The sequence below is a fragment of the Cibotium barometz genome, chromosome 45 (assembly GCF_041138505.1).
Source record: "Cibotium barometz isolate CiBa-2024 chromosome 45, ASM4113850v1, whole genome shotgun sequence".
NCBI classification, from domain to species: domain Eukaryota; kingdom Viridiplantae; phylum Streptophyta; class Polypodiopsida; order Cyatheales; family Cibotiaceae; genus Cibotium; species Cibotium barometz.
In genome coordinates, this window is record NC_141090.1 from 4,649,066 (window position 1) to 4,721,154 (window position 72,089).

The following is a 72,089-nucleotide window of genomic DNA, read 5'->3' on the forward strand; positions in this document are numbered from 1 at the left end:
TCTCCCAAATCAGGGTATTTTCTGGTTTTATAGTTTTTGAATTTAAGAACTGTTAATTACATCAAATGCATATATCCACTTTTATAAGAGACTAGACACTGGCTTTGGGTAACCCCATTATAAAGACCTTCCTATCCCTATAAGAAAACCATGTGAAATCCATTCATAATAGATAAATTTAATGGTGAAGGTTTCCATACATGGTAAATAAAAGTTAAGTTTGTTCTCATGAAAGATGGGCTTTGGGGTATAGTAAGTGGAAGAGAGAAATGTTGCGGTTTAAAAGGGGAGGATAAAAGATTTTGGTTAGGTGATAGTTTCATCTACTATCACATTTACATCAAAAGAAAACTCTAAAGGAGCATGGGATGAACAAGAGAAACTATTTGGTGCCAAATAAAAGGACTCCAAAAATTCATTTTGGATTACACATCAAAGAGATTGAGTCACTCTAAGCACATTTAAATAAAATGAAAAGTGTTATGCAACAAGTTGCATGTCTTGGGTCTCCAGTGGAAGAGGAGGATGCCATAACAATCAATCTCAAGAGCTTGACCTTGGAAGCATTCAATTTGTTTGGTGGTGGCTACCTTAAAGAACCTACTCGACCCAACCTTTATTGATAATGAAGGAACCTTGATTAAGGAAGAAAAGAGACTTAAAGTCAAAGTAGGTGGACTAATATTGAAGGAACCTTAATTAAGGAAGAAAAGAGACTCAAAGTCAAAGTAGGTGAATCTTCATCCTCACCCAATTTATTTTTTTAAAGTGGTAGATCATCACACGATTGCTCACGTGTGCCACATCATCACATAGGCTCATGTCGCCTCGTCATCACAAAAAAACCTTTAGAAAACTCCTTTAAAAAAATAAAAATATACATTTTTAATCTTTCATTATTTATTTCCAAAAAATTATTAATAATAATATGGAAAAAAGAGCAAGAGAAAAGACGAGAAGAAGAAAGAAAGAAAAAAAGAGAGACAGAGAAAGACAAAGAGAGAGAAAGAGAGCAAGAGAAAAGAGGAGAAGAGAGAGAGAGAGAGAGAGAGAGAGAGAGGGCACATGAAAACCTCCCTTGAGAAGAGAACCTAACCAGGGAAATTAGTCGACAATGCAACCAAAGCTAGAAAAAGACTAAGAATCAATCGAACTCCACATCTCCGTCCACCAAGGTGCAAAACATTCCACAGCCATGCTAATCAAACGAAGTAGAGATGCCCAAGTCAATGTAAAGCCACGCACCAAGGTGCTGAAAAGATTATGTAGTTAGGCCTATGGTGGCCCTTTCTCGTTTCAACATGTGAAGGAATGTGATGTGTGTCCGAGGGTTGCCAATGCCAAATTGACCATTTAGAATTACCTCCCCCTACAGACTTCACCTTCTTGTTGGGAGCTCTTTGAGCATTAGGGCATAGATTTTGCAGGTCCCTTTACATCTTGATAGTTTTGCAAGTATATCTTGGTAGCAATGGATTATGTAACAAAGTGGGAAGAAGCAAGGGCTACAAGGCATAATAACATCACTTGCATAGTAGACAAAGTCTTATATGAGCACATATTCTCTTGATTTGGATGCCCCATTGAGTTGGTCAATGATAGGGTTAAGCACTTTGTATTTGACACCTTGTTAGCTCGTTACCATATCTTCCACCATCGTTTATCTTGTACATTCTTAAGCGCGCATTGGTGCGGACATAACTAGGATTATGTAACAAAGTGGGAAGAAGCAAGGGCTACAAGGCATAATAACATCACTTGCATAGTAGACAAAGTCTTATATGAGCACATATTCTCTCGATTTGGATGCCCCATTGAGTTGGTCAATGATAGGGTTAAGCACTTTGTATTTGACACCTTGTTAGCTCGTTACCATATCTTCCATCGTTTATCTTGTACATTCTTAAGCGCACATTGGTGTGGACATAACTAGGTTGGGTTACATCCCCAAGACTTGGATTTCTAATATCTTATTAGAGCAATGGATTATGTAACAAAGTGGGAAGAAGTAAGGGCTACAAGGCATAATAACATCACTTGCATAGTAGACAAAGTCTTATATGAGCACATATTCTCTCGATTTGGATGCCCCATTGAGTTGGTCAATGATAGGGTTAAGCACTTTGTATTTGACACCTTGTTAGCTCATTACCATATCTTCCATCGTTTATCTTGTACATTCTTAAGTGCGCATTGGTGTGGACATAACTAGGTTGGGTTACATCCCCAAGACTTGGCCCCTCACCCGATTTCTAATATCTTATTAGAGCCATGAGAGAAGCCATGTTGAGCCTCTGAGCCAAGAAAACATGGACAAAGTTAGCCCAAGGGGGGGGGTGTTTGAGAAAAGTGGTGCCAAGCATAGCACAAGGAGATTTCCACAAAATGCATAGATCGGAGGCTCTTTATCATCTTAAGGATTTGGGGTTTGGATGGTTAGACCAAATTTGTGGAAACCTCCAGTTAAGCGTGTATTGGCATGAATATACCTGGGATGGTGACCTCTTGAGACTATAATTGGGATGGGTGACCTACCAAGACTTGGGCGCCCACCCAATTTCCAACACATATATGCTACCAAAGTGGAGCAATGGCATCGAAGGCACAACTGCGACATTAGCCATAGTTCAAAGGCTTTGCCTTGGTTTACAATTCTAAGTATCTTAAAAAGGCTCAAAAAGTGGTGTATGCTTGGCAGGGACCCTTCAAGTTGCAATCCTTCCCACGAGCATGGTGCAGTAATTAGAAACTCTCCAAGAGGCATTGTTATCATTAGTCAATGGGTTGTGTGTGGAGGGCTAGGAGGCCATGTTACTCTAGTGCCAGTCCAATGCCATGGTGACTTAGGCTCTAGTCCCCATTTTGTTTCATTTTGTGACTTGGGTTGCTCACCTTGCCCCCAAGTAACCGTGGCATTGGAGCGGCACCGAAGTCACACAGCCTCCCTTCCTCATCTTTCCCGTTGACTTCTCCCCTCCTTCTCTTTCCTGTTGACTTCTCCCCTCCTTCTCTTTCCCGATCTCTTGTCGCCAAGGCTCCCCTACTTTTTCTAGCCCTCTGCCTTTTCCTTGAAGCCTAAAACCCAATGCATCCTCTCCCCTTGCTCTCGCCTCCATTCTTCCCTTGCAAAAATGAGCCTCCTCTTTTTCTTTTCTTTCTTTTAAATTTTCCTCTTCTTATCAACCAATAAAAATTTTCCCCCTCCCCTTGTTTCTTTTTATCTTATTTTTTATCTAATTTGTTTAATTTTATTTTAAAATTTTTTATTTTCAATTCCTATTACTCTATTTTATGTTTTCTTTACAAAAAAACTATCCCCCCCTCATTTCTTATTTCTATCTTTCCTTTTTATTTTATTTCTTTTCTAATTTGTTTAATTTTGTTTTAAAAAATTTGACTCTATGTAATGTTTCTTTACAAAAAATATCCATCCCTTGTTTCTTCTTTCCATCTTTCTTTTTTATTTTTTTACAAAAAATAAAAAAATATCCCCCCCTTGTTTTCTTCTTTCCATCTTTCCTTTTTTAATTTTTACTCTATTTTATGTTTTCTCTACAAAAAAATCCTCCCCCCCCCCTCTTCCCCCCTTGTTTCTTCTCTCCATCTTTCCTTTTATATATATTTTTAAAATAACTCCCTTTACTCCTTCTCTTTTTTCCCTTTTTCACATCCCTTCATGCCTCTCTCTCTCTCTCTCTCTCTCTCTCTCTCTCTCTCTCTCTCTCTCTACGACGTTAAAGCTTCTCTCATCGGGTGTGTGGGTAAATAAACAAAATGGGCTAACCTTTCTACCGCCCAAATGTGGTAGAAGTGGTTAGCTCATGGAGTTGATATTCAAATCGTCCTGTGTTCGAATCTCACTTCCCGTCGGACAGATCGTTTTGGTCTCTTGGGATTGTTCCCACAATGTTAAAAGCTTCTCTCATTGGGTGTGTGGGTAAATAAACAAAACGGGCAAAACCTTTCTACTGCCCAAATGTGGGATTGTTCCTACGATGTTAAAAGCTTCTCTCATCGGCGGGGGTGTGGGGAAATAAACAAAATGGGATAACCTTTCTACCACCCAAATGTGGTAGAAGTGGTTAGCTCATGGAGTTGATATTTAACACATCTTGTGTATCTCACTTCCTGTCGGATAGATCATTTCGGTCTCTTGGGATTGTTTCTATGATGTTAAAAGCTTCTCTCATCGGGTGTGTGGGTAAATAAACAAAATGGGCTAACCTTTCTACCGCCCAAATGTGGTAGAAGTGGTTAGCTCATGAAGTTGATATTCAACACGTCCTGTGTTCGAATCTCACTTCCTGTCGGATAGATCATTTCGGCCTCTTGGGATTATTCCTACGACATTAAAAGCTCTCTCATCGAGTGTGTGGGTAAATAAACAAAATGGGTTAACCTTTCTACCGCCCAAATGTGGTAGAAGTGGTTAGCTCATGGAGTTGATATTCAACATGTCCTATATTCGAATCTCACTTCCTGTCGGATAGATTGTTTCCGTCTCTTGGGATTGTTCCTATGACGTTAAAAGCTTGTCTCATCGGGTGTGTGGGTAAATAAACAAGGGCTAATCTTTCTACCTCCCAAATGTGGTAGAAGTGGTTAGCTCATGGAGTTGATATTCAACACGTCTTGTGCTCGAATCTCACTTTCTGTCAACATGTCTTGTGTTCGAATCTCACTTCCTGTCAGATAGATTGCTTCGGTCTCTTGGGATTGTTCCTTTGACGTTAAAAGCTTCTCTCATCGGGTGTGTGGGTAAATAAACAAGGGCTAACCTTTCTACCTCCCAAATGTGGTAGAAGTTGTTAGATCATGGAGTTGATATTCAACACGTCTTGTGTTCAAATCTCACTTCCCGTCTGATAGATCGTTTCGGTCTCTTGGGATTGTTCCTACGATGTTAAAAGCTTCTCTCATCATCGGGTGTGTGGGTAAATAAATAAAATGGGCTAATCTTTCTACCACCCAAATGTGGTAGAAGTGGTTAGCTCATGGAGTTGATATTCAACACGTCCTGTGTTCGAATCTCACTTCCCGTCGGATAGATCGTTTCGGTCTCTTGGGATTGTTTCTATGATGTTAAAAGCTTCTCTCATCGGGTGTGTGGGTAAATAAACAAAATGGGCTAACCTACCGTTCAAATGTGGTAGAAGTGGTTAACTCATGGAGTTGATATTCAACACGTCCTGTGTTCGAATCTCACTTGTCGTCAAATAGATCGTTTCGGACTCTTGGGATTGTTCTTATGACGTTAAAAGCTTCTCTCATCGGGTGTGTGGGTAAATAAACAAAATGGGCTAACCTTTCTACTATCCAAATGTGGTAGAAGTGGTTAGTTCATGGAGTCAATATTCAACACGTCCTGTGTGTCGGATAGATTGTTTCGGTCTCTTGGGATTGTTCCTTCAACGTTAAAAGCTTCTCTCTCCTTGCCCCACCCTCATTTTTAAGGACTTTTCTTTAAGAGCTAAGAAGAACTTTTTTTTTGGGCGGCGTGGTGCGCGGAGTATTTATTCCTTCCAAATCAAACACGTCTTTCTCCTTTGGCCATGTCGAACAATGCCCTTCCTCTAACGCCCTTGGCTCGTATCTCTGGCATCATGCAGGTCGCGATCTCCCCAGTTGGAGTGTAGTTCCTCGTCGGAGGCCCACCGCCGACCTCAGTCTCTCCAACTCGCACCTCTCATGGGCGCAGTGGATTATCATCATTGACCACCATGATGACACCACTGCTACCCTGTTTTTTTGGGCGATTGTATCGCTTGATTTACTGGGGAGATGTCACAACAGATTTAAGATAAAGTGGAGATGGACATGGAAAATGGTGCCCAGAGATGGTTCTTCGATTCTAGCTCATGGAAGCCCTCAGCAACTGAGTTTTCTTTCTGCCTTTCTCTGCTTCCTCATCCCCATCAGCAGCATGAGGTTACAAGTACAGTTCTCCATGGCTCTTGCTTTTCCTTTCAAAAGAAATCTTTTAAAAACTGTCAGTGGCATTGAAATCAAAGAGCTTTGAATAAACCAAACATGTAGATATAGTAGAGGCAGGTCCACCCTCCTCAAATTATAATTAATTTGCAGCCAGTATATCAAATTATAGGGGAGATAAAGCCTTACATAAGCATGGTCTGTGGTGTTTCCTGATGATGATCGTGGCTACCTGTCTGTGTGTGTGTGTGAGAGAGAGAGAGAGAGAGAGAAAGAAAGAAAAAAAGAAAGATACATTAAGCGTCTACTAAAGAACCTAATGTGCCTATGAGACAAAAGTGATACAATAATTTCCATGTCATATCTCATCATGGAATGGAAAATAAAACAGAAACAAAACATAAACATAGAGAGAGTACTTTTTCATTTCCTGAAGTTGAATAGACCTTATGAGGCCCAAGCATCTGGCTCTGATATTTCTGTTCCATTGAGTGCTTCTTGGGGATGCAACATCTCAGCGATGCCTATAGTCTTCCCCTTTTGCAAGTTCATGTCCACACATCCCTGAAGGACATCAGGGAAGAAGTGTATATGGATAGAAACAAAAGATGGGCATTCCATGCTCACTGTCTTGTACCCCCTCGGACATGCCCTATATGTCTTTTCGAGCTTAGATTTTCCATGTCATCACCTTGTCTCACATGCGAGAGTTGAGTTGGATGGAAACCACTTTGCAAATTGCAGATTGTGCACTCTCTATGTCAAGTATTGGAATATCCAACAATCTCTTCTTAATGTGGGCTTATGTGCAAAGTGTAGTAGGCCGTTCCCGTTCCCGTTCCGTTCCGGGGGTTTTAAATGTTCCCCCGTTCCTGTTTCTTGGTAACTATGCTGGCCACCCCAAGGGAGCATCCCCCAAAGAGGAAGCAGAGGGATTATGTAAAAAATGGGCATTACAATAACCCCGCTCATTGATGCACGGAGAGTGAAGGAAGACATGAAGGGAACAACCCCTTCTTCTCAAGTGCAAGGATCAAGATTCCTGGGTGGCTTTTTGAAGAAAAGGTTGGCTCTATGAATTACCAAAATTTACATTGGCAAGGATCTCGCCCTTACAAGTGGAGTATAGGAGACTTGGGATGGTCCAAGTAATGGAAGCAAGGAAGGCCCACAAATGGACTGTTAACAGGGATGGCGTCATTATTGCAAAGCATTGCTCCAAATAGAGGCGCCGGGTCTAACGTGACGAGAACGGAATGTGATCCTTCGCACTTGACGCAAAGTGGTCTTGCAGTTGTGTTGGATGGACGTTGATTTGAAGGAGATGTCTCATAATTTTCAAATTTAGAAAACTCCTACTCCTTGTGCCAAAAAGCCTACTCATAGAGGTCTTCATAGTGAAAAGGCTGGTTGAATTTATAGTCGAATTCCAAGTTGCTTCTTTTGGCAAGGTTGCCAAAGATTGCATGGGAAGCATCTAATGGAAACGGCTAATCTATTCACAATGGAAATGGAAACAGTTTTCTATGTAATGGAAATGGATTGAAACTAGGAAATGGAATAGCTATGAAACGGCTTGGCTTTAACATTAATTAGTACGGATGAAAAGTAGAATTGGGAAAAAATAATGAGTAAGGGAAAAATAGCAGAGAAACTTGGAGTAGATGAAGGAGATAATGAGAAAACCTCAGGAATATAAGTGAGGGGTATCTTGAGAGGAGAAACTGTGACAGGAAACACGACTCTAGAGAAATGGTGTTTCTGCGTTTGTGGCTAGGAAATCTTCATTCCTTTATACCATCAGTTGCAAGGTGCCTACTCGGGGTGGATGATGGATCACAAACAATAGTTTGCTAGAAGGGGTGGAACGCCACGTCAACAAACAAAACTAATGAAATTCTGAAAAAGCTCATTTTAAATGATGAATTTTAAGTAGGATAGGCTAAAACTTTGAGAATTTATGTTATGTATGCATAGTTGAGTGGAAAAAATAGAGGAAAAATGCATTTTTAAAAACATTTTGCCCTTTTTTTTAAAGGGTTTTTGGGCAGAACATTTCAGAACGTTTCCCCTTGGCCGTTCCTTGTGGGGGAACGTTCTTGAACATTCCCCCATGTTTCAAAACGTCTAGGATTGGGGAACGGCGTCCCCACAGTAACTATGGTGGCCAGTGACCTGTGCATACAATGCTCGTGCTTGGCTCCTTTTTTCTTCTTTGAGAGTGGCCATCATGATGGTGTTTTGGGCTGGTTTCTGCTTCTTCCTCACCTCCTTGAAGGTCGCATCAAGATCTTTCTTGGTCACTTAAACTCATTTTGAAGTGGTCTCAATCTCCTTCTTAGCCCGACATTTGCTTCCTAAATCTCTGGTTTGCTTGCCTGCACCCCTTGGAGGAGTTGCCTTCTTTGCTTCATGAATCTCCCTAAGAAGCTTTTCATTCTCCTTTTTGAGCTGGTCCAATTCAATGGACCATGCGTCCTGATGGGATTCCTCTTCAGCCTTGTTGGTTGGGTGTTTCACTTCATGGAGGGTGATGTTAAGATCTGTTATTGCTTTGTCGTGATTCTCTTGTTGGAGAAGCAAGATCTCCTTGATTCTTGTTAAAGCATCTCAGACAAACATACCTATGCGCCCTGGTTTGTCATTGTTGGCGAATTGTCCATATATGCTGCTGATTGATCATTGCTTTCAAGGTGTCCATTCCATTTTGATGTGCGAGTAATTCTGCTGTTCTGTGGGGGTTGGGGGGGGAAGGGGGGGGGAAAGGGGGGAGAGGAGGAGGAGGGGGGGGGCGGGGGCCTGGCACAACAAGAACACAAGAGAGGGGGGACCAGGCTGTAGGGGAGTGCAGAGGTGGTGCAGTACACAGGCTGGAAAAGGAGGTGTGCAGATAACAGGGTGCAGGCTGGAGAAGGTGCACAGATGCAGGGGTGCAAGAGGCAGGAGCAGGGGGCTGCAGCAGCAGCAACAGCAGCGTGTGGGCTGGTGCATGCACAGTGGAAAAGAGGGGGGGCGGGGGGGGGTGTTGCTGCAGACCTACCATGGTGGCTTCGCGAGAGAGAGGAGTTGTTTTAATAACATAGTCAAGCTGGGAGACCATATATAATCCATATGATGGCATTGAAGTGTGGGGAATGGGACTTGAACCTGGGCTCTCTCAATTGGGAGCCCGATGCGTAAACCGCTAAGCCAACACTCCCCACACACACACACACACACGCACGCGCGCGCGCGCAGAAAGAAAGAACGATATATTAAGTGTCTACTAAAGACCCAACGGGCCTATGAGACCAAAGTGATACAATAATGTCCATGGCATATCTCATCATGGAATGGAAAATAAAACAGAAAGAAAACATAAATATAGCTTTCTCACTGGGGTGATACAAAATTGTCCATGGAAACTCATCATGGAATACTAAGAACATAAAAACATGGGAGCAACATTAGCTCCGAGTAGATGGTATACCACTCTCCAAAATGTCAAGCATGGGGCTGACGAGTATGGCCGAGAGGTCTCCCTCAGCTATGTCATGTGGAAAGGTAGCTCACTGGCGGTGGAGCATGTCCTGGATCTGGAGCTGATGAGGTGATCATGGCCGGCGGGGGGGTCGAGGGCGTTGGGCACGCTGGAATGCAGAGGCTCGGTCCGGGGCAACCCCTCTCGGGCGAGGTAGGTCCAGAGCAGCTCGTGTAGGGTCCACAAGATCCACTATGTCGGTGTCCACCTCTTGGGTCCGGAAGAAACTGGTGATGGTGGGCTGCCGATGGAGGGGGTGGGGCGGCTGGGGCGTGTGTCTCAAGAAGGTCTCCCTGTGTCTGCGGAGCTCAAGCAGGAAGAGGCCCAGGCAACGTTGGTCCTGGAAGTCAATGATCCTGGAGAGTGGACCGAATCCCTCACGAAATAGACAGTGAAACCTCCCGCGGATCTCATAGTATACTAGGCAGCGGCATATGTAATGCTCCTCCGTCTCAACCTGTGTGGGGCATAGTCGGCAGATCCTCTCCTCTCTGGGTGTCCGTATGAGCTTCCGGGCTTTGAAGATGCACTCAGCTCTACTTGTCTTCACTCTGAGGCGGTGGGAAGAAATCCGTATTTGGCCAATCGCAATCCGCATGGCATGCACATGTGAACACTCAAGTAGCCCGGCTGCTGGATGAATCCATCCTCAGTGAGTGTGAGGAAGTGGTCTCTGTAAAAGTGCATCTTGGGGAGCTCCGGGGGTGTGGTCCATGTGCAATGTGGGTAGAGGCTAAGAAGATATGACCGGATAACCCGGTTGGTATCCTTGTGAGACAGCCAGAGAAAAGGGGAGAGAGAGAGAGAGAGAGAGAGAGAGAGAGAGAGAGAGAGAGAGAGAGGGTCTTTTTCATTGATTGTAAATTTGTACTTGCCATAGGTTTATTAGGTTTGAGGACCAAAAACGGGCACTTATTAGTCGTTTGATGCAACACATGCTTATTCATATTCTGCTAAATATTCCATACTCAGATGTTGTCATCTTCCGGACAAAAGAAGGAAAACCATACGTGGTTTGTATTGTGCCTCAAAATTTATTCATGTTTTGTGTTTACTAGCCATAAAAGTCTCTTTTCAACTGTTCAATTACAACTTATTTAGTGTTATGTTAGGTCTCTTAAACAAAGACGCTAATGTCAACTCTCTAGCCTTTTTTTCCCACTATGCATTAAAATGCATGTGATCTGCCACATCCTTGTCCGGTGTAGGCTTTGCTTCAGGTGTGGGGCAGGCTCTTACTTATTGTTATGTTAGGTCTCTTAAACAAAGACGCTAATGTCAACTCTCTAGCCTTTTTTTCCCATTATGCATTAAAATGCATGTGATCTGCCACATCCTTCTCCGGTGTAGGCTTTGCTTCAGGTGTGGGGCAGGCTCTTACTTATTGCCTAGCCTTGCATCTACTACATGCCCATCTTCTTCTTGTGGTCGGGTTCACATGGCATGGTTCAAACGTCTATCCATAATCCCTGGATGATACATAATGTTGCAAAATATGTCACGTGCACACCCTTAGGGGTTGCACGGTGACAAGCTGGCATCTTCATCATCATTATAAGCAGCATTAACATCATCATCACCAAGAGGGCTTGGGACCCCTGTCGGCATCACTGAACAGGTTATGTGTGGTATGGATGTTAACCCAAGCTCCCTTAAGAATTATAACTTGAAGATGTTGTTCCTTATAAAGAATTGACCTAATGTACAACCAATTTCACAATTATGCATTTGGCAGAGGATATGGTACAGTAGGAGAGTTACATCGTGGGTGTTTTGGGTTGGATACGGTATTGATAGGAACACTATAAGAGGTCATTTATGACGAGTGCTTAGATATCTGATAGTTTTGTGGTTCTCAGAGAGGGAAGGTATTTTTATCCCTTGGGTACGAGGAATTACCCAATCTTGATAGGATAGGTAATTTGACTGGCTACTACAATTGTCTCTGTGATGTCAGATTATCCGTTTCCTCGGGTGTTGGATTGAGGGATTGTTGTGTTCCTCATGACTCTGGTTCAAGTCAGTTGTTAGATGTAGTTTAAGTTTCCCTATTTATTTCCAAGATTGGGAATGTCTTCGACTTGGGACCCAATTGCTTTTACAGGATAGGTTTCTCAATTTTCTTTCTTAGACAAATTTTGTTTCGAAGAGTGGAAACGTATGAGGAGGGGAATTATGTTACGTACCTAGTACTAATCTTTAGGATTAGTGGTCTAATTCAGCAGGGTTAGAGGAGCCTTGGTATTAGAGGAAGCAGCCTGATACAGGTGGCTACGGCTCATGGTTAATAATACCAAGTATACTGGCTATTTATGACCAGACAATTATTTATAGCAGCAGTAGCCACCTGTCACGTGCATCCCGCACTTGGATGCCACGTAGACATTCTGTACAGAAGGTGCAGGACCTGGGATGGTGAACTGGTCCCATGTGAGCCCAGTCCGGGACGAGTCAGCCAGGGATCCATCTCAGTCGTCCGAGGTCAGGTGTGCATTGTCCTGCACATGAGTCCAAGGTCAGGTGTGCATTGTCCTGCACAAGAAGCAGTGCCAGTCCGCGCTGTGAGTCTCCCTCTGGAATGATGTCAGATGTGCTGAGTATCTGGTTTGCAACTGGATGCCAGGCTTCTGTAGGCATGTAGGTTTGCATGTAGAGAAGGGGCCAGCCTATAGGGCTACCCCAAGTTGGAGGATCTAGCTTGCATTTGTAGTATGGGCATGGGGGAGGTGTCCAACCACCCCCAAGGGGCCAGGAGAGCCCAAGGCTATGCCCACCAGCCAAGGCTTGGGCTGGAGGGGCTGTCAGCCAGCCCTAGGGCTGCAAGAGAGGCAGCCGACAGGGTTAGAGGCCTACCCAGCCAGTCGGCCAGGTGTGGGGGGCAGTCCCACACCTCTACGCAAGGTGCCCAGCAGTCAGATAGCTGTCCAGAAGGTAGGCGCAGGCTGGACAGTAGTAAAATAGGTGTGAAAGCATTTATTTAATTTAACTCAGTCGTGGGTCTTCAGTAAACCAGCCGACTGGATGTTTTGGGAAGTATAAAAGCCCAGCCCATAGTTTCATTAGAAGCATCTCATAATTCACCAAGAGCCTCAAGCATTCAAGGGCCAGGACAGCCAAGGGTTTGCTAAAGCTAAGGGGTGAAGGACTGAAGGTCAAGGGCAGGTTTTCCAGCCAAGAAAAGGTCAAGTACTTTGTATTTGTTCAGATTTACATCATTCTAATAAAGCAAATACACCATCCGTGGTGGGGGCCCTACAGAGGGTAATTGGGACCCAATACTGTGTCCTCTCCATCTCCCCCTTCTCTCTCTATTTTCTGCACATCGTCTTTCAGTTTTGTGCGTTAATTCCGTCGCGAAAAGAGTGCTGTTTTCTGAGTTTTGAAGTACCGATCCTTCTCCGAAGCTTCCGCATATTACAGTGGTATCAGAGCCTACTTCAAGGACGAAGATTCAGCAAGGAAAACCAGAAAATTTTTTCGCTCGTGTGGTTGGTTTTTAGACACCGGTGGACTACCCCTTTCGGAGTGACTCCTGTCCCTCGAAGGACGGTTGGTTTTTAGCCTCCGGAAGCCTCCGGAAGTCTCCCACACAGATAGTGGATGGTCAGATTGCGTTCCGGAAAGGAACTGCATATTCCCGCTATGGCGAGCTTTGGCGACGAGAGAGAACCAGAACCATGGGACCAGAGTGCACCAGGCAGCCCAGCTAGGGCACCCGGCTTGAGTGTACAAGACATGTTCCAGCAGATGATGCGAGCAATCGCAGACCAGACAACCAAGTTGGACGAGCAGAAGGCGCGGATTTTGGCTCTGGAGGAGCGTTCTCGCTCTCCAGCGTCGCGTTTTCCATCTCCTCCTCCCTCTCCTTCCGTACCCCAGATACCAGATCCTCGTCACAGGGACCCTCTCGAGGGGTCACAGCCGCAGTCAAGCTCCTTGCTTGAGAGGCAGATACAGGCATTGGAGATTCGACAACGAGAAGACGAAGCCATGCGACGAGTGGAACACGAGCGTTACCTCCGAGCCTTGGACGCCAGATTGACACCGGCGGCGCCCTCGAATCATTTTCCCGAGAAAATGAACTTCAGTAAGTATAATGGTAAACTCGATCCCACTACTCTGTATTCATGGTTACATCAATTTGAAGCTTACTTTGCCGCAGTTAGGAAATCAGATATTGACAAAGTGATCTTAGCCAGTTGGTATTTGGAAGGTGAGGCCATTCCTTGGTGGACTCAGTGGGCTCATGCCCACACCAGATCAGGTATGGCAGCTTATGGGTGGGACGAGTTCGTCCGTGACCTTAAGCAGCGGTTTTTACCGCCCCACTACCTTGAGCGACTCGAAGACGAGTTCAGGGGAGCGCGTCAGAACGCGCAACCAGTCCTTCAGTTTGCCAATAGAATTTCGACCTTGTGTCTACAATTAGGCTTATCTGATGCGGACAAGAAAGGGCAGTTTTTGTATGGCCTGGACACGCAAATCCAATGGGAGGTGCGTATGTTTAGGCCAGCCACCTTTGAGGACGCACTCTCGCTTGCGCAGAGTGCAGAAATGAAACACAATGGTGGCAAGCCCAAGACTTCCCAGCCGGCTTCTCCCAAGGCTAACGCCTCGGGGGGCAAAAGCCAGAACCAGACGGGGTCTTCCCCAGGACAGAGCCCGGGAGCCTCTGGCTCCAAGAACTCGAACAATGCGTCTAAGCTTACTCCAGACCAGAAAGCGGAGGCAGGCAAGACAGGTGGCAAGTTGAGTGCTGAGGAGCTTGCTCAGTACAGGAAGGAGGGTAGATGTTACTTTTGTCACACAAAAGGACATACTTCTCGGGATTGTCCGAAGAAGCCTCCAAAGCCCGCCGCCGCCTCCACAGCTTCCGTGGTGAGCACGGCTCCCACACAGACCCCAGCGGCGACCCCTAGTTCTTCAAACCCCGGTGCTTCAGTTGGAGCAATTATTAGCCGGGAGCTCGAAGATAAGCAGAAGGGCGCCCATGACCAGGAGTATGAGCGCAACGAATTGCTCAAGTCCTTTGGCTACATAGGTGGCCAGAGAGTCGTTGTCTTGTTTGACAGCGGCAGCACGGAGGATGTGATCACGGAAGAGGCCGCTAGGCGTGCCCGTTTCGAGCTCACTCCGGTGGACAAACAAGTTGAGGGTTTTAGCACAGGTATGACTACGAGCGTCAAGTATGAAGCTCTCGGTGCTAAATTAGTCATTCAAGGCATAGAGTTTGTGCGTGATTTTATGGTTGCCCCTCTTGTAGGAGCAGACATAATTTTGGGGATCCAGTGGTTTCACAAGTTTCTCCCTGATGTCAAGTGGGACAAGCACACGTTCCAGATTGATCGGAATGTGTCAAACACCCCTGTGACCATTAAGTGTGAGCCAGGTATTCCAAACTTTCCGCTCATAAGCCACTTGCAGGCTAAGCGAGCAGTCAGGAAAGGCGCACATTGTGCGATGATTTACATCCAGACAGCCCAGACGGTGGCCAGTGCTTCCGAGAAGTACTCGGTTCTCCATGAAAAGTTCCAGAAGATTTTTCTTCGGGACAGTCTCCCTCCCCAGCTTCCCCCGTCCAGAGCGGAGGATCACAAGATTGACCTCCTCCCAGGCTCGGAACCCCCGAGCAAGTTTCCGTATCGCCTTTCTAAGGCAATGGAATCGGAGTTGGACCGCCAACTCCAAGAATTGTTGCAAGCTGGCTTCATCCGCCCCAGCGTGTCGCCGTTTGCAGCACCGATCTTATTTGTCAAGAAGAAAGATGGGTCTTCTCGGTTGTGTGTCGATTATCGTGCACTCAACAAGCTGACTATCAAGAGCAGATTCCCGATGCCTCGAATTGACTATATTCTCGAGAGGCTGAATGGAGCTAAGGTGTTCTCTAAATTGGATTTAAAGAGTGGGTACCACCAGGTTCGGATTGTTGAGGGGGACATCCCCAAGACAGCTTTCCGTACAGAACGGGCCCACTATGAATTTGTGGTCATGCCATTTGGTTTGACGAACGCCCCAGCTACATTTAACCGCATGATGATGCGTATTTTCCGGGAGTTGATTGGAGTGTGTGTGTTCATATTTTTGGACGACATACTCATATTTTCAGCTACAGTTGAGCAGCATGACATTGATGTGGAGAAAGTCCTTAAGTTGCTGGAAAGCAACGAGCTCTATATCAATGAAAAGAAGTCAGAATTTTATCTGTTCCAGGTACATTACTTGGGATATATAATCAGTGCCGAAGGCATTCGACTTGATCCGGCTAAAGTGGCCGAGATTGTGAACTGGGAAGTACCTCAGACTGCTTATGACATTAGATCATTTGTGGGTATATGCCAGGCATATTCCACCCACATTGACAAGTTTTCTGATCTCTCGGCAGATCTCACCGATCTGCTAAAGGGAGTGAAAACAAGGAGGCAAAAGATTCGAATGACTCCACGAGCGTTGGAGGCATTCCAGAACCTCAAGGTGGCTTTGTCTGAAGCGCCTTGTCTAGCCCTTGCCTCGTGGGACGAACCATTTCAGGTGATCACCGATGCGAGTAACATCGCAATTGGAGGTGTATTGCAACAGAATGGTCATCCAGTAGCTTACATGTCTCGTAAGTTACTGCCCGCCGAAAAGAATTACTCAGTCTACGATCGTGAACTCCTAGCAGTCATTCAGGCCTTGAAACATTGGAAACATTTCCTGTATGGCCGTGACTTTGAGGTTCGCACTGACCATCAGGCATTGCGCTGGATTCAGACGATGCCCAGTGCACAGTGGAGTGATCGACAGCACCGCTGGAGTCAGATATTCCAGCAGTTTGGTGGCATGATTGAGTACCTTCCAGGAAAGGCCAATCCAGTGGCCGATGCTTTGAGCAGGAAGGGACAAGTATCTGCGATTCAGACCACTAGACTAGACCTTGTTGGTACAGGACTAGAAGACATGAAGCACACGTACGCGGATTCCGAGGAATTCGGTACGCAGTGGGAACAGGCATTGGATGCCACAGGACCATGCCATTTTCTGATACGCGATGGTTGGCTTTACTACAAAGGCCGACTGTGTGTCATGAAATCATTCCGGGCAGCTCTTCTCCATGATGCCCATGACGCCATTACAGGTGGTCATAGGGGCATGAATTCGACTCTGGAGAAATTAGAACGGCAATACTATTGGCCAAAGATGAGGCGTGATGTGTTTACTTATGTACAACGCTGTGACATTTGTCAAAAGGTGAAAGCTCCTCGTGGAAAGAAGATAGGGTTGTTACAGCCTTTGCCAATTCCTGAGGGTCCTTTCCAAGACATTTCGATGGACTTTGTCACAAATCTGCCTCCCAGTCCGAGTAAGCGTAATACACAGTGTTTGACTATTGTTGACAGGTTCAGCAAATTTGTGATGCTTATTCCTTGCAGGGCCAATGTGACCGCCGAGGATGTTGCCCAGCTATTCATTCGGCATTGGTACCCGATTGGTGGGATTCCTAGGACCATAGTGTCAGACCGAGATGCCAAGTTTACCAGTCATTTTTGGAGGGCATTGTTTGATAATTTTGGTACTAAGTTGAATTTTTCCAGTGCATTCCACCCACAGACAGATGGCCAGACAGAGATATACAACCAGTTGGCCTTTGACGTGCTGAAGTGTTATGTCCACGATCAGCAAGGTAAGTGGGAATCGTTTTTGCCTTTAGTTCAAGCTGTTTTAAATGACTCTTTTTCTTCAGCTATTGGCAGGACTCCATATGAGGCAGCGTTTGGAAGGCCTTTCCAGTCGTTGTTAACCAGGACCTCGTCTTCAGTACCGGAGGCGAACAGAGTGACGGAGTCTTACCAGGAGATCCTAGAGTCCGTCAAAGACAGGTTGGCTAAAGCGCAAGAGGCCTACACTCGACAGGCCAATAAAGACCGAAGGGACATGAAGTTTTCGGAAGGAGATTGGGTATATCTTCGGATTATGAAGCAAAGATTAAAGCAGGTGGGCAAGCGATGCCCAAAGTTGTCTTTCAGGAGCTTCGGACCATTCCCCATCCGGAAAAAGATTAATGAGGTGTCTATGCAGTTAAAGCTACCTCCGAGTTGGACTATGCACGATGTATTTCATGTCAGTTGGTTAAAGCCATATGCAGGTCCACCCCCTTCAGAGGTCAAAGACGAAGCGGAACCAGACATCATTGATGAAGCCGAAGTAATGGTTCCAGAACAGATCCTTCTGCACCGTTTCAAGCATGGCTCAGGCCGAAGACTACGACAGTTCCTCACGAAGTTTCAGGACCGAGGAACTCATGAAGCGGTATGGCTCGACAAAGAATTTTTCGAAGATTATCCGGCTTTATTGACGGATTATTTGGAGGCTATGCAGCTTCCGTCAAGTTAAGCAGAAGGGGATGTCACGTGCATCCCGCACTTGGATGCCACGTAGACATTCTGTACAGAAGGTGCAGGACCTGGGATGGTGAACTGGTCCCATGTGAGCCCAGTCCGGGACGAGTCAGCCAGGGATCCATCTCAGTCGTCCGAGGTCAGGTGTGCATTGTCCTGCACATGAGTCCAAGGTCAGGTGTGCATTGTCCTGCACAAGAAGCAGTGCCAGTCCGCGCTGTGAGTCTCCCTCTGGAATGATGTCAGATGTGCTGAGTATCTGGTTTGCAACTGGATGCCAGGCTTCTGTAGGCATGTAGGTTTGCATGTAGAGAAGGGGCCAGCCTATAGGGCTACCCCAAGTTGGAGGATCTAGCTTGCATTTGTAGTATGGGCATGGGGGAGGTGTCCAACCACCCCCAAGGGGCCAGGAGAGCCCAAGGCTATGCCCACCAGCCAAGGCTTGGGCTGGAGGGGCTGTCAGCCAGCCCTAGGGCTGCAAGAGAGGCAGCCGACAGGGTTAGAGGCCTACCCAGCCAGTCGGCCAGGTGTGGGGGGCAGTCCCACACCTCTACGCAAGGTGCCCAGCAGTCAGATAGCTGTCCAGAAGGTAGGCGCAGGCTGGACAGTAGTAAAATAGGTGTGAAAGCATTTATTTAATTTAACTCAGTCGTGGGTCTTCAGTAAACCAGCCGACTGGATGTTTTGGGAAGTATAAAAGCCCAGCCCATAGTTTCATTAGAAGCATCTCATAATTCACCAAGAGCCTCAAGCATTCAAGGGCCAGGACAGCCAAGGGTTTGCTAAAGCTAAGGGGTGAAGGACTGAAGGTCAAGGGCAGGTTTTCCAGCCAAGAAAAGGTCAAGTACTTTGTATTTGTTCAGATTTACATCATTCTAATAAAGCAAATACACCATCCGTGGTGGGGGCCCTACAGAGGGTAATTGGGACCCAATACTGTGTCCTCTCCATCTCCCCCTTCTCTCTCTATTTTCTGCACATCGTCTTTCAGTTTTGTGCGTTAATTCCGTCGCGAAAAGAGTGCTGTTTTCTGAGTTTTGAAGTACCGATCCTTCTCCGAAGCTTCCGCATATTACACCACCATATAACTTGGATGGCACACCTTTGGGGCTCGGTTTTGACACAAAATATGACTTTTAGGACCTTCTTTTGTGGGTGCAAGTGGACTTAAATACGGCTTTCCCACTTTGGGCCTATAAAAGGAGGCATTAGGCTTCAATAATCATCATCAAGCTAAGATCAAGGAATCCATATGCGAGAGACTGCAAGAGCAACGTTGGTGGGTCGCAAGAACTTCTCTATAGCATGCAATAGATTGATGGTCGTAACACGCAACAAAGCCTTTTGTAAACTTGTGAGTTTATGCAATCAACTTTATTTTAAGAGAGAAGAGTAGAGAGAGAGAAGATGATAGTCGATACTAGATTGGGTCCACTGAAGGGTCCCCCCTGCAAGCTTGAGTATTTTCTTGTTTTACTTTGGAGAACTTCGTACAATGATGAGAATGATGACTGTGGACTACCAAATGCAAGGATGAGGAAGAGCAAAGTTGCGAACACAGGCTAAACCATTTGAAGCCACTTATGTGAATCCACAACTGCTGAGGTATGCACATGTGCTAGTTGAAGATGAGAGGATCTTCTATGTTGCCTGGGATTGAAGCACGGAGTGCTTGAGGTTGATTGTATGCTCCAAGAACCCTGAGGGAACTCAAGCACAAATGTTCTTTATCTACTTGCTGAAAACTTGATGAATGAATGATTTATGCAAGGGACTAAGGGCTGCTTATATATATGTTTTTGCTGCTGGTCGGTGGTATCATGCTGCTGTTGGCCTGCTTTATATGTCCATGACTAGTGAAAGTACAACATTAAATGCCATTGCCTAGCATTAATGTTGGCATTAAATGCTGTAGAGCCCAAATTCTTGATCCAGATAGTGTGAATTTGGGCTCTACAGCATTCAATTTGGATAAGGGTGATCTTGATCCAGATAGTCTGGAGAGTCTGGAGAGTCTGGATATTTCAGCCATATATTCGAATTGTATGGATTTGATCCGGGAGATGTGATTCATATGGATGATCTTCTCTCATCTTGACATCGACTTGCATAGGTTCAAAGCAATACACCAAGGGTTGAAGCTTAAAACCTATTGGGATTGCACAACATGCAAAGCATAAAAAAAGCCCTAACAAGCTGTAGAGGAAAATGCAATGTCATGTTTCTCCTTGTACCTTGCTAGGGATTTATTTAATGCTTTGATTGTGTTGCTAAGGGTGTAAGCCTTTGCTATGAAAACCCTACACACACATGATACTCCCTATTAATAAGTGTGTACTTCTACTTCGCACCCACCTTCCTCACACTACTTAATAGATCTAAGGTATAGACCAATGCACCCAGCTCCCCTCACTCATGATGTCACTCTCCACTCTCCACTCTTCCCCTTTACTCCCCTTACCCATGGTGCCGCTCTCCACTCTTCCCCTCAGCTCCCCTCACCCATGGTTCCACTCTCCACTCTTCCCCTCAACTTCTCCATCTCAACATCGATTCCCCTCAGCTTCACCCATTCGACATCAACTTGCGAAGCTTTAAACATTAAGTTCAAAGAACTTGTAAGCTTTCACAACTGCAAATATCGAGCGGTTCCCATTGCCAATTCTAAATCAATATCTTTCTTAAAATCATGCATTGCTAGGCTATGTTCAACCATTGGAAGATTATTCAAATATGAACATGGAAAATGGTGAAGAACCTGGCGAGGTGCTTGAGGTATGTGTACATATGGAGGGCTTCTACACTGTCTCGTCACTCGTCCTGTCTTGTGCTTTTGTTTACTGCAACTTAACAAGGCCCTCTTGTTGTGTTAAGATGGCCCCAGCAAATGCTCGCCAGATGTGGAGGCCTCGCGGGTTCTCAAGCTTCTGGAGAGCTACGGGAGCTTTGCAGAGGGCGCCACACGGAAGAGGCCCTTCAGATAGTGAGGGATTTGGCTGAACATGATGTCACTGTGACAAGGGACATCATCTACTCCCTCTTGCAGGTATGCACCAAACAGAAAGACCTCAAAGCTGCTAGAAGACTGTATTTTCTCATCATCAGCAATGGCTTCGAATCGGATGCCTTTCTGGCAGACCATCTCATCCGTCTCTTCGCCCTGTGTGGCAAGCTGCATCAATCCAGGCAAGTCTTTTACAAGATCTCAAAAGCAAATGTCTACTCTTGGAATGCAGTTATTCAAGCACATGTAAGGCTGGGTGAAGAAGACAGGGCCATTGAACTCTATGAGTTAATGCGGCAAGAGGGCTTCGAGCCGGACAAATGCACCTTTTGTTGTGTGTTAAAGGCCTGCAGTGGTGCGAGGGCTCTCAGCCAAGGCATGTTGTTACATGACCAGATCATCAATATTGGGATTGAATCAGACGTACTTGTTGGTAGCGCCCTCTTGGATATGTATGCCAAATGTGGTAGCTTAGATTCAGCATGCAAGGTCTTTGACGTGTTGCCTAATCATGATGTGGTTTCTTGGGGTGCGATAATTGGTGGGCATGCCCAGCATGGGGACTGCCTTGCTGCTTTTGAACTTTATGAGAGAATGCAATGTCAGGGTATGGAGCCAAACGAGGTCATTTTTTTATGTCTAATAAAAGCTTGTAGCAATGTAGGAGCTGTAATGCATGGAAGGCTGATTCATGAGCACATCATCAAAAGTGGATGTGAATCAGACACGGTAATTGGTAATACTCTTGTGGACATGTATGCCAAGTGTGGGAGTGTAGATGAAGCGTATAAAGTATTTTGTGGAGTAACATGTCGAGATGTCGTGTCGTGGGGTGCAATGATTTCTGGCTATGTTCAGCATGGGTGTGCTTCCTGTGCAGTCAATTTGTTGGAGCAAATGCAACAGGTGGGCATATCACCCTCCCATACAACAATTATGTGTGCCTTGAAAGCATGTGGCAGCTTAGGAGCTGTAAAAAAAGGCAGGCTAATGAACTGCCAGATCATCAGAGATGGATTTGAAGTTGATGTGCTTGTTGCAAGTAGTCTCATCGATATGTATGCTAAATGTGGGAGCATGGTGGAGGCACGCCGAGTGTTTGAGCAGATGCAAGATCATGATGTTGCTGCATGGGGGACATTGATAGCTGGGTATGCCCACTGTGGGCATGGTCATGAGGTATTTCATCTATTTGAGAAAATGAAACAGAGAGGTTTTACACCAGATGCGGGCATTTTCTTGTCGATTATAAAAGCATGTGCTAGCAAAGGGGACATAGAGCAAGGCAGGTCGATACATGGGCAGGCCATCAGATATGGATTCATGTCAAATGATTTGTTTGGAAGCTCCCTTGTCGATATGTATGCAAAATGTGGTACCTTTAAAGAGGCACAGAAAGTTTTTAGCGATTTGGAAAACCCGGATGTGGCATCATGGGGTGCAATGACCGAAGGATATACACACCATGGGCATGGTGTTCTTGCCCTTGAACTATTTAATAAAATGCAGGTCACAGGTATGAAACCAGATAAGGTGATATATTTGTGCATACTAAAGGCATGTGGCAGCATAGGAGCTTTAGAAGAAGGCAGGCTGATACATGGTCAAGTACTTAGTAATGGACTTGAATTGGATATGGTTGTAGGTGGCTCCCTTATTGACATGTATGCGAAATGTGGGGACCTAGACGAGGCTTTGAAAGTGTTTGATGAGTTGCCAAGTAAAAGTGTGGTTTCATGGGCCGCAATGATTGTGGGATGTGTGCAGCATGGGAATGGGATTTTGGCTCTTAACCTTTTCGAGAAAATGCAGGAAAAAGGCATAAAAGCAGACAGAGTTATATATTTATGTGTAGCGAGAGCATGTGCAAGCACAGGAACCTCTGCAGTGGGAAGATTGATTCATGACCAGATCATCAGGACTGGACTTGACGAGCTTGATGTGGTGATCACAAATACACTGGTTGACATGTATGCAAAAAGCGGAGATCTAGGGGAAGCTTGCAAAGTGTTCGGTAGGATACATGATCCTGATGCTGTTTCATGGAGCACAATAATTGCAGGATATGCCCTTTGTGGTGATGACATTGGAGCCAAGCACTGCCTTGAAAACATGCAGAATCAAGGCTTGAAGCTGGATAGTGTGATATGCACCAGTATAGTTTCTGCTTGCAGTCATTCTGGCCTACTAGAGGAAGGCTCTCTGTACTTCAATGCTATGAAATTAGACCATAGCATCACACCATGCATAGAACATTACAACTGCATGATTGACCTCCTCAGCCGGACGGGACGCCTCAAGGAAGCAGAAGACATACTTCAAACCATGTCAATACCACCAGTTGTGACAGGATGGATGTCTGTAGTTGCCAGCTGCCGAACATATGGCAACATGAACTTAGGAAAAAGGTGCTTTGATAATTGTATCCAGCTAGATTCAGCTATATGCTAATTACAGGTGCAGTATTTTCTGATAACTAGAATATGTGCACAAGTTAATGTGGTTTAACATGAGCCTATTTACTCAAAACACACCTTTGTGCTGCATGCCCATCTAGAGGCCCTGCTACTGAAGCTAGCTGCTGTGTGACATTATCACAAGCAACTTGTGAGCAAGACAGAGCAGCCGTATAACGACAGGGCTAGATGGACATAGCACCACAATGCACTATATCCGGCAAGTGCCTACATAACAGACAAGGTTTGGAAAAATATAGGCTAGAAATATGCCATGTTGAGGAACTTTTGAGCAAGGTATAGAGTCACACAGACTACTTGTGAGAAAGGCAGAGCAGCTATACGATAATGGAAGAGGTCAATGTGCTAAACCTACTCTTAACACCAAAAGTGACTTTAGATAAAAATTCTAAGGGAAAGGGTGAATATTTGAATCCCAAACAAGAGATGAGTCCACGGGAATAAGTTCAAAACTTGGTGAGTGTGTGTGAGGGAAAAATTGGAGCTAGGTTGAAGCTCAGACAATACATGTAAATGTATTACCAATCCTACAACCTAAAGCCTCTAGACACACCAAGTCTAAACTTAAAATTTTTTGAAGAGAAATCGGAAGGACATTAAACTAGACTTAATGCTAAGGATGTTTTACAAAGGATGGCATGCACCTCTTGAGGAAATAAGTGTATCTCAATCACTAGTAAGTCAAACTTCTCAGAATGTTAACCATTCCGTAGGTTAACATGGTTTCCCTCGCTTGACCCAGCTATAAGGCACTTTGCCATCTTATGTCACATGCACACCTTCTTGAGTGTGACATGGGCATGCTTCTACCCATTGGTCAGCCTAAAGGTTGAGGACTACGTGATCGGATTTATGTGTTTGTAAGGGGTATTATGCTAGATCTTTGTAATATTATCTAGGTGCCCAATGAGCAGCCCAGTGTGGACATAGTTATTGGGTTATTATGTGAACACACCTAGTTGAACATTATTATTAGGGTTGGTAGAGTTGGTAGCCAACTCACCAACATTAGACACTGTAAATAGGAGTCTAGGATTTAGGCATATGCATTTAGTGATCATCATTGAGTCATTGAGAACTCAAGAGCAGTGCTACCATTGAGTATCTCTATTTAGCATTGTATACTTTTCATGTTAGTAGTACATGGTAGATTAGGATTGTTATTTAAAGGAGAGTAATTAATGAAAAATAGAGTTATGCGAGCTAGTTATTAGGCTTGACTTGAGAAAATTAAGTAAGAGGTTAGCAATCAAATATGCTAGAATAGAGGAGAGATTTGTGGATCCTTGATTCTACAAAAGGGTTTGTATATTCAGTTCACAATTAGGAAATTTGTATGTAGATTTATGATTTGATACATAATGAGTCTTTTGCTAACCAACTGTATTATGTTTACTCTCCCTAACTCATCTCAATTTCCTTGTTCTTGCATAATGCTTGTTAATTTTCTCATTTGTGAGTGGGCTCGATCTTGGGTAAAATAATTCTTCATTTCTATTTTTCTCTAGGTTGTGAGTGCCATTCCTCCTCCCCACTTTTCTCTACATTGTGAGTGACATTACTCCTGCCCACTCCTCCCCATTTCTTCCATAATCCATATGATTATTGGCAAAGCTTGTGCTAGGAAGCAAGGGTTTCAGCGTTATTTAGGATTTTCCATGAAAGTTTTGATTCTAGATTCACTTTATAACTTTGGTGCATCCTATGGTACCATAATGGTGGATAATTCTTCCTTTGGTAGAGTTCTGTGGTGCTTGTTTGAAAAGGATAAGACTTTATTTGCTTGGTCAATGTTTATAAGTCCCTACATGCTAGGGATATAAAATCCCTATGGTTACCTTTATCTCACACAAATATTATTTCCTAGTGGATCATGGATGGAGATTTTAAGATGGCAGAACTCCCTATAGATAGGAGGAAGTCTAGTAATTATCTTCTTGGATCTTGAAATAGGCTTGAGAGAACTTAGAAGGCTTTTCTGATTTTTTGGAATCTTGAAGACCTTTCTTTGGTTTTTTTTTTTTTTTTTTTTTTTTGGGGGGGGGGGGGGGGGGGAGGGGGGGTCACACTTTAGCCTTACAATACTCCTCTCCCTCATGTAGGGGCTAGATGTGATTTCTTATTTTGAAAAAGGATCATGGCTTCCTTATAATCTTGATGTCAAGGGTTAATACATTGGCAATTCGTTTTTTGGTCCCTTGGTCTTAGCAACTTCCTTTCTAGGGGGATCACACTTTTTTCCCTTTTCCTTAAACCTTAGTGTTAAAAGTTCTTTGTTGAAGGATGGCCTTTTTAAGGATCTTATTTGTGCCTAATATAAGATGTCTTTAATTTTCACTTGAACTTGTGTGGCGAATTCTTACGTTACCTATCGCCTACCACGTAGTGATCTTATTCTGGCCCAATATAAGATGTCTTTTAATTTTCACTTGAACTAGCATGCTTAGGGAAAATTTACGCTTTACCTATCTACTACCACGTGGTGCTTTTATTATTAGAAATTTGAGAAAACTTAGAGCCAAGAAGAAAATAGGTAAACCTTATAATCTTGAATAAACACAAACCTCTTTAGTGCCACTAGACCCCTATCTTCCTTGAAGAAAATTTTGTAGGCTCATTGTAAACATAGATGAGGAAAAGCAGAGAAAGAAAAGGCTTAGCATGGGAGGTGCATCCTAAGGTGCCTCCTAAGCTTCCTCCAAATAATTTCTCAGTACTTTGAAAGACCAAAAGAACTCTAAGAAACCATCATGTCTATCTCTTTTCATTAAGGAAATGTGATTTGTAATCCTCTTTATATGTCTCAAAAACGGTATGTCTTTGTTGACGAGATCCTTTCTTCTCCAGGAAAAGGTGCATCTTAAGGTGTCTCCTCCTAACCTTCCAGGAAGGTGCATCTTAAGGCACCTCCTAATCTTCCTCTAAATAATTTCTTAATACTTTGAAAGACCAAAAGAACTCTAAGAAACCATCATGTCTATCTCTTTTCATCAAGAAAATGTGATTTGTAATCCTCTTTGTATGGATCAAACATGGACTATCTTTGTTGACAATACCCTTTCTTCTCCTAAAGATAGAAATTGTTAAAAATGAAAAATTGTTGCCAAATATGTTAATTCTAGCCATGTTTGTTTGATTGGATGAAATTTTGAGCCTAAGTAATGCCTCCTTACCCTCTCTTCCTTTAGCAAGTACAAGCTTCTTAAATACGATAACCTCTTCTTGCTTCTAGGACAAGTTGTATAAGGTTATTAATGAGTTTCTTAATCATGCATCTAAGACTAGAAAAATGGAAATATTAATCACATAAGACCTTATTAAGCTTGTTTGCAAATAGGCTACTTGAACTTCCTTTGCTCATTGCACCATTACTATGCTCAATGTCATTAATAAGGTTCTTTCTTGCCTCTAGGACAAGTTGTCTAAGGTTATTAATGAGTTTCTTAATCACGAATCTTAATGTCACAATAATGCGGTTCTTTCTTGCTTCTAGGACAAGTTATCTAAGGCTATTAATGAGTTTCTTAATCATGCATCTAAGACTAGAAAAATGGAAATATTTATTAAGTAAGAACTTATTAATCTTGTTTGCAAATAGGCTACTTGAAATTCCTTGAAATTGCCCATTACTATGCTCAATGTCATTAATAATCTCTTAGCCAAAGTTATAGAATTAGCCCTTAGTCTCTCAAAAAATAATTTCCTCTAGGCAGTTTGATTTTTTAAAGGGGAGGGTGCTTGTGGACATTTCTATATTGTCCCATTAGGGTGGAGTGTGTCAAAGTCAAGCACCTGATATATCGAGCTCAACTAGTGTTGCGGACATGACTTGCCTAGGTAATTAATGAGAAAAACTAATTGAGATATCGAGCTCAACTAGTGTTGTGGACATGTCCCACCTGGGTAATTAACGAGAAAAACTAAAAAGCAAGCGATTGAGTGCTTGGATGCATTGCATATGTACACATTCTTGATGAGCTATGTAATATGTTAAATCCAAAGGTTGAAAATGTGTGCTCATTGGTTACTCGCTTGAGAAAAAGGGGTACATATGTGATAACCTTGTCACAGGTGAGATGAGGATGAGCAAGGATGTTGTCTTTAATGAGATGAGCAGTTGGTATGCTGTTGTAAAAGACTAGATTAGGATTGATGCACAAGAGCAGGTGGTTGTGCAGAATACAGGTGGACCAAGAGAGTCCTATAGCAGTGGTTCTATTGATGACATAGAGTGGCAGCAATAGGCTATGTCAAAAAATCAATCTTGCAGGTTCAATAAGTGCATCACATAAAGGTAAAGATAAAGTTAATGAGTCTCTTAGTGTGTATGACATTTCAATTGGGCATTCATATATTGATGGAGAGTCTAGTGGCTCAGTGTGCAGAGCCTTAATGAGGAGTTTGGGATTCCAACTATCAAGACACCTGGTGCAAGGAAGGCTAAGATAGCCACAAGGACACCAAGGACAAATCTAGGACCACTTAGGTCAGGTAGGGTTAAAAACCCTGTTCAGAGATTGACCTATGATGGTTATGTAGCTCACCATTATTGGCATACATGGCAAAGGTTGTGCGCACGAGGTTAAACCCACATGTTTTGAGGATGCTGTTGGGGCATGTACATTGCGTCCATGGATGAATAAATGGATACATTGGATGCAAATAAGACATGGGAATTGGTGCCTTTGCTTGAGGAGGTTTTACTATTGGCAGCAGTTGAAGGTTTGATAATACTGCCTATATGTGTTATTGCCATGGGTGGTTAACTATTTCATTAGAGGAGGAAACAGGAAGACTTAATTTAAACATTGTTCCTTGCTATTCAGTGTTAACGATAAAGTAATGTATGACATAATTGGCTCATTCATGTCAATAATCGTCTCGCTAGATTATAACTAGTGAGATGATGAAGCACTTCAAGAGATAATTGGCTTGTAGATTTCATAGAATGGTTGGCTATTGTAATGAGTTTCTGCGAGATAAATATAGTTTATGGGGATGTTGTTTACATTAAAAATTAAATGATGATATATAATTATATGTCCTACATTTAAAGGTTTGATTGTTATTGATATTGATCAAGACTACTATAGGCTATACAATTTTGTGTTGTATGGGAGTGCATTATAGATTCGAGCGATTTAATATTTAGAATTGGCAATGGGAACCGCTCGATATTTGCATGTTTTGAAAGCTTACAAGTTCTTTGAACTTAATGTTTAAAGCTTCGCAAGTTGATGTTGAATGGGTGAAGCTGAGGGGAATCGATGTTGAGATGGAGAAGTTGAGGGGAAGAGTGGAGAGTGGAACCATGGGTGAGGGGAGCTGAGGGGAAGAGTGGAGAGCGGCACCATGGGTAAGGGGAGTAAAGGGGAAGAGTGGAGAGTGGAGAGTGACATCATGGGTGAGGGGAGCTGGGTGCATTGCTCTATACCTTGAAGGGACATCGACAAACGAACTCCGATTGAGGAGCTTTCTAAGTGGGAGAAAAGCTATAGGGCAACTATATTGTCTGCTGAACCCCATTTTTTGGGCCGAAAATGCATTTTGGGTGCATCTAGACCTTTGTTTTTCAGTTCACAGGCGTTCACAAGCACTGCGGGTAAGTTTCGATTCTCTGCAAAACTTTGTTTTTGGAAGTGCAGGAAGGGCGATTGGTTGTGCACACACTGTGTGTGCTACAAAGAGGTCTTATATTTGCCATTAGGTGTATGTATGCAAATTGAGGTCACTGGTTATGATAGTTTGGGTGCAATATAGTACCGCTGCAGAGAATACAACAGTTTGTGTTATTTGTGGTAAATCTATATTACAGAAAAGATGTCAAATGATGTAATAAACTAGATTGTTGCAGAGAAGCTTGACAAGAACAACTTCCATGCTTGGAGGTTCAGATTAACAAATTTCCTTATGGGAAAAGGTTACTAGGACTACATTGAAGGTGAACATTAGGAGGCACCAGAGATACCGAAGATTAATCCAACTGCTATAATGCAGATGTAAAAGAGTTTAAGGATTGGAATCAAGGAGCAAGGAAAGTTATGTATTAGCTTTCTATTAGTATACAGGACACCATGATTGGGCATATACAAGATGCCAAGTCATCTAAGGAGGCATGGGACACCTTGGTGAAGCTGTATGAAACTAACACCTAGGCATGAAAGATTCAGTTGAAGAATGAGCTTCATACTATGGAGAAGAAGAATATGTCTATGTGAATGATTATGCCTTGAAGAATTGTGGAATCCCTTGCATCAATTGGTGTTTCTATTGATGATGATAGTAAGGTGGAAGTGTGTCTACGTGGTCTCGAGCCACCACAATACAAGGCATTCAAGATGTCTATTTCAGACTCGGGAGAACATTCCCAACTTTATAGATTTGGTGTCAATGCTGAAGAGAAGAACTTGGGTGAAGATCAACAGTCTTCACAAAACAAACACAGCTGCCTTCTATACAAGTGCAGGTAGAGGACGAGGTAGAGGTCGTGGACATGGGCCAAGGTGGTGGCCGAATACGTAATCAAAATTATGGTCAGCAGCAGCAACAACAGACCCATGATTTACAACAGCAACACACAGGTGAAAGAGGCCAGTTTAGAGGCAGGGAGAGTCAAAGAGATCATGGTAATTAGCAAAGGCATCCTAATGATACACGAGGTTGTTTTTTTTGTGGGGGTAAGCCTAGACATGTGCAGACAGATTGCTATAAGAAGCAGAGTGACATACGAAATGGAAAAGTGCAGCAAAACAACTATGCATCCTCTAGCATAAATAATGAGGATAATGAGAGGTTGTTTATTATACAACGTGGTTAATACTGTGTCTGGACATGATGTAGCAGCATGTAAAGATGATGTATGGTATGTTGATTCAAGTGCTTCAAACCACATGGTGAGTGGTTCAAGGAAATGAACAGTCTTGAAAGACTAGGTTTTGTTAAAACAGGGGATGACATTGCTCATCCGATTGCCCATGTTGGAGATATGCCATTGTCTATGCAGGATGTTAAGGTGAAGTATCTTGTAGATATACTTCATGTTTCGAACATTAAAAGGAATCTAGTTTTTGTTGGCCAGATGATTGAGCAGGGTTTGTAGGTCCAGTTTAACCCTGATGTGGATGTTAATGTAGAAGATTTTAAAGATAAGGTGCAAGTTGGTTGTAAAAGGCAACAAAGTGGGTAGAATGTTTACATTTAATGTAAATATGCTTGAAATGAGCGCTACAATAATTCCGAATGGTTCAGGAGTTGTTGCATACACAGACATTATTTGGCATAAGAGAATTGGGCATGTAAATGTGCAAAGAATGAAGTCCATGCAGACTAAAGAAATTGTGACAGGGCTGCCTAAGTTTAAAGTTGAAGGCATGCAAAAAGTTTGTGAAGCATGTCAATTTGGAAAGCAAACAAAACATGTATTTCCACATGATAGAAATGTGAACAGAAATGTACTAGATGTTGTGCATTCATATGTATGGGGTCCTGCGAAGACTATGTCTATGGGTGGCTGCAGGTACTACATAACATTCATTGATGACCACATGAGGAAAGTGTGGGTGTATTTATGAAGGAGAAGAGTGAAGTGTTCACTCATTTTTAGAATTTCAGCTGAAAAATAGATAGGAAAGCATGTGAAGTGCCTAAGGTCAGATGGAGGGGGAGAATACTTCTCTAAATGAGTTCTCTGAATTCTTGCGAAAGAATGGCATTCAGAGATAATTTACATATAGATACACTCTGTAGCAAAATGGAGTTGCTGAGAGAAAAAAATAGACACATTGCACAGATAGCACAAGCATTGATGGCAAAGAAGAATATGCCGCATAGATATTGGACTGAAGCTATGTCTACAGAAGCTCATATCATGAACAGGACTCCTACTATAGCCATACATGATGTAATGCCAGAGGAGAAGTTTACTAGTAAGAAACGTGATGTATCTCACTTGGAAGTTTTTGGATGTATTGCATATGTGCATGTGCTAGATGAGTTGCGTACTAAGCTAGATCCAAAAGCAGAAAAATGTGTGTTTATTGGGTATTCCCTTGAGCAAAAGGGATATAGATGCTATAATTGTGCTACACGTGAACTGAGGGTAAGCAGTGGTGTTGTATTTGATGAGATGAGTAGTTGGTATGCTACTGAAAAAGATGTTATTAGGGTTAATATAAGTGGAAATGTGGTTGCACAGAATGCAAGTCAGCAACAATCACAATCATTGAGTGGACCACGAGAGTCCTCATCGAGCGGTTCTGTTGTTGATAGACCATGGAGTGGCAGGCTGCATCATAATACCAGTCTTGAAAATGTAGTTGGTAGATCACATAAAGGCAAAGAGAAAGTGGTTGAGCCCCTTGGTATGCCTGATATTTCTGTGCATGGCATTCTCTTATTAATGGAGATTCTAGTGGCTCAGAGATGAGCCTTGATGAGGAGCTTGGGATTCCAACAATGAGGACACCTGGTGTGAAGAAGAAGGCTATGGAAGCCATGAATGCAAAGTTATGAAGATCTAGAAAAGTCAAACATTAGGAATTTTTTGGACCCAAAGAGGGCCTCTTGGATTAACTTTTGATTAGGAATGGACCAATAGGAAGAGGGTGCACATTTTTGACTTCTTTGACCCTAGGGGGCCTAAGCTTTGGTTTGCTAATGGGGCCTAATTACTACTCTTGTCCCCCTACCTCTTGGGCCCAAACTTAGAGGTCCCCTCACCTAGAATCGCGTAGATGAAAAACCCTAAAAATTGAAAATTTTTAAAATTTTTCCAAAAGTGTGTTTTCCCTCTCAAACTGTCCCCCAACATACTCTAGGTTTGGAAAGCTCATTTTGAACCTCTTTCTTCCTCTTCTAAGTTCTCCATTGTTGCTGTAGAAACTCCATACCTCTCAAGCTCTCCCTCCTTGTCAAGCTCCCTCTCCCTCTTTCTTCCTTTTCTAAGCTCTCCATTGCTGCAGAAACTCCATCCCTCTCAAGCTCTCCCTCCTTCTCAAGATCCCTCCCTCTCAATCTCCCTCTCTCTCTCTCTCTCAAGCTCCCTCCCTCTCCATTGCTGCAGAAACTCTATCCCTCTTTAGTCTACCCTAGGTTTAGGAATCCTATTCTCAAACTCTAACCCTCTTTTAAGCTTTCCATTGATGCACTGAAAACCCTGAACTTTCTCTCCTCTCCACTCTTCTGTTGTAAAACAAGCTTTTCTTTTCCCTTGTTCTCTTTTCTTACCACCATGGCCTCTTCCAGTAATGTGAGAAGACCTAGGGAGAAGGTGGAAGAGCTTGTGCTGCATAACACAAGAGATGAGAATGGAGTTTGGGCTCCAACAAGATTCAGGGTTGGGGCTTGGGTCTACATGCAACCAAGCTCTAAGGGACCACATCGAGTGCATCAACTGGGGAATATGCTACATCATTAGAAGGGGCAGCTGCAAGGCTTCAAGCATACTAAGAAGGAAGGACTAGTTGCCATAGTGCAACATGTGTATACCCTTGGAGACCTGTACATTCAAGGCCAACGACCACGGTTTCCTTCAAATTGTCAGTGTAACATAAACACAGCTTTAACATGCTAATATTGGATTTTTTGTTTCAAATTTTCTTATGATTCTCCATTTTTTTATGTCTCTCTATAGATATTTTCCCCTCTAATTATGTTGAGGAACTTTCACTACAAAGCCTCACTGGAGTTTTCTATGCTATGCATGCATCCATTGGAGAGGCAATGTTTGTATGTCAAAGCCCAAGTGATCTTGTACTACAGAACAATATCTTTTTCTTTTCTAACTCATATTTTGTAGATAAAAAACCAGGTTTATTTGGCAAGCTAGAAGAGACCCCAACCCCCCTCTTAACAATCCCGAATGGCCCAAACCTGATGCTTGGACCATCTTATGCTTAAAGTTTAAGATGGTAATAAGTGATATCAAGACATCGCTCAAGTTTTCACAGGCATCTAGGTCAGTGATGAAAAACATTGAGGTACATTACCACTTCATGAGAGAGAGAGATCTTGGGCAGGCGACATTGACTTGGCCTACATCAGCACACAGGATCAGGTTGTTACTGACATCTTCACGAAGCTCCACAGATTTCGAGATATGCTTGGAGTTTATGAGCTAGAGTTGAGCTTGAGGGGGAGTGTTGAGATGTCAAGCTCAACATGAGCTGACATTCATGAGGCGCTTGCATGACCATTCGACATTTACATCACTTGAAAGTTTGGTAGCATTCTATAGCTAGACTGCACCGACTAGTTCATTAGGCAAAATACAGACTCTCATTTTTCACAAGGCTTCAAACCAAGTTGAAGGTAGTAGGAAGTGAAGAAATTGAAACCGCCAACTTGAAACCAAGTTGAAGGTAGTAGGAAACATCCAAGGAAGTGAAGAAGCTAAAACCTCCAACCTTTAAGCCAACAGCCAAATAGCCTAAGGTGCAAGCCCCAAAGGTTGTAGTAGCCCCTAAAAAGGCTAAAGGATTGGAACTAGAGGTCCAAAAGAAGAAAACCTCAAAGAGCATATGAAAACGCAATGTACAGTCGATTGTCAAGGGTAATGATAGCACATTGACCTTTGCAAGCGGTTTAGATGATAACTACAAAGTTGCCTCCGTCTCGGGATATGTTGAGAATCATGGATCAAGCTCTCCTAATGACAAGGCATCTACCTAATGATAAACTAATCTTACACTAATCACAATGCTAAACTAAGGTTGATAGAAATGCAGAAAACTCATAATGAGAGTGTGCTAGTTAAAATGCACTCAAGTACAATTAGACACCAAGATAAATTAGCTTGGATACATAAAGAGACTTGAGATAAGTGCAAGTGATATGATTCATTTCTTGAAATGGCCCCCTTTTATATGAGAAGGTACACCCTTGGGGTTGGCTTGCACATCAATGTGGGATAAATCCCTTTGCTCATGTGGCTTAATGCTAGGCTTTGCACTTTCTTGGCTTACCCAACTCACTCCCTAGCTCGTGCTTGTGCTCTTTGGCGCACCACATTTCTCAACACCCCCCTTGGTGCCAAATATTTGGGCCACTCAATGTGGTCGGCAGATGCGAGGTTTTACAACATATTTTCACCCCCCTTGATGGTGACTTGACCTATCTTTGAGGCCTAGAGGTCATCCCTAAGAGTGAGGTCCCCCCCTTGATAGAGACTTGACCTATCTTTGAGGTCTAGAGGTCTCTTTTAAGAGTAAGGTTATAATTTTTGGCTATTTCTTCTACCTTGGCTACATCATCGGTGCCAGAGCGTAGGACATATAATGTTTTTTAGAGGACAGTTTTGGAGCTAGAGGCATTTTTTCATTTATGGTTTTTGCACACATATGCCCACATACTCATGTGGTTGCGGCATTTTTACACAAGTTACATTCTTTTCTTTCACACAACCACATACTCATGTGGTTGCGGCATTTTTACACAAGTTACATTATTTTCTTTCACACAAACACATGTTACTGCGCTCATTTGGCCGCTCTTTACAATGAATCTTGACTCATGGTTGAACATGAAAGATTTAGTATATTTTTTGTTTGATGAAAGAGTTTTGTCTCGATGATGATTCAACCATTAAATATGACGTTGATGCCCATTGGTGTGCATTTGAAAGCACATGCTAATGTAGAACTCATTTGCCCACCATGGAAAAGTATAATGGTTATAAAGATCTGATGCTGCCACCGATAGTGTGAAGGCCCATGATCAAACTCAAAACACACATTTCAAAAGCGTGCAACATAGTGCTGAGAACATGCCCCATGCCTCTCTTTTTTGGGTTTGTTTTTTTAAATAATAATAATAATGAGGCATCAGTAGTGTTTGCTTGTGGTACTCTGCAGTTTCTTCTCTCCATTTCCTTTGCTAATGTACTACTTGTGCCTGCTTTACTTTACTGCTACGTCACTTGATGGCGTGGTTTTAGTTGTGATCGCTTTCGTTTTCTTACCAGTTTTTCTTTTGGTGTTTGCAACTGCTCCAGCTCCAGCTCTCACACAGTCACAATGTGATGCTGCAAAAACGATTAAAGATATTATCGCTTCTTCTTGTCTGATTTCACATTGCATCACCTTCTTCTATTGTGTTGACAACTATTTTACTCTTCCAATTCTATTGTGGCGACTGTTCTTCTCATGCGCCTCTATTCAGTGCTACTGCTAGATCACCACAACCATGTTCTTGATGGTAGCACAACCTTACGCTTCGTTGGAGATGCAATTTTGAAATTTGTTAGTGCTATCTTGCCCACACTCTTGCTATTCCTCTCTCTTTCTTTCTTTCTTTCTATTATGGCTTATCTCTAGTCTTTGGAGAAGAGGTGCTATTCAGAAGCTCCTTATGCTAACTTTATTTGGTTTCTTTATTCACCACCTCACCTTGCTTTAAACTCAATGGAGCTGCAACTCCTTTACTCTCCCTTAAGATAAAAACTAGCACTCTCTTCCAAAACGTAATCAACTCTTAAATGAGTTAATCACCTATGGTGGTCACTTGCTTAACGAAATGTAATCACTTCCAAATCACTTGTGCTAATGAGCTATAGCTAAGCTAAGCTAGGAGAGCTAGACCTAGGCTCTGATACCATGTTGAGAATCATGGATCAAGCTCTCCTAATGACAAGACATCTAAGATGAATTAGCTTGGATACATAAAGAGACTTGAGATAACCAAGGGAAGGATCAGTGCACATCCCCTACACATTGGTAGGAGTAAGTAAGAGCCAAGTGAGCATGAATATCTCACGAGGTACATAGCACACCTCACAACCTTCTTATCCCCTCAAAAGATCAAGTGTCCCGTATAAGTTCTCTTTTACAAGGAAATTCTCAATTTTGGAGAGACTTATTAGATTGAATGATTAGGAATCTAAGAGCTCACACACCTAAACCTGAAGAGGAGGAGGAGGATGAGTTGTGCCACATTGAGCACTCTCCTTCCATACCCAAGAAAAAAGGACAACCAAAAGTGCCAAGCTAGGACACTTTCAAAGCGGTGAGATAAATGCCATGTTACCACGGTTTATAAAGGAGCCATGGTCTTTGTAATCTTAAATGGTGGTGCTAGTGTCAGCATAATCACCAAGGATTTTTGGGAGACCTAGGGAAGCCCAACACTCATAGGCACAAGCCTCATGGTCAAGCTTGCCGACAAGAACATAACTAACCCTTGATGTCCTTCATGATGAAAAGATTAAGAACTTTTAGCTAAGCTTCCACCACACATTTGTAGTGATGGACTTTTAGAGAAGAGGGTCATACACCATGATCCTTGAAAGGCCTCACATGAGAGACGCAAGGTTGGTTCATGATTGGAAAACCAATCACATTTACATATGCAAGGTAACCAGTCCCTGAAAATAAACTTTAACACAAGGAAGACTTTACGGGTCGCGACATTCTCACTAATAATTTTTAACACAATCGCTCAAACTATGTCAAATTGATATCTATAGAGCCTATAACAAGATGTGGGATGGTGAAGATAAGGACCAAGAATATGAGGCCCTCCCGAAGCATGCTGACCTTGATGGCAAGATTCACATTTTGGAAACCATGGACATTCTTCTACAGAAGCTTGGGACAAGTTTTGCATGACTGAATTGTGCAAAACTTGTCCCATGGAAACCATGGATGTTCTTACACAGAAGCTTAGAATAAGTTTTAATACAATTGGATCATGCTGAAATCGCATCCTTGTTCGACACGTTTTAAATAGAATTAGCAATGAAACCTGCTCGCCTTGAGCTTAAGTTCCCTTAGAAAGAGCACCTAGTGACATGGCCTTCCTTAGTTGACATTGAGGCTAGCTATAACATGTTGTCTTGGGAGACATGGATCTCATCAGTAGGCCACCTACCCCTCGCACCATCCCACGATAACAATTCCCAATCTATGACCATCGGGTTGATTTGAAGCTAAATTTTATATTGGATCCTTGCAAGTTTTATGTGACCCCTATAGGTACACCCCCACAGGTACAATGAAAGAAAGCATAATCCTTGGGATGGGATGGATTGCAACCAAGCGAGAATGTGTAGTGAGTTGGCGAAAAAGACCCAAACACTCGAGCTTGGGGGGCTCACCTAAAAACATGTAAGTATAGCACATGAGTTCAAATGAAAGGGTTTTATAATTCAAAATTCTAAGGTAAATTTATAGAAATACATTTATAGAAATACATCAAGTTTGAAAAAAAAACCGTAAGTCCATAAAGAAAAAGGAGTCATTTTATTCATGAAAAATTCACAGGTAAGGAGGTTTCTTAATATTGCTTGAATGCACGTGATACCTAGGGTTTCTTAATAGTGCACCCCCCAAGCACTCAAGCTTTCCCATGGAATGGCCTCTACCCATGGTAATGGATGATGGCACCACACATATTTCAAGATCATAAGCTATCAACCTCTAACACTTAACACTCCTCTTGCCCCCTCAAACCGTTATGGAAATCCAAACCTCGACAAAGATGAAGACCACCCCCCAAATCCCAACCTTAACAAACCTTCAGGGAGGTCACCAAGAAGGAATGGGTACACCAAAGAGTACCCTGGCTATAGCTAAGCAAAGCATGATGCTCATGTAAAGATCTAACAACAACCATTTAGCTAGAAGCCTAACCATAAGGGGGAGGCCCATGCAACATAGTTTACCCAACCCCCAAGCTCTGTTGGATCCCCATCAAGGTGTCAGAAGCTCAAGGATTCTACAGTGGAAACCATTCTATTTAGGTCCCAAAAACCTTGCAAATTGCATCCCAATATCCAAAGCTAAAGAGAGTCAGGTGTGGCAGCGTGGAATGCCAACTCAAGCTCAATAGTGGGAATTTCATTATGTTCCAACAATGAAGTTACTAGAAGCTCAAGGCTTCTATGAAGGAAATTCCTACATTTGGGTTTCAAAATCAAGAAAATCCACACCACAGCCTCTACAATCATGTCATCAAACACCAGACCAAAGATGGAGTGTGGAGACCAAAAGCCATGTTGAAACCAACCCAAAGCTTAAGTAGGAATGGGAAGCAATGGGTTCCACCTCTACTTATGCGCCACCACCTTCAGAGAAGTCAGAGGAGTCCATGAATGCCAAGAAGTAAGAGGCAATACCTTACCCATACACAGTGAACTACCTACAAGGGGACCTAGGGATTGCACTCATTAGCATGGAGTACACACATCCCACTCATCCTAGGGAGTAGCACCTAAACATGGAAAGACTACCATGAATCAGCCATGAAAGCTTGGGCATAAGCTCTAAGAAGATGTAACAAACATATGTCAAAAGATGATAAAAGGGTTATAAAGGTACAATGTCCATGAGCCCTATTCCTAATATATCCCAAGACCCCCAAAAGTACACATGTGATGACCCTGAGACCCATCCCCCATGTGTATGTGCATACCAAATCTACTTGGCATTATAAACCATCCCCTCCTACAATGATTTCGTCTTCGAAATCGAATGGTGGTCATGCACAAAAGACAAATACAAAGGCTATATACAAAAATCCCAATACATGACCAAGTGTCACCATCGCATAGAGAGCCAATATCAATACATGAATCTCATGACCCACGGGGTCAAATGGAAAAGATAAAGGACTCCCATCATCGCTTGATGATGACGCTAGTCGGGTGTCCTCCAGGATCAAATGGAAAAGATATGAGTGTTGCTCTCCAAAGATGAGGTAATCCGTACAACCATGACCCTGTGGGACGAAATGTAAATCCAAGCCATGTAGACTCCAAAGGAACGGCTCTCAATCCACGTGGATCGAATGGAAAATGTAGAGAGCCAATGTCAGTGACATGGTTGGCCAATCCTCCTTGATCAAATGGATAGTCACCCATGTTGATGACGTAACTCGCTATATGTCCGCTTGAGTCAAATGGATAACCAAAGTGTAGACCATCCAACCATGGAATAAATGTGTGACCACCTAGATCAAGAAGGAAGTATCCAAGCTCCTCGTCCAAGGTGAAATGACCACCAAAAGTACTATCAAATCCATGGCCCAAATAACTACTTGGGTGAAAATCTTGATGCAATGCATGTAAATCCACATAATGCGCCACATAATCAAATACCATGCATCCCAAATGACATATACTGCATTCAAAAAATAAATGTCATGACTCCAAATAAAATAGGATCGTCGACACCCGTAGGAGCCAAAAGAACATATCTCAAGGTTGGCATCATGCAAGGGTAAAAGCAAACCAATGTTGTCATCCCATGTAGCATCTCTCGAAAAGTCAGAGACACGATCCACTACATCACTAGATTTGTGGGGATGAGCCAAACCATGCACCATCTCCTCATGTGCAAAACCCTCTATATGTGTATGATGATCCAGGAGATAACAATATGATCATCAACATCATCATAGTCATCACTGAAAAATGAAGAGGTATCCCCACATGAAAGGTAAATGGTATCATCTCCTAGACCATCATTTATGGCATCCCCAAGGTCTCCAAGGTCATCCTCATGAATATAGTCTATCTCCATCACTGATGTCCCTATGTGACCTACATCCCATGATAAATCTATCTCCAACAATATAGGATCTAAGGAGATGTCTAGATCAAATGCAAATCTCTCAAGATCTATATTATATGATCTAGTATGGATCATATGATTAATATGCATATCCTACTATGATGTCTCACCTTAATGAAATCATCACTACTCTCATGCACTATCCTTGACTGCTCAAACACATGAACTTTATCCACACGAATGCTACCAAAAATGCTATGAATACTAGGAGTAGTAGTCGTATTAGTGATATCTCCAGAAATAGAGATCCTAGAAAAATAGCATGCTAAGAACTCGGGTTTATACTCATAGGTGTCTCTATCACTCATATACACTAACCTCCAGAAATAGAGATCCTAGAAAAATAGCATGCTAAGAACTCGGGTTTATACTCATATGTGTCTCATATACAGAGTATCACTAACCTCAAGTATGCTAATTGATACACTAATCCCAAGTGTGCTAATGGATGCAACACTGTAATCAAATACATACTATCCTCTAGAATGTCACCACAATCAACTAGAGTGTCCACATGATCTGTAGGAAAGAAGATAGGCATAGAAGTGTCAATGCTCAGTGTGCTCGTAGCCATCTCTACCCCTCGAGATCATGCCCACATGATCTTTCTCACACACATCACTATCACATACATCAATTGTAGAAAAGAAGATAGGCATAGAAGTGTCAATGCTTAGTGTGCTCATAGCCATCTCTACCCTCGAGATCATGCCCACATGATCTGTCTAACACACATCACTATCACACACATCATCATCATGTGCATATGTGTCAGTGGCATCATGTGTACACATATTACTATGATCATGTGCATGTGTGTGCGATATGCCAATGTAAACATGTGTATGTTTGTGTGATACATCATCATGTGTATGAGTGTATAATACATCATCATCATTATTTGAATGTGTATAATACATCATCATCATTATTTGAATGTATGTTGATGTAGTATGCATCCTCCAAAACATCATCATGTGTATGGGTGTATAATATATCATCACCATTATTTGAATCTATGTCAGTGTAGTATGCATCCTCCAAAACATAATCATGGTTACTCAAGAGTGTGGGACACTCATGTAAGTATCCAAAAGAAAACTCATATGCGAACAATGCCGAGCCCTCCATATATAGGTAGGCAAGCAATGAAGCGATAAAGTCACTGTTTGTGGACCATCTGGACCACCATGTGGATGTGGACCATCCAGCACAAACCTCCCTCTCATAAAACAAATGTTGTTAATGACTAGGCATCAAACTCGCAAGCTCGAACATCCAAGTGCGACCACCAGTACACCGCCTCGTCATAGCAAGAAGTTGATGCATGAGGTTGTAGAGGTCTAAACCTTAATGTGCTGAAGGTATGTGTGAACATGGCAAATGATATACGATCCTCAACACCAAGTGGCAACTTATAAAATGAGTGTAGAGCCATGATAATAGTGCATGGGCAGTAGAAGCCCTATAATCAAGATATCCAATAGGGAAATGAAGTGACATGGAAGATGATGTGTAGTATGTAGGTCATAAGAAAGGTAAAAACAGTAAGAGCAACCCATAGCTATGTGTGAACACACCCAATACGCACAAAGCATGTGAAAAAAGGCTTTAAATCCCCAAGTATGTGAAACAAGCCCACAATGTGCTAGTATGCATGAACAAGGCTATAAAAGCACAAATAATGTGAACAAAGGCTGGCAATGCCAAAGTGCACATGAATCAAAGCTAACAATGCACAAAACACAAGTATGTGAAACAAGCCCACAATGTGCTAGTATGCATGAACAAGGCTATAAAAGCGTAAATAATGTGAACAAAGGCTGGCAATGCCAAAGTGCACATGAATGAAAGCTAACAATGCACAAAACGCACATCGCACATGAACAAGCCCAAATAATGCATCAACACATGTGGCACACTTTAAAATCACCAAAAGAAACTTAAGCATGTGAACGAACATCAAAATGCATCTAGGCATGTGAATAAACAGTGAAACCCTAGTTTTTTTTTTACTAATGTTAAAATTATGACCCCCCTTCTGCACTTCTCATCAAGGGGATGCCCTTTTCTTTTCTTTGTATTCCTCCTACCAGATGAAAGTCAAAAAAATTTACATACGCTGCAAGTCATCAATGTTGTGATGTGCTAAACAAACCTCACGAAGCTCAAAAGCGAGCCACCGACGATGAGTTAGTGGATGCTTTGTCAGAGCTGCTTCATTTTTGAAGACGACGATGAAGATGGAGCCATATGCTTTGTTCCACATCCATGCACTGCTTCATGAAACACTGCTCCCTGCATAGGAAAGGTGATTGTATGTGTATGCAAAAAAATTGTGTGTATTAGTAGCCTCGAGTTGACATTTTATTGGTTAGCTTAGTTATTTATTCTTGGACCCTGTGCTACCCTACCCCCACTAATATGGCTTGTGCTTTTCTTCCAAATCAACATGCTTGCCTATCACTGTCTTGATAGGTCCTTGTGACCTTGTCACTACCATTACTATTTGGTGACTTTTCTTTATGCTTCCCTCTCCATTCATCCACTTTCACCATGTTCACTGCTTCATCAGCTCTTGTTGGGTTTCCTTCCCTTTGTGGTCTTACTTCTTGTAATTCTTGCTGATGACGTTGTCACACCAAATAGATAGTTTGCCTATGCCTAGGGACGTTGGAGTAATAGCCTATCAGCCTAGATCCTCTTTGTCTGAATCTCCTCCTCTTTTATAAGGTCTATTATTTTGAGGCCCAGTGGTGATTTGATTGTCTTGCTGACTCTCTTGTCTTTCTACCACCCTTGGGCTCCTCTTTTGAGTGTTGTAAAAGCATGTATTAGTGGTCTGGTTATTCTTATTGCTGCAAGGGCAAACATGACATCACATTTTCTTGCTAGGGATTTTTTTTAATGCTTTGCTTATGATGTACCATGCCCCCAATGCTCTGCGCTACATGCTTCGCTAGAGGGGACAAGTTCTACCAATAGGGTCCTTGAAGACATAAGGAGTGGCTCACCAATGCCATGAGGTTAGTGGATAGTGGGGATCACGAGGTTAGTGGGGGATCTGGACTTCTAATTGGCAAGTGGAGGTGATGTCATTAAAAAGTGCAAGATTGTGGAGTTAGATTGATTATTTATGCTTAAGAGGGTTGAGGAGTGATGTGTCAACCCTCAAGTCTACATTTTAGCATAAGGGAGGGGGTACATGGTGGAAAAGGGCACACTTATTGCATCGGTTTGTACATCATCTAGACATCGACTTGCAAAGGGTCAAAGCAATACATTAAGGTTCAAAGCTTAAATCCTATTAGGATTGAACAACATGCAAAACTTTAAAGAAAATCCCCAGCAGATTGCAAGGGCAAACGCAATGTTGTGTTTGTCCCTACAACATTGTGAGTATTTTTTATGTTGTGATGCATTGCTAAGGGTGATCTTAATCCGGATAGTCTAGAGAGTTTGGATATTTCAACCACATAGATTCATATAGCTCAATGCTTTCCTGCATGAAAAGCACGTCAATGCAAGGTCATTGGATGCTATACATTCGGATGTATGGGGACTCGACCAAGACTATAATAATTCTAGGTTGTTGGTATTATGTTACATTCACTGATGATGATCACTAGGAAGGTATGGATTTATTTTATGAAGAAGAAAAGTGAGATGTTTGCTCACTTTCAAAGATTTATAAGAAAAAGATATACAAATAAAATGCCTAAGACCGGATGGTGGGAGAGAGTATTTTTTTTAAATTTTAGTGATTCCTTGAGAAAGTAGAGAATCAAGAGATAGTTTACATGTACGTACACTCACCCAATAGAATGGTGTTTTAGAAAGGAAAAATAGGCACGTTTCAGAAGTGGCACATACCTTAATGTTTGAAAAAAATATGCCAGATTAGTTTTGGGTAAAATCATTATAGCATAACTATTGTTTATATTATGAATAGGACCCCCACTATAATGGTTCATGTATGATGCTCGAACAAAAGTTTACAAGTATAAAACCAAATGTATCTCTCTTGAAAGTGTTTGGATATATTGCATATGTACATATTCCCAATGAAGTGAGAAAAAATTTGGATCCAAAAGTAAAGAAATGCATCTTCATTGGTTATACTTTAGAGCAAAAAGATTATAGATGTTATAATCCTATAAGCTGTAAAGATGTCTATGATGAGAAAAGTAGCTGGTATGCACTGGTATGAAAAGTAGCTGGTATGCAGCACTGGTGAAGGCAATAGAAGATGCAAATATAAGAAACAATGATGATGTCCCACATGTAGACCTAAAGAGTCCTCTAGCAGTGGATCCCATGTTACTCCATGGTCATGTAGGTTGAGGATAGATGTAGGTACACATGTATCATACAAAGGGAAAGAAAAGGTAGATCAATCTTTTGTGCATGATCTCTTAGCAGGTTTCACCTTAGGCATGTTAACATTTAAAGTAGACATTCTATAATTTCTATTACCCTTTACAACCACGCAACATTGATTTTAAAGTCTTCCACAAAATGCCCTTGAGGATTGAACCTCACTTGTTGTAGTAGAAACCTTGCTCAATCATCTTTCCCCAACAGAAACCTGATTCTTTGTAATGTTTATAACATGAAGTACATTTGTTGTGTACTTTATTTTGACATCCTACATAGACAATGGCACTTTACTAATATGCACAATGGGATGTGCAGTATCATCACATGTTTCTACATAACTTGGTTTTTCCATTTTGTGCATATTTCTAGACCACTCACCACATGTGGTTAGAGGCACTAGAATTCACATGCCAAACATCTCCTGATCCTGACACAGCTCCTATTGTGGAATTGAGCATATGCTGCATCACAAATAATTGCTCACTTCTATCATCACTTATTAATTGGAACGATGTTTTCCAAATTACTATACGATTAGATTCATATAAATTAGATGAAAATATTAATTGCTCACTTCTATCATCACCCCATTTTCTTGATGATGCATAGTTGCCTTACTGTAACTTTTCACTTTTGGTATCAATTTTCTTTTTATAGTAATACTTTGACATGTGCCCTAGTTTGCCATAGAAATAACACTCTATGTTATTTGCATTTTGATTTATTAGCCAACCACCTTTGCTAATATCTAGCTCCCCCTACCTCTAGAGTGGCCTCTTTCACCCTGTATAAGGTTGATTTTCTTACTGGTGCTGCTACCCATGATTTATGTTTCCAAAATGGTCTCCACCTCAGCCTCTAGATGATGATCTCTCTTTGCCTTTACTTGTATCTAAGTAGAAGGCTTGCTCATTTGAATTTCTAGAGGATGAACCTCTCCTAATTTTTATCTCCTCATGGATGAGAAGAGTAATTAGTTCTTGAAAATCAGGAAAGTTCTCTCAAACTCAAATGGAGGTCTTAAAAACTAGCTATACTCTTTTCTAAGACCATTTAAGGTCACATATATCATATCATCATTATCTACTGGTGATCCAATAGAAGCAAGGGCATCTACAAGCCCTTTAACCTTCACACTGAGTAATCATTTATGCTGCTCCTACTTTAACTGCATCTTCCGAGCTTGGGTGTTTGTATTGTACATCTTCACCAAGGAGTCTCAAGCCTCCTTAGGCGTTTGTGCATCCTGTATATGCACAATCATAGAATCTATCACATTGACAGACAACTAGTACAACACTTTTTAGCTCTTTCATGCCATATGCTTGCACTTGTTGTGGGGTCGGATTTTTAGCAATCTCCGGCTCCTTTTCATCATCTGTGATAAACTCCTAATATCCTTTTTCCTAAGGAAATTGGTCATCCTAAACTTCCTTGATATTGGAAGTTATTTTAATCTAGGTTTTTAATCACAATTTGGATTGTACGATTGCTATAGCAGGGACAAAAGAAAATGACACGGACATGACAAAACTGACACGGGTGTGGCAGTTGAAGGGAACACGCTGGAACAGGCATACACTTTTGGGAAGGACTATTAGACATAGTAATCTGTAGCAACTTACCAAATGGTGCTTTCCAAAAACTTTTTCACTTACAAAAAACCTATAATCTCTAATATTGCAATACTGTAAACGTGTTATATAGCAACTATATGTGAACCAGCCATATACATTCAACAACACCTGTAACACTTAGATTTTGTGCATCGACTCTCCCTGCAATCAAATTTCTACACCAATTGTCCTTGCAACTTTGTATTGTAAACTAGAAATTGGGCATACACAGTCAAAATCATCACTTCACAAAGTGCTTGCAAAAATCTTGTAGAGTCAAAATGAGGCCCGAAACACACTCGAATCACGCTGAAACACATGAAAAATCACGCTGAAACACATGGAAAATCATGTAACATAGTTAACTATATACAATATGGTTTTCTTCCTTCACTATTCAAGAGGATGCCTCAATCTAAGACAATGACTTCCCTGTTTACTTATAACTATACACATGAAAAATCATCTAACATAGTTAACTATATACAATATGGTCTTCTTCCTTCACTATTGAAGAGGATACCTCAATCTAAGACAATGACTTTCCTGTCTACTTATAACTATACACAATATGGTCTTCTTCCTTCACCTATGAGGAGGCATCTGAGACAATGACTTCCCTGTCTACTTATAACTATACACAATATGGTCTTTTTCCTTCACCTATGAGGAGGCATCTGAGACAATGACTTCTTTGTCTCTCATAACTACCTAAGGTGTTTGTCCAAAATGAGCGAAAGAGATGGAAATACCCTTACCCGTTTATTTATTCCTTGCTTGCCTTGTTCTTTTCTCTTCCTTACCTCCTTAGCTCTAACATGAACTAGAACTCTGATACCATAAAGAGAATGCAGGGGAGAGAGAGAGAGAGAGAGCTCAAGTTCCTTGCAAATAAATACATACACACAAGAGAGAGAGAGAGAGAGAGAGAGAGAGAGAGAGAGAGAGAGAGAGAGAGAGAGAGAGAGAGAGAGAGAGAGAGAGAGAGCTTAAATTCCCTTCAAGTAAATGCATACACAGACAAGAGAGAGCAAGACATAAGGTAGAGATGATGGTTGAATTTTCTTCTAACGTCTTCTCTTCTCTATAACCATTAACGTAAAGAGATAAAAGTATATACTATAAGGGAAAGTAGTCTCCTACTATAACATACAAGTGTGAACCTAGACTATATGAGCTAGTGCTATAAATATGCAAAACTCTAGTAATTCAAATATGGCTGTCACACAGCCTATCATCCACCAATGGTGGTATATAAACCATAATCTCACCAACCATGCCAGTGTCATAAGTGCATAAGCTATCACCTAGGCAGATAATAAATGTCCGTAGCACTCAAGAACTCTTCACAAAGAGAAGAAACCCAATGATTATGTAAACCTTTTGAAGAAACACAATGATTATGCAAACCTTAAGAAACTCAAATAGTACCCTAGCCTAGTGTTGTGGAGAAAGAGAAAATGAAACAAACCCAATCATTGGGTTTCTTCTCTTCACAAAGAGAAGAAACCCAATGATTATGCAAACCTTTCAAAGAAAGGTTTGCATGTACCCTAGCCTCAAAGATTACCCTAGTCTAGTGTTGGAGAAAGAGGAAAACAAGCCCAGGAAAGGTTGTAAGGAATGCGTAAACTGAACTAGAGCCTATTCTTGAGCAAGTGGTCTTGAGCTTATAACGAAGGCGTAAGCTGAAAATTAGAACCTATTCTCTTGAGTATGAACAATTGACCCCACTTGAGTGTACGCTTAAGCATATCCTAGCCATATTTCAAAACCAATATAGAACTTGTGTGGGAGCTAAAGGCCTTGACCGAACTTATGAGACTAGTCTCAAGAGACCAAAAAAAGAGCCACTTCTGGAGCCAAAGATCTTGACTAAACTTGTGACCATTCTACCTAAAAACCAAAACAAAACAAAAGGAAAAAACTAAAACCTAAAACAACCCACATAAGATACCTACCCACACATGCACAAACACACCTACCCATTTTTATGCACACCCCTACCCACTTGTGAACCCTCTCTCCATGCACAAACACACTTACTCATGTGTGCAAACAATGTTCACACAACTACCTGCATGCACAAACACACTTACTCATGGGTGCAAACAATGTTCGCACAACTACCTTGCATGTGTATAATGTTTACACAACTACCTGCACGTGTATAATGATAACACACACACACACACACACACACACACACACACACACACACACACTCGCACAATCACAATCACAAAACACAACCACATGCACACATGTACAATCACAAAACACCACCACCCATGTATGTGCACAATCACAAAATGGGGATAACATATGAAGCATAACCTTAGGGGAATAGGTGCAAAGGTCAAATCTATAATCACAGCAGTAAAACTCTAAAAAGAAAAATCAACACAACTCAATAGGGAATCAAATAAGAGAGAAATCAAGGTGAGGGAATGTAGTTGATTAATAGCTTAATTTATGGGGTAGAATCATGGAGAGAATATGGGAGCATCTTGTTTAGTATCTTAAGCAAGATTAGGGTCACCTAATCAAATGTACTCAAAGCCTATATAATGAGGCTCATATTTGTGAATAAAATAATCCTCATGCTTTATATTATTATGCTGGTTCTCTGTTAATTGATTTTCTTATTGTTAATCATTGAATCATGTGCTTGCTTATGCTCAATCCACCATGATAATGCTTGTGTTTGATCCACCATCATGGTATCAGAGCTTGCTCTATCGACTAGTCCTGTGCATCACTGCTCGCTTTAGCCTCCTGCGATCCATTGTGCAGTGACTGCCTACATCAAGTTCTTCTGCCTATACTGTCGACCATAATCACTACCACTCTTCTTTGATGATCTCCTGTAGATTGCTCTATCCGCATTTTTGCTGCTGTTGTGCAACAAGTCACGGAGCACACCGGCTTCCTCACATCAAGTATATCAGCACTGTACTGCAGCTACGCAAAGGCCATGCCCTGTTTGTTTCAGCTAGAGCAATCACAACTACTGCAAACTATCTTGGAAGACTCTCCCACCTTGTCATGTTAGCTTTGCGTGCTACTTTGTCTTCCGATTGGTGCTTTGCTTCTATCGGCATCTGAGATCAAGCATATCAGCATCAACATTAAGGTACAATACGAACATGGAATCAGTCAGACACAACTTGCTAGACTCTACACGATGCCACCTTGTCATGTCAGCTCCGTGTGCTACTTTGTCTTTCGATTGGTGCTCTACTTCAGTTGGCAGCTCTGAGATTAAGCATATCAGCATTAGCATTAAGGTACAATACGAACACGGAATCAGTCAGACAATGTTGACTCTCGACAACTTGCTAAATTAGTCAAACATCCTGTTTGTTGACGGTCAATGACCTATTGGTGGCTGCTCTGCTAACAACAATCAGACGACCTGCTGGGGCTACTAACAACAATCAGGCAACATGCTCTACTCTCACAGTCAACAATCTGCTGATGATCTACTATGCTGGACAGCCAATGATCTATTTGTTGATTGCCAATGTCTTACTAGTGAGACTGCCAATGACCTACTGGCAGTTGCCACCTATTGCCATACCTGTTTGTTGACTTTCTTAGTTGGGTTTACTAACTTGGCTGGGTTTACTTTTTGGCTAGGCTTACTAAATCAATAAACTGATGGAATCAAAATGCTAAATCAGCTATCTCAATCATCCATCTACATTAGTTGGCTAAATCAGCTCTCGGAGTCAGCTATCTCTTCAGTTGGCTAAATCAGTTCTCGGAGTCAGCTATCTTCAGCTAGCTGAATCAATCCTTAGAGTTAGCTATCTATATCAATTGCTAGGTGAATCAATTCTCCGAGTTAGCTATCTATATCATCTATGAGTTAGCTATCAGAATCAAATTTTGTTCCACATTTATTCTCATGCATATCTTATTTTGGGCCTTCTTCCATATTTAAGTTAATCCATGCAAGATGTGTGGTTAGGCTTCTCATTAAATTTAGGTGAAAGGCAAGAGGCTCTTCCCTATTTAACGTAAGTTCAAAGAATTGAATTAGAAGGCTGATCTTGGAGCTCTTAGCTTAAGCACCAAACAATATGTCCAACTCTTCCCAAGCTTCATATGAAGTTTTTCTTCCATCTATGTGATGGATAAACTGATCACTCAAGACCAAAGCTATGATGGCAAGAGCTTTTTCATCCTTACTAACCCACAATGCTTCCCCCTCCCTAGTAGTAGGCTTTTTTGCCTTTCTAGCAATACTTCACAACTCCTTTCTCATTGATGTAAATTTAATCTAAGTCTGCCATGTATGAAAGCTTGTTCCTCCAAATTTATCTATCTTGGTGGCCATCAGGGTAGGTCTAATCTTAGAGAGGTAGTGTCTAGTCCCTTTACAAGAAATAAATGATTAATGTTGAGACTAATCCCAAATGTTTTAAGTAATGAGCCCATCTGGCGCGGTGCAATAGCAGCGGAAGAGTCAATGGCAATTGCCAGAGTAGTCAACCACAACGCACAACGTGAGCACCACCTCGGTGTCACACGTGTAGAGGTGGCGAACCATAACCACCTTGGAGCCGTTGCCAAAATCAAGAAGGCACAACTTAAAAGAGTGATCAACTACTGCAGAAAAGAGAGAGATGGATGAGGAGAGTGTGATGGGGTGTGCATGTGTAGACTCATAGTCTGTGTACTATAGTGTAGCCTTGTAAGCTTACAATGTTAATTGATTCTCATGTCATGGAGCTTGTGATGTGTCATAGTCTTACAATGTCTTCTGTCTCACTTTGTAATACTTTTGGAATGGAACAAAAGGCACACTTGTTATTTCTCTTCCTTTTCGTGTCAACTGTTACTCTGTAGTAGTAAATGATTATGTTGTAGTTGTTGAAAGAATGGTAGAGGGAGAGGAGACACACACATATAGGAGCAAACCCTAATGTATATTGCAAACCCTAACCGTAGAGGGAAGCCATGTCCACTCTCCCACAAAGCATAATGCCCTAATCCATAATCCACACAACACAATGAGTTGTGTCCACACTCTACTAACCCTAGCTAATGTCCACACACTATGACCAGCTGGACACGCGGTCATTTATGTCTCACACATGTTCCTACCTAATCTACCAGCACATAGCATAGCTGGCTCACACTGACATCGAGCTTGAATCTCAACAGCTCCTCTCAAGCTCATGATGTACTGCCGATGAAGATGTAGATGAGCTTGGGATATCAAGACTCTCAAAACTCCCCCTCAAGCTCATCCCATGTACTCCCAACATAGTCCAGAAGTACTCAAACTTCTCCCTGCTAAGTGGCTTTGTAAAGATATCAGCCACCTGTTCATCAGTCTTCACATACTGAAGATCAACTGTACCATCCAGCACCTTTTCTCTGACAAAGTGATAATGGACCTCTATGTGTTTGGTCCTCGCATGAAACACTGGATTCTTGGCCAACTGTATACTACTCATGTTGTCACAATGAATGACAACTTTGCCATCAATAGGCTCACATAAATTTGCCAAGAGACCCTTTAACCATACTGCCTCACAAGTAGCAATGGCTGCACCCCTGTACTCAGCCTCTGTGTACTGGATAAAGCAACTTTAGGTTGCTTCTTGCTACTCCAACTCACCACGGCACTTCCAAGTGTAAAAGCATATCCACTAGTAGACCTCCTGTCATATGCGCTACCTGCCCAATCAACATCTGTGTAGCCATGTATGTCCAAGCTTTTACCACTCTCATAAAATAAACCATAATGTGCTGTGGTCTTCACATATCTCATGATGCGTCTCACTGCATCCAAATGTGGTTTCCAGGGGCTCTGCATAAACTGGCTGACTAGCCCCACAACATAACTCAAATCCGAGCGTGTGATAGACTACCAACCATCTTCCTGTACATAGAAGGATCATCCAATTCCTCGCCATAATCAGCCCGCAACTTCACATTTTGCTCCAATGGTGTACTCATAGGCTTACACAATGTCATGCCATACTTTGCCAACATATCCAATGCATATTGGCGCTGTACTAACCAAGTACCTGCATGATCTTTCACCACTTCAATTCCAAGGAAGTATCTCAACTCACCAAGATCTTTCATGTCAAATTGCCCACTCAAAGCTTTCTTGACATGCATCACATTTGCACCATGATCACCTGTGATAATCAAGTCATCCACATAGATGACTAGTAAAACAATCCCATGCTCTGTCTTCTTCACATAGAGTGAAGAATCTGCTGTAGAAATCTGAAAACCAAGTGAGATAAGATATCTGCTCATCTTATCACTCCAAGCACGAGGTGCTTGCTTTAGACCATACAATGCCTTTTTCAACCTGCATACGTGAGTGGGATATCTTGGGTGTACATACCCTTCTGGTTGTGCCATGTACACTTCCTCTTGTAGATCTCCATTCAAAAATGCATTCTTGACGTCCATTTGATGCATTTCCCAGCTATTAGCTGCAGCCATAGCAATGACTGCTCTCACTGTGCCCATCTTAGCCACTGGACTAAACGTCTCATCATAATCCAATCCTTGGGTCTGTGCATAACCCTTTGCTACCAATCTTGCTTTATGTCTCTCAATAGAACCATCAGATTTACACTTCACTTTGTAAACCCATTTACATCCAATAACATTCTTGTCCTTTGGTAATGCAACCAAGTCCCATGTATCATTATGGACCAATGCGTCCATCTCAACATCCATTGCTTTTTCCCATACATGCTCTCCAATAGCCTCTGTATAGCATGTAGGTTCCACATGCTTCACCATAGATGTCATATATGCATAGTGCATAGCAAAATCTCTATATGTCAATCTGTCAACAGGATATCTGACTCTCTGGGATCTCCGCAATGCCTGCGGGTCACTCTGTACACCTGTAACTCTAGCATGTGGTGGCACATATCTATCCTGTCTAGCACCAGGTGTGCGTAAAACAGGTATGCTAAGCTCCTCATCCAAACTCTCTGAACTAGATGACTCATAACCTGTGATTCCAATTCCTTCGACTTTCTTTTTGCCTTTATCCCCATAGCACTACTCCCAGTGCTCACACTCTCATGCCTCAAACGTCCTGACCATGGACGTACACTGCCACTCTCAGCTTCTGCCCTGCTGGCCTAGACATAGTAGTAGAACTAGAACTTGCTTGTGGTGGCAAGTTCACATGAACATCAGCCTCAAGTGACTCAATAACACCCTCATCTTTTGCTTTGTACCAACTAGCAAGCTCATCAAACACCACATCTCGTGAGATGACCACTTGTCTAGTTTGTGGATTATAACATTTGTATGCCTTTCGATCCTGTGCATATCCCACAAATACACATTTCTCTGCTTTAGGATCCAACTTCCTTCTTCTTTCATCAGGCACATGTACATAAGCTATGCATCCAATAACTTTAAGATGTCTAATGTCTGGCCTGTAACCTGTGAGCCGCATCTCTGGAGTGCTTCCATGAATGGCTGCTGTAGGTGTTTTGTTCAATATATACACTGCAGTAGCACATGCTTCTGCCCAATAATAATCTGGCATGCTCTTTTCATTGAGCATCGCCCTTGCCACTTCACATATGACTCTATTCTTTCTCTCAGCCACACCATTCTGCTGAGGTGTATACCTGCAAGTCAACTGTCTTCTTATTCCATGCTTCCTCAAGAAATGCTCAAAAGCTTTTGAGGTGTATTCACCACCTCCATCTGTCCTCAGACATTTAATCCAACAGCCATATTGCTTTTCTGCAAAAGCTTTGAAATCCATGAACTTTTCCAACACTTCACTCTTCTCTTTGAGAAAGTATATCCATGTCATCCTGCTAAAATCATCTATGAATGTAACATAGTATAAACTGCCTTTGATAGATGAGTTTTGTGCAGGACCCCATACATCACTGTGTACTATCTCAAGTGGCCTGTTACTCATATTTCCTTCTCTAGGAAACCTCAACCTTGCATGCTTCCCAAACTGACAGGCTTCACAAACATGCATATGTCCATCATATTTGAACCTAGGCAATCCATTGACAATGCCTCTTGTTTGCATGTTCTTTAATCTCTGTATATTGACATGTCCAATCCTCTTATGCCACATATCAATGTCCTATACCACATTTCTGCTCTTTGAGAACATGGCTGATTTTAGCTCAGGAATTCGAGCATCCAGCTTAAACAATCTTCCTTCTTTCTTGCCTTTAGCAATCACTCTACATCCATGTTTGAAATCTTCAATGAAGCATCCATGCTCGTTGAAACGAATCTGTAATCCTTGTTCCACCATTTGATCAACTGCTGAGGCCAAGCTTTTAGTGATCGAAGGCACATACAGCACATCTGACATAGACTTTGTCTGACCATTGTGCATGACCAATGGTACACTTCCAACATGTGTAATGACATGCTGGGTATCATCACCTGTTTCCACATAGCCTTTTACATCCATAGGCTTCATATGCTCAAACCATTCACCATGACATGTCATATGGTTTGATGCTCCTGAGTCCATATACCATGTATCATCATTCTCAGCATTTGTTGTCATAGAACCCATAACATGCTTCATGGCAAACAAATGATTTGCAGTTCCATCATTGCTACTTGATGCATAGTTACCACCATGTTGTGCATAGTTTCCACCATAATGACCACCACATTGTGCTCTTCCCCCTCTCAAATCATTCTGTTTGCGGAAACAATCTCTCGCCATATGACCATATTTGCCACAATAATGGCATTCCACATCTTGCATAGAATTTTGTTGGCCTTGCCAATGTCCTCGACCACGGGGGGTACCTCTACCTCGCTGAGGTGCATATCCACGACCACCTCGAGCACCATATGAAGGCTGAAAATTCTGTTGTGGAGGCCTGTCCTGCCATCCACGACCATTACCACCACGTCCACGTGATGCAAATCTCCCCCTGCCTCTAAAGCCTCTCTGCGAGTAGAAAGCCTGATTTCTGCCATCATCATGGCTAGTAGATGCATCCAGAAATGAATCACTGAGCTTGATTTCCTCAACCAACAAGAGTGAAACCAACTCATCGAAGTCGGGTAAACCTGTACTCCTCACTGAGATAGATGTATCAAAGGATTTGTATTCCTTGCCAAGACCACGCAAGGTAATATCCACCAAATCATCATCAGGCATGGGGGCATTTATTGTGGCCAATGCATCTGCAAACTTCTTGATTTCTTGCACATAATCATGTATGCTCCTTTTATTCCTTTTCACATTGTGTATCTGCTGTCGCAATTGAGACTTGCGAGCACTCGTATATGTATCAAACATCTTGACCAAAGTATCCCATGCATCTTTGGGATTCTCAGCATCCTGTATGTGTATGAGCATAGCATCAGAAATACATATAGACAAATAATGCAGCACTTTGAATGCTCTCTCTGACCATTGCTTATGAGCAATAAGCTGCTGCTGTGTAGGTTGTCGAGGTAGCTCAGGCTCAGGCTCAGGCTCAGCACCTGTAATGAGATTCCAAAATCCTTTTCCTTTCAAGAAACTCTTTATCCTGTACTTCCATGCCCGGAAGTTCTTCCTATCCAGCTTTTCACCAACAATCTGAACTGGATTGTCCGACATGTTTGCTCAATGCATACACCTTCCGCACACTTCAAATCTGTAAATGAGCCTTCCTCAGCTCAACCACACTCCAATGAATGTTCCAGATACTCCAAGGTAGCCAACAAACTCCAAATTTGATGTAGAAAATCAACCTGTAATCATCCAAGATGAACTGACTCACTCAGTGCGGGATACCCTGAATTGACATGCCTTCCAAGGCTCCAAATCACAATGTAATGGTGCAATAAAGTATGGGCAACTTGCATTGACGCCTAATCAACCTCAATGTTGAGTATCAACACCATCTGACATGTGTACATATCAATTTTTGAAAACCCCTTTCTCTGTTTTTGGAAAAACCAGAAAAACCAGTAGAGAATTTGCTCTAATTCCTTCAATATTTGTCCAAATTGAGCAACCAGGCATTCAATAGCTTAGCATTAGTGTCCATCAACTCCATGTAAGAGGAATTTGTCCAATTGTAAAAGACCAAAGATTAATTGCTCGATTAAAATGCTCTGTTTCTCTGCAACCAGTGGACAGCTTGTTTTAATCAGCTCATTCCCAGCTCAATTAGGCATAATTGACCAAAAAAATCACATAGCCCTCTTCTCCAAAGTGTAAAGCATGCAATTGCTAAAGAAAACTTGAAATGTATCAAGCAACCGAGTAATAATCGACCTCCTCGTAGCCAAAAAGATCAAAATGTGCTCTGTTTCTCTGTTGCAGTCTGCGCCGCCTGCATTTAGGGGATTTGGGAAGGTTTGTGTTGTCAATTGATGATAGTAATAAGTCCCCAAGACACCTAGGTACATGTGCAATCCACCAATGGTTGGATTTTAGTCAAAATCACACTCCAAATGCTTCAATTTTGGGCTTCCTCTTCTCTGTTTTGTGAGAGCTCAAAAAACCAGTAATTTCACTCAATCAAATGCATGTAAATTGCTCCAAACTTTTTTCAAGGCTTGCATATGGGTTGCCAATACATCCCTCTTTGTCAAATACATATGTCTTTTGCCAGATTTACATGTATTTCCACCATACATCAATGTTCCCAAGCTTTAATGGAAAGCTTCAAAAACCAGAATTTCTCTTTGCTTTGATTTGCTCTATTTTGCTTTGTTTTTGCCTGTATCACCTGCAATCCGCTCAAGGATGTTTAGAAGACCTTACCCGGTAGGCCAAGCTCTCAGTTTTGATAGTACTCCAAGCTTCACAGCTCCAATGGCAAGCTTCACAGCTTCTCTTCACAGCTTCTTCTCCCTCTTCTCTTCACTCACTCATAAACCCTAATAATCAGCACAAGGCTCTGATACCATGTTGAAAGAATGGTAGAGTGAGAGGAGACACACACACAGGAGCAAACCCTAATGTATATTACAAACCCTAACCGTAGAGGGAAGCCATGTCCACTCTCCCACAAAGCATAATGCCCTAATCCATAATCCACACAACACAATGAGTTGTGTCCACACTCTACTAACCCTAGCTAATGTCCACACACTATGACCAGCTGGACACGCGGTCATTTATGTCTCACACATGTTCCTACCTAATCTGCCCCAGCACATAGCATAGCTGGCTCACACTGACATCGAGCTTGAATCTCAACAGTAGTTCTGCTCATGTGTACATGCTAAGTGAGAGCTGAGTGAGGAAGGGAGTGATGCATATTCATTGCACTCAAGCTTGCCCACGAAAGAGAAGTGAGAGCTGAGTGAGGAAGGGAGTGATGCATATTCACTGCACTCAAGCTTGCCCACGAGAGAGAAGTGTGGAGCATTCCTCCCCGTAACCACTTTAGAATTGGTGTTTGAACCATGAACCTCTAGCGAGAGTCTTCATGTCTCCCATGGCATTTCCTGACTAGTCTGCCACACCAGACTGCTATCTGGCCGTTCTTCAATAGGGAAATCAACGAGAAACAAGTGTGCATGCGCATGTGCATGTGTGTGTGTGTGTGTGTGTGTGAGAGAGAGAGAGAGAGAGAGAGAGAGAGAGAGAGAGAGAGAGAGAGAGAGAGAGAGAGAGAGAGAGAGAGAGAGAGAGAGAGAGAGAGATTACATGTAAGATGCATTTATTTGAGAGTGGTGAGGGTCATGTGCATGTGTGTGTGTGTGTGTGTGTGTGAGAGAGAGAGAGAGAGAGAGAGAGAGAGAGAGAGAGAGAGAGAGAGAGAGAGAGAGAGAGAGATGGCTGTAGAGAGGGAACAGGTTCTTTTCTGGAACCTTAGTCATCGCAGCAACGCACCGGTCCAATACTAGTATATTCTAACCATAGCTCCTATCCAAGAAGTTGTAAAGGCATAACTCTCACCCATATATTCTAACCATAATTCCTACCCAAGTGTAAATTCTCAAACCAAACCAACATAGTGAGTCACCTAGGAGACAAAGCTAGTTGACAAAGGAATACTACTTTAACACATAGTGAGTCACCTAGGAGACAAAGCCAGTCGGACAAAGGAATACTACTCTAACACATAACTAGGATTATAGAGCTTATGAATCACATGTATGGACCATGGAATCATCACTTGAGAGGAACAATCATGAGCCAGCCTTGTGTCTCTCATGTAAGGCCTTCCGAGGATCATGGTATATAACTCTCTTCACTAAAAATCCATCACCATGAATGTGTGGTAGAAGCTTAGCACGAAGGTCTTAATCTTTGCATCTTAAAGGATGCCAAAAGGTTTAGATGTGTTTTCATCCGCAAGCTTGACCATAAGGCCTCTGCCTATACGAGTACTAGGCTTCCATAAGCCTCTTAGCAATCCTTGGTGATAATGTTGACACCATCACCACCATCCAATATTTTAGAGATTGTCTTGCCTTTATAAATGATAAGTAGCACGGCGTTTGTTTCATCCCTTTTGAAATAGTGTCGGAGTTTTTCATGGACACTTTTGGATCTCCTTTTGTCTTAAGGAAGGAAAGCATTCAGTGTGGCATGACTCATCCTCCTCCTCCTCTTCAATAGGTTCAAGTGTGTGGGCTTTTAGATTCCATCAAGTCTGATAAGTCTCTCTAAAGTTGAGAATTTTCTTGTAAATGAGAACTTATCGGGAGTTAGATTTCCGATGATAGGAAGGTTGTGAGGTCTGATAATTCCCTTATATGATATTCATATTCACTTAGCTCTCGTACACACTCAGAGGTCTGATAATTCCCTTATACGATATTCATATTCACTTAGCTCTCGTACACACTCAAAGGTGGGCTTGGAATTGTTAATGTGTAGGGGATGTGCATTGATCCTTCCCTAGGAGGCGTTGAAATAGCAAGTGATGTGGGGTAAATGTTTGGAGCAAGGGGGACAGGGATGTGACCCTCAAACATTTGTAGAAGTTGTGTAAGTCATAGAAAAAGGTTCAAAGGATCAAATGGATCCTTTGAACCTTTTGTAGAAGTTGTGTAAGTCATAGAAAAAGGTTCAAAGGATCAAATGGATCCCCAAGGATAAAGAATAGGTGGAATGGCAAGCTTATGTGGAGGCCAGAAGTAGGTACCTACTAGAACAAATAAGAAAGGATGCCAAATGGGTACTCACATCAAGGGAGATGGTGCTCATCTCTAGAAAAGATTAGGAGATAATCAAATTTATAGGCCATGTTTAATGTCTAAATGGAGATGTACTCAAGCCTATAAAAAGGCATCCTATCTAATGGATCAAACATATATATTATAGGCCTTTCAGCTAAACCACTTACCTTGTCATTATGCTTTACATTTTTTTCATTTTCATTATTAATAGTGTTAATCTCTTTCTTTCTTTCTACCACGCTAAGATGTTGATTATAATACATTTCTACACACCATAATCAACTCTAGATGTAAATCTTAAGTTGGTATTAGAGCCACCAATCATCCCTTGAGTAGCTATGCACCTTAGGATTGGTTAGATTAGCAAAATGCTTAGCTTTCGAGAAAATTTTCCCTCTTTCGCCAAGCTCCAAAATCATCAAGAATCAAAGGTTTTTGGTTCATTCTCTTTAAGAAGGCATACCATGGAGCTGGTACAATAACTCATTGAAGGGGAGCATTGTTAATCAAATCAAGTGCATCAAATGTGCCCAACACAATTGGCAATGATTTCTAGCTAGGAGGGGATGATTTTGTCAATTTTCTCATCATACTCTAAAGCAAATGGTTCATGGGTTCAACATTAGAGAATGTGTACATTAATTTGTGAGAATAAACAACAATCATTGAAGCTTTACTTGATAAATCATTCTCTACTTTGTTAGTAAAAAATTACCTATGTTAACAAGATAATTGTGCTAATTACATTCAATTTTCAGAGTCATTAAGGATTCTACTTTACCATTGGGGTATTGCTAAACACTTATGCATCATCAAAATCAAATTTCTCCTTGGTTTTGCAAATCACTCTCCCAAATCAGGGTATTTTTTGGTTTTATAGTTTTTGAATTTAAGAACTGTTAATTACATCAAATGCATATATCCAGTTTTATAAGAGACTAGACACTGGCTTTGGGTAACCCCATTATAAAGACCTTCCTATCCCTATAAGAAAACCATGTGAAATCCATTCATAATAGATAAATTTAATGGTGAAGGTTTCCATAAATAAAAGTTAAGTTTGTTCTCATGAAAGATGGGCTTTGGGGTATAGTAAGTGGAAGAGAGAAATGTTGTGGTTTAAAAGGGGAGGATAAAAGATTTTGGCTAGGTGATAGTTTTATCTACTATCACATTACATCAAAAGAAAACTCTAAAGGAGCATGGGATGAACAAGAGAAACTATTTGGTGCCAAATAAAAGGACTCCAAAAATTCATTTTGGATTGCACATCAAAGAGATTGAGTCACTCTACGCACATTTAAATAAAATGAAAAGTGTTATGCAACAACTTGCATGTCTTGGGTCTCCAGTAGAAGAGGAGGATGCCATAACAATCAATCTCAAGAGCTTGACCTTGGAAGCATTCAATTTGTTTAGTGGCTACCTTAAAGAACCTACTCGACCCAACCTTTATTGATAATAATGAAGGAACCTTGATTAAGGAAGAAAAGAGACTTTAAGTCAAAGTAGGTGGAGTAATATTGAAGGAACCTTAATTAAAGAAGAAAAGGGACTCAAAGTCAAAGTAGGTGAATCTTCATCCTCACCCAATTTATTTTTTTAATACATACATATGTATGTATATACATATATACATATATATGTATATACACACATATATATATGTATATATGTATATATACATATACATGTATATACATATATACATATATGTTTATATACACACACATATATATATGTATATATGTATATATATATATATATATATATATATATATATATATGTATGTATATATACACACACATATATATATATACATATATGTATATATACACAGACACATATATATGACTTCCTTGACCTCACAGCACCATTCACCAAGCAACACCACTCAGCCTTAGCTCCCCCACCATCCATGAAGATTTACTTCACTAGGCTATCATGATAGCCCCCATGAAGACCCTCGTTCAATGAGCAGTGAAGTTCACCTATTTCCAGCTTTATCACATGCCTAAAGTGTTAGATCATCACACGATTGCTCACGTGTGCCACATCATCACATAGGCTCTTGTTGCCTTGTCATCACAAAAAAAACTTTAAAAAAACTCCTTTAAAAAAATAAAAATATACATTTTTAATCTTTCATTATTTATTTCCAAAAAATTATTAATAATAATATGGGAAAAAGAGTAAGAGAAAAGACGAGAAGAAGAAAGAAAAAAAAAGAGAGACAGAGAAAGACAAAGAGAGAGAAAGAGAGCAAGAGAAAAGAGGAGAAGAAGAGAGAGAGAGAGAGAGAGAGAGAGAGAGAGAGAGAGAGAGAGAGAGGGCACATGAAAACCTCCCTTGAGAAGAGAACCTAACCAGGGTAAAGAGTCGACAATGCAACCAAAGCTGGAAAAAGACTAAGAATCAATCGAACTCCACATCTCCGTCCACCAAGGTGCAAAACATTCCACAACCATGCTAATCAAACGAAGTAGAGATGCCCAAGTCAATGTAAAGCCACGCACCAAGGTGCTGAAAAGATTATGTAGTTAGGCCTATGGTGGCCCTTTCTCAATTCAACATGTGAAGGAATGTGATGTGTGTCCGAGGGCTGCCAATGCCAAATTGACCATTTAGAATTACCTACAGACTTCACCTCCTTGTTGGGAGCTCTTTGAGCATTAGGGCATAAATTTTGCAGGTCCCTTTACATTTTGATAGTTTTGCAAGTATATCTTGGTAGCAATGGATTATGTAACAAAGTGGGAAGAAGCAAGGGCTACAAGGCATAATAACATCACTTGCATAGTAGACAAAGTTTTATATGAGCACATATTCTCTCGATTTGGATGCCCCATTGAGTTGGTCAATGATAGGGTTAAGCACTTTGTATTTGACACCTTGTTAGCTCGTTACCTTCCATCGTTTATCTTGTACATTCTTAAGTGCGCATTGGTGCGGACATAACTAGGATTATGTAACAAAGTGGGAAGAAGCAAGGGCTACAAGGCATAATAACATCACTTGCATAGTAGACAAAGTCTTATATGAGCACATATTCTCTCGATTTGGATGCCCCATTGAGTTGGTCAATGATAGGGTTAAGCACTTTGTATTTGACACCTTGTTAGCTTGTTACCATATCTTCCATCATTTATCTTGTACATTCTTAAGCGCGCATTGGTGTGGACATAACTAGGTTGGGTTACATCCCCAAGACTTCACCCCTCACCCGGTTTCTAATATCTTATTAGAGCAATGGATTATGTAAGAAAGTGGGAAGAAGCAAGGGCTACAAGGCATAATAACATCACTTGCATAGTAGACAAAGTCTTATATGAGCACATATTCTCTCGATTTGGATGCCCCATTGAGTTGGTCAATGATAGGGTTAAGCACTTTGTATTTGACACCTTGTTAGCTCATTACCATATCTTCCATCGTTTATCTTGTACATTCTTAAGCGCGCATTGGTGTGGACATAACTAGGTTGGGTTACATCCCCAAGACTTGGCCCCTCACCCGATTTCTAATATCTTAGTAGAGCCATTGGTGCGGACATAACTAGGTTGGGTTACATCCCTAAGACTTGGCCCCTCACCCGATTTCTAATATCTTATTAGAGCCATGAGAGAAGCTATGTTGAGCCTCTGAGCCAAGAAAACATGGACAGATTCAACCTTTTGTTGAAATATACAAGTGAATAGGGTGTGTGTGGGAACAAGCTCTTGGATAGAGGCTGTAAAAGAGGAGATGTAATTGTGAAAGAACCTGTGAAAAGGTTAGAAGAAACTACTAGGAGAGAATAATGGGTAGCATGAGGGAATTTAGGAGTGTGGAGATATTCTGGGAGATATTCAGGGAAAAGAGAAGAGGTGGAGAGAATCAGGCAAGAGGTGGAGATATTCTGGGAGTGAATCATGGAGAAATCAATGGGATTAGATGCTTGATGTAAACTCTATAAATTGAGGCATAGCCCTAATGAGAATTTGCTGGTTTTTGAGTATCCATGCCTACATTAATCTATCTGCTAATTATTCACTAATTACGTGTTAATCATTTGCTAATCACTTTCTTAATCATGTTGATTCTAGTGTTTGATCCACCATAGCTCATCATTTTGCTCAAATTTCAACATGGTATCAGAGCCATGCCTAGAATCAACTAGATTTATGAGCCCATTAGTGAATTAATCAAGATTAGTAAGATAATTAGCAAAAAAATCAGTTTTTAGTGAGTTTTCACTCTTCCCCTTCACCCCCAGCCAGTGGAGGGTCTCTAGCATCTAGCACACTCAAGATTAGGGCATAAGATTCTTACACAAGCTAGCCAACACCCCTGGCTACCAGCCCATCGAAACGGCGCAGCAAACCGCCGAAGGAACTGGGAGAATTCGTCATTTCTGCAGGCGCCGTTTTTCTGAAGCAAAATAGAGATTTCTTCAAGCACAATTCAAATGTTTCTAATTCCCTTTAGCACAAGGGGTAATCAAGCATGCTCTACAAGCTGGTGAAGACAGAAATCAATTTCATCAAGTCTACAGAGAGATCCAAGCTCTTCATCAAATCTGCAGGTGACTTTGGTAAAACAGAGATTAAGCTTTCATTATTTGGTCAAATCTTGTGTTTCTTGGCTTAATCCTCTACTAGACTCATTGCTATTGATGCCTTTGAAAGCATTTGAGCTCATTTGAAGTGGAAGGCACCAGATCTGGGCTCCCCGCATACTCTGTTTTCTGCACACAAAACAGAGCATTAATTTGCTAATCAGTGATTAATCAGTGCTAATCACTATATTTTGGTGCAATTGAGGGTTCAAATTAACCATTAGGTATCTGATACAGATCCCTATAACTTCAGATTGCAAATCGGAGTTGGTTTGATACTCCAACCATCCCGTACAAATTGGTTACCCTTAATTTAGTGTAATTTCTGGAAAATTGTGCTGATAAAAATTGTGAAAATCGTCATTTTGCATTTAACCCTTGGTTAATGCCTGTAAATCTCACTCAAATTCAAGATTATTCACAGCCAGAGTTGCATTTGGAATGTGCATGAGAATGAATGCTATACGCATTATGTATTGGGCACATTTTATCAGTGTAAAAATGGGAACAGACACTGCCCTTGTCCAGATTAAGGCAAGAGGTAAGACCTCCCGCATAAATTTGGGTTTGCATTGCATAATGATAAAAGATGAACATCAAAAGCCCAAAGGAACTGTCAGCAAAACATTGAAACATGTTGCTCACATGGAGCAAAAAGACCTGACGGACGAGCTCATGGCCCCAACCATGAAAGAAGAAGAATATCTCTTCCCAAGAAGAGGATCCACACCAAGAAGAAAAGCTGAAGGAAGACATGGACACGAGAAGAGAAGCTGCCACAAGAAGAGAAGCTGCCCCAAGAAGACTGAAAGAAGAGACGGACGCGTGGAGAGATGCTGCCACGACAAGAAGACTGAAGACAAGAGAAGATGTGAGGCTCCAAAGAGTGAGGAGCCATGTGAAAATCTCTGAGAGAGAGAGAGAGAGAGACCCCACAACCCAATGTAACCTGCCCCAATAAAGTAAAACCACCTCTGAGCCACCGATGTAGGCCACGTGGTAGATGTATGTGTGAGCACTTTAGTCAAGGTCGCGGGCACTTATAGTAGCCTTGGACACATAGAGAGAGAGAGTGTCAAGGACTATGGAGTTTAGGGACTTGAGGCACTGGTCGCGGACTGTCAATTAAGAAAGAAACTTGATACAGGGTCCAGGTGTGCTGAGATAACTTGAGGGGAGGAGTAGACACTGGTCGCGGACTACCAAGTAAAGGGAGGCAAACTTGGTATAGGGTCTAGGTGTTCTAGGATTATTCACTTGAGGGGAGGTGTTGAAATATACAAGTGAATAGGGTGTGTGTGGGAACAAGCTCTTGGATAGAGGCTGTAAAAGAGGAGATGTAATTGTGAAAGAACCTGTGAAAAGGTTAGAAGAAACTACTAGGAGAGAATAATGGGTAGCATGAGGGAATTTAGGAGTGTGGAGATATTCTGGGAGATATTCAGGGAAAAGAGAAGAGGTGGAGAGAATCAGGCAAGAGGTGGAGATATTCTGGGAGTGAATCATGGAGAAATCAATGGGATTAGATGCTTGATGTAAACTCTATAAATTGAGGCATAGCCCTAATGAGAATTTGCTGGTTTTTGAGTATCCATGCCTACATTAATCTATCTGCTAATTATTCACTAATTACGTGTTAATCATTTGCTAATCACTTTCTTAATCATGTTGATTCTAGTGTTTGATCCACCATAGCTCATCATTTTGCTCAAATTTCAACACCTTTGACCTAAGAGAAAGTAGGCAAGTTAGCCCAAGGGGGGCGGGGGGGGGGGGTGTTTGAGAAAAGTGGTGCCAAGCATAGCACTAGGAGATTTCCACAAAATGGATAGATCAGAGGCTCTTTATCATCTTAAGGATTTGGGGTTTGGATGGTTAGACCAATTTGTGGAAACCTCCAGTTAAGCATGTATTGGCATGAATATAACTGGGATGGTGACCTCTTGAGACTATAATTGGGATGGGTGACCTACCAAGACTTGGGCCCCCACCCAATTTCCAACACATATATGCTACCAAAGTGGAGCAATGGCATCGAAGGCACAACTGCGACATTAGCCCAGTTCAAAGGCTTTACCTTGGTTTACAATTCTAAGTAAGTGGTGTATGCTTGGCAAGGACCCTTCAAGTTGCAATCCTTCCTACGAGCATGGTGCAGTAATTAGAAACTCTCCAGGAGGCATTGTTATCGTTGGTCAATGGGTTGTGTGTGGAGGGCTAGGAGGCCATGTAACTCTAGTGCCAGTCCAATGCCATGGTGACTTAGGATCTAGTCCCCATTTTGTTTCATTTTTTGACTTGGGTTGCTCACCTTGCCCCCAAGTAACCGTGGCATTGGAGCGGCACCAAAGTCACACAGCCTCCCTTCCTCATCTTTCCCGTTGACTTCTCCCATCCTTCTCTTTCCCGATCTCTTGTCGCCAAGGATCCCCTACTTTTTCTAGCCCTCTGCCTTTTCCTTGAAGCCTAAAACCCAATGCATCCTCTCCCCTTGCTCTCGCCTCCGTTCTTCCCTTGCAAAAATGAGCCTCCTCTTTTTCTTTTCTCTTTTAATTTTTCCTCTTCTTATCAACCAATAAAAATTTCCCCCCTCCCCTTGTTTCTTTTTATCTTATTTTTTTTTCTAATTTGTTTCATTTTATTTTAAAAATTTTTATTTTCAATTCCTATTACTCTATTTTATGTTTTCTACAAAAAAACTATCCCCCCTCGTTTCTTATTTCTATCTTTCCTTTTTATTTTATTTCTTTTCTAATTTGTTTAATTTTGTTTTAAAAAATTTAACTCTATTTAATGTTTTCTTTACAAAAAATATCCATCCCTTGTTTCTTCTTTCCATCTTTCTTTTTTATTTTTTTACAAAAAATAAAAAAATATCCCCTCCCCCCCTTGTTTTCTTCTTTCCATCTTTTCTTTTTTAATTTTTACTCTATTTTATGTTTTCTCTACAAAAAAATCCTCCCCCCCTCCCCCCTTGTTTCTTCTTTCCATCTTTCCTTTTATATATATTTTTAAAATAACTCCCTTTACTCCTTCTCTTTTTTCCCTTTTTCACATCCCTTCACGCCTCTCTCTCTCTCTCTCTCTCTCTCTCTCTCTCTCTCTCTCTCTCTCTCTCTCTCTCTCTCTCTCTCTCTATGACGTTAAAGCTTCGGGTGTGTGGGTAAATAAACAAAATGGGCTAACCTTTCTACCGCCCAAATGTGGTAGAAGTGGTTAGCTCATGGAGTTGATATTCAAATCGTCCTGTGTTTGAATCTCACTTCTTGTCGGATAGATCGTTTTGGTCTCTTGGGATTGTTCCCACAATGTTAAAAGCTTCTCTCATTGGGTGTGTGGGTAAATAAACAAAACGGGCAAAACCTTTCTACCGCCCAAATGTGGGATTGTTCCTACGATGTTAAAAGCTTCTCTCATCGGGTGTGTGGGGAAATAAACAAAATGGGATTACCTTTCTACCACCCAAATGTGTAGAAGTGGTTAGCTCATGGAGTTGATATTTAACACGATTTGTGTTCGAATCTCACTTCCCGTCGGATAGATCATTTCGGTCTCTTGGAATTGTTTCTATGATGTTAAAAGCCTCTCATCGGGTGTGTGGGTAAATAAACAAAATGGGCCAACCTTTCTACCACCCAAATGTGGTAGAAGTGGTCAGCTCATGAAGTTGATATTCAACACGTCCTGTGTTCGAATCTCACTTCCTGTCGGATAGATCATTTCGGTATCTTGGGATTATTCCAACGACATTAAAAGCTCTCTCATCGGGTGTGTGGGTAAATAAACAAAATGGACTAACCTTTCTACCGCCCAAATGTGGTAGAAGTGGTTAGCTCATGGAATTGATATTCAACATGTCCTATATTCGAATCTCACTTCCTGTCGGATAGATTGTTTCAGTCTCTTGGGATTGTTCCTATGATGTTAAAAGCTTGTCTCATCGGGTGTGTGGGTAAATAAACAAGGGCTAATCTTTCTACCTCCCAAATGTGGTAGAAGTGGTTAGCTCATGGAGTTGATATTCAACATGTCTTGTGTTCAAATCTCACTTCCTGTCAAATAGATTGTTTCGGTCTCTTGGGATTGTTCCTTTGACGTTAAAAGCTTCTCTCATCGGGTGTGTGGGTAAATAAACAAGGGCTAACCTTTCTACCTCCCAAATGTGGTAAGAGTGGTTAGATCATGGAGTTGATATTCAACACGTCTTGTGTTCAAATCTCACTTCTCGTCGGATAGATTGTTTTGGTCTCTTGGGATTATTCCTATGATGTTAAAAGCTTCTCTCATCGGGTGTGTGGGTAAATAAACAAAATGGGCTAATCTTTCTACCACCCAAATGTGGTAGAAGTGGTTAGCTCATGGAGTTGATATTCAACACGTCTTGTGTTCGAATCTCACTTCCCGTCGGATAGATCGTTTTGGTCTCTTGGGATTGTTTCTATGATGTAAAAAGGGGGGGGGCTGGCACAACAAGAACACAAGAGAGGGGGGACCAGGCTGTAGGGGAGTGTAGAGGTGGTGCAGTACACAGGCTGGAAAAGGAGGTGTGCAGATAACAGGGTGCAGGCTGGAGAAGGTGCAGATAACAGGGTGCAGGTTGGAGAAGGTGCACAGATGCAGGGATGCAAGAGGCAGGAGCAGGGAGCTGCAGCAGCACAGCAGCAACAGGTAGCGTGTGGGCTGGTGCATGCACAGTGGAAAAGAAGGGGGGGTGTTGCTGCAGACCTACCATGGTGGCTTCGTGAGAGAGAGGAGTTGTTTTAATAACATAGTCAAGCTGGGAGACCATATATAATCCATATGATGGCATTGAAGTGTGGGGAATGGGACTTGAACCTGGGATCTCTCAATTGGGAGCCCGATGCATAAACCGCTAAGCCAACACTCCCCTCCCCCCCCACACACACACACAGAGAAAGAACGATATATTAAGTGTCTACTAAAGACCACACGGGCCTATGAGACCAAAGTGATACAATAATGTCCATGGCATATCTCATCATGGAATGGAAAATAAAACAGAAAGAAAACATAAATATAGCTATCTCATTGGGGTGATACAAAACTGTCCATGGAAACTCCGAGTAGATGGTATACCACTCTCCAAAATGTCAAGCATGACGAGTATGGCCGAGAGGACTCCCTCAGCTATGTCATGTCATGACGAGTATGGCCGAGAGGACTCCCTCAGCTATGTCATGTGGAAAGGTAGCTCACTGGTGGTGGAGCATGTCCTGGATCTGGAGCTGATGAGGTGATCATGGTCAGCGGGGGGGTTGAGGGCGTTGGGCACGCTAGAGTACAGAGGCTCAGTCCGAGGTAACCCCTCTCGGGCGAGGTAGGTCCAGAGCAGCTCGTGGAGAGTCCACAAGATCCACTATGTCGGTGTCCACCTCCTGGGTGTCCGGAAGAAACTAGTGATGGTGGGTTGCCGAGGGAGGGGGTGGGGCGGCTGGGACATGTGTCTCAAGAAGGTGTCCCTGTGTCTCCGGAGCTCAAGCAGGAAGAGGCCCAGGCAACATTGGTCCTGGAAGTCAATGATCTTGGAGAGTGGATCGAATCCCTCACGAAATAGATAGTGAAACCTCCCACGGATCTCATAGTATACTAGGCAGCGGCATATGTAAATATACAAATAAATATGTATCTATAAATATATATAAATATATTTATATATTATATTGTATATATTTCAGGCTAAGAATCTATTAAGATATATGTATTTTTGTGTGTGTGTGTGTGTGTGTATTTACAAAGAGACTAGCCTTTTATCTATTTTAGGATATATAGATATATTAGACTATATATCTATTAGGCTACACACACACACACATTTATTAAAATACATATAGCTTAATATGTGTGTGTGTAACAAAATACATATATATACATATATATATATATATATATATATATATATATATATATATCAATATATATATATGTACATATATACATAGCCTAAACTATATTCTCTCTCGCTTTTGAGCCTAAATGTTTAAAAAAGTTTTAAAAGAGCATGAGTTTTCTATTTGTTGTACATCACATATTCTCTCTCTCTCTCTCTCTCTCTCTCTCTCACACACACACACACACACACACACACATTTTTCAATGGTTCAATATATGTGGCATACTTTTTTTTAAAAACTTTTCTATTATTTATGTTATTGAAATTGTTTTTCAATGGTTCAATATGTGTGGCAAAATTTTTTAAAACTTTTCTATTATTTATGTTATTGAAATTGTGTGTGTGTGTGTGTGTGTGTGTAATAAAATACATATAGCTTAATACATTTTTAACCATATATATGTGTGTGTATGTATGTATCTATCCTTAGGCTATATATATTTTAGGCCACACACACACATATATGGTACACATATTTTAGGGTACATATATTTTATTTCATTTTTGTATTTTGCTGCTGTGAAGGAAAAGAGGTTAGGGTGTGGATACTCTCAACTCAGCAGGTGAATGCATCTGTGAAAAGAGGTATGTTCTTTTTCATTTCATTTCTCTCTATCTGTTGTTCTTTTTTGTTAAATTTATAGTCGGCGGCAGCTATGTTGGAGGTGGCGACGGTGGAGAAGATGCGGCGGTGGAGAAGATGGCCCGGGTGTCAACATTCACGGAGGAGGTGGAGGGCAACGGTGGAGAAGATGGTGAGGGAGTGTGCTTATGAAGGTGGAGGTGGAGGTGGAGGTGCTGGCGCTGGAGGAGGTGTTGGAGGTGGAGTGTGCTTATGAAGGTGGAGGAGGTGGCGGCGGTGGAGAAGATGGCCTCGGTCATCCATGCCTCCCTTGCACCCATTGCTCCGGCCTCTCCGGGCCCTCGACAGAGCACACTCCACCTCCAACACCTCCTCTAGCGCCACTTCCTCCACCTCCACCTTCATAAGCACACTCCCTCACCATCTTCTCCGAGGGCCTGGAGAGGCGGGAGCAACGGGGGCAAGGGAGGCATGGAGGTGGCACTTTGAGATCCCGCGGCGGCGTTGGAGAGGCGGTGGTGCTGGAGGCGGAGCCGGCGGCTATGTTGGAGGTGTGGCGGCGGTGGAGAAGATGGCCCGGGTGTTGACAAACACGGAGGTGGAGGGCGGCGGTGGAGAAGATGGTGAGGGAGTGTGCTTATGAAGGTGGAGGTGGAGGAGGTGGTGCTTGAGGCGGAGCCGGTGGCTGTGTTGGAGGTGGCGGTGGTGGAGAAGATGGCCCTGGTCATCCATGCCTTGCCCCCGTTGCTCCGACCTCTCCAGACCCCCGGTAGAGCCGGGGGCCTAGAGAGGCCGGAGCAACGGGGGCCTGGAGAGGCGGTGGCGCTGGAGGATTTTATGAATTTTATTTAATGTGGGAGCTTCAAAGCTTAAAAGATGCAGTGTTTGCCTTGCAATCAATCTACTGCTTTAAAGTTATCTGAAGAACCATTAAATCTTTTCATTTTTTCGAAGGCTCTCCCATTTCAAGAAATGAAGTGGTGCTTGGAGAGGATGGTTGAGATTAAAGAGGTGGACATATAAGATTGCACTGCAGACAAAATATTGAAAGGGGTATATTGCATAATGCTCAGTTCTGTTTATGATTTTAAGTTTGTTGCTGTGGCACATGTACAGAGATAGGTATTGTTTTTTTATTCAGCATTAGTGTCTGATATATCCAATAATCATAGCCATGCATTATATATAAGTGTTCGTTATACGTAGACATCGTTTGAAAATGCGGTGAAGCAAGCTATATCATGCATTGATAGTGACATGCCATGAGGTTGCAAGAGTATGAGACAAAATGTGAGAAAGCCAGACGTGGTGTAGAGCAAACATTTCGAGATAGAGCGTACAAGATGCTCATAATTGCAAACCCATCCAATGGTGATGCATTCTTTCAACTCGTATATAACTATGATTGGTCTAAGAAGGGATTGGTTGCTCTCTGACCAAAGAAAAGCTCTACACAGTTGCCATATCTCAGATTTCAACTGAAAGGTATGTCAGATGTCAATAAACCTCCCTTAACATAAACTAACCTTAACATCAATCTCTTATGGCTTTGGTATGATGCTGAAATAGGAAGACGAAATTGTTTCAAATGCTTATGACCAGGAGGGAAAAGGATAAGGTAATTTTGGAGATGTTTGGGGATAACAAAAAGACGTTGCTGCATATTTGTATTGGGAAGAGCTAATAGGGGAGGCGGACTCTATTTTAGAGGGTTTATTGATATATGATGATGTTATCTACGTCCCACCATTTATGCAATGGGTGCAAGAGGAGCGATCGAAACACATACCATGGGCCTTCCATGAGGTGTGGGCAAAGATTGGAAAAGTGAAGGAAGGCCAAAAGCAACCTGAGGTGGAGAATGCCGCAAAGAGGGTTGTCTATAGGTATATATCTTCTAATGCCATTCTATTTTTGCAAAAAATACATATACATATTAAAAAAATATTTTAGTACTGTTTGTTTTATTTTGGATATGTAGGTGGGTGTAGC

General features: G+C 42.0%; 1 protein-coding gene across 2 annotated transcripts; it reads left to right on the forward strand.

Moving 5' to 3' along the window:
- Positions 1-5,489: 5,489 nt before the first annotated feature.
- Positions 5,490-24,466, forward strand: LOC147612336 (pentatricopeptide repeat-containing protein At2g39620-like). 2 transcript variants are annotated; one of them, XM_086782951.1, is made up of 4 exons: positions 5,522-5,935; positions 10,332-10,464; positions 20,528-20,601; positions 20,701-24,466. In XM_086782951.1, the coding sequence occupies exons 3-4, from the start codon at positions 20,573-20,575 to the stop codon at positions 23,279-23,281; spliced, it is 2,610 nt and encodes an 869-aa protein (XP_086639077.1). In that variant the 5' UTR covers positions 5,522-5,935; positions 10,332-10,464; positions 20,528-20,572; the 3' UTR covers positions 23,282-24,466. The 2 variants fall into 2 exon arrangements, with proteins under 2 accessions (XP_086639076.1, XP_086639077.1); XM_086782950.1 differs by lacking the exon at positions 10,332-10,464 and having other exon boundaries at positions 5,490-5,935.
- Positions 24,467-72,089: the final 47,623 nt, after the last annotated feature.

Coding starts and splice junctions, on each gene's coding strand:
- LOC147612336 (XM_086782950.1), top strand. CDS start 20,573: ATGGTGAAGAACCTGGCGAGGTGCTTGAG. Junction 20,602..20,700: donor AACCTGGCGAGGTGCTTGAG/GTATGTGTACAT, acceptor TGTTGTGTTAAG/ATGGCCCCAGCAAATGCTCG.